At 43.3% G+C, this 54,824-nt stretch overlaps 2 protein-coding genes across 2 annotated transcripts; one reads left to right on the top strand and one right to left on the bottom strand.

Moving 5' to 3' along the window:
- Positions 1-6,189: 6,189 nt before the first annotated feature.
- npas1 (neuronal PAS domain protein 1) lies at positions 6,190-39,175 on the top strand (the record flags this gene model as incomplete). Its single annotated transcript, XM_084558334.1, has 12 exons — positions 6,190-6,256; positions 14,558-14,725; positions 16,089-16,327; positions 26,570-26,637; positions 28,314-28,403; positions 35,096-35,270; positions 35,406-35,518; positions 35,949-36,145; positions 36,261-36,367; positions 36,547-36,694; positions 37,857-37,969; positions 38,079-39,175. Exons 2-12 carry the CDS (start codon positions 14,631-14,633, stop codon positions 39,173-39,175), a joined length of 2,442 nt encoding a protein of 813 aa, XP_084414460.1. The 5' UTR covers positions 6,190-6,256; positions 14,558-14,630.
- A 7,546-nt stretch (positions 39,176-46,721) lies between these two features.
- On the bottom strand, positions 46,722-50,809 carry tmem160 (transmembrane protein 160). The gene is made up of 4 exons (XM_084558433.1): positions 50,506-50,809; positions 50,331-50,355; positions 48,774-48,866; positions 46,722-48,025 (listed from the first exon to the last, which is right to left on the bottom strand). Exons 1-4 carry the CDS (start codon positions 50,725-50,727, stop codon positions 47,709-47,711), a joined length of 657 nt encoding a protein of 218 aa, XP_084414559.1. The 5' UTR covers positions 50,728-50,809; the 3' UTR covers positions 46,722-47,708.
- Between the last annotated feature and the right edge of the window lie 4,015 nt (positions 50,810-54,824).

The raw sequence follows: 54,824 nt of genomic DNA, 5'->3' as shown, positions 1-54,824 counted from the left end.
GTTTCTGCTCTCCTTGTGTCGTCAGCTCACCTGGGACTAGGGAGGGCAGAGGGGGAAGAATGTGGGGGAGTCAGGAGGGGGTGCAGATGTGGGAGGAGAGGGGCAAAAAGAGGAGTTTAAGGGGTAAATGAAGGAGGAGGAAGACGGGATGACGGAAGGCGAGGGACAAAGCGGAAACAATGGTGGTGAGTGAGTGGGACTTCTGGAGGCGAGGGGAGCAGAAGGTACAGTGTAGGTGGTGGAGGTCCTATGAGGGGTCGGGTGTATTGTGATGGACAATCTGGTTGCGCAGGGCAGCGGGGCGGGGGTGGAAGGTTGGGGTGTTTGGAGGGTCCGCCACTGGGACTATGAGGTGAGAGGGGTGAGGGATTTTAATGGAGAGATTGGAAGCTGTGGGGTTTTGGTTCTGGAGTAATTGGGCCAATGGGAGGCTAACCATAAACACACACACACACTCACACACACTCACTCACTTATTTAAAAAACACACGTCTAGTTGCACTTTGTTGCATTTATATATTATGAACAGTCACATACCAATTCACACACATGCATTTGACATAGGCGAATAACACATTCATACATACTCATCACAGAAACATTAAAAAGAAACATTTAGGGCTGCAACTAATTAATATTTTATTTAATCTGTAATAATTTGATTGTTTGAAAAGTCAGCTTTGTCTAAAATCTAAATATATGTCACTTATGACAAAACAAAGCATTTAATCATCACATCTGAGACACAATATTCAGAAACTGGCATTTTATTAATGGTTGTTAAATCAACAATACATTGATTATCAAAACTATCAAGTGTTATCAGTTAATTTAAACGCTCTTTTGTCTCTTGTATGCACACACACACACACATGAATTTAAATACACACACAGCCAGCACTCCAGTCAGTTACGGATACATTCAGGCATGCACAAAAGCGGACAGCAAATTAAAGTGGTAATTACTTTTAAGCCCAGAAAGGTGAAGGATTGTATGGCAGGGAGCAATGGGTCACTGTTGAATAGAGAATAGCGGAGCAGGCAGACAGTGTGAGAGGCAGATATGCATCTCAATGAAATATGGAGGAGCATACTCAACAAAAGGACGAAATGGCTCCTTAATAGCCACATGCCCTCAAAGAATTATTGTCTGATAGATTTGGAATATTATCTACTCCGTGGCGGTTATCTTTAAACACCCTTTTATGCTTATCATCTATGTGAGCTGCTGTAGGAGAAGGTGAAGAAAAAATACTTGATAGTGTCTCTTTAGTCCAACAAATACTCCTCATAAGTAGTAAACTGTTTTTTATGTGTCAAATTGAAGGAGTTCCTCATTTAAATAAATCTCATGCAACTATTCCAGTTGACACTTAACTAGAGCACACTTAATTAATTGTTAAGACTTAAAGTAAAAGGCAAGTTAAAGTAAGGCAAGTCAGGATTAGATGAACGTCATAACTCAAACTTCAATCCAAACTGAAGATTATCTATATATTTGTTAAATTTACTTATTGTTTCCATTGCAAGGTCTGTAAATTCAGATCTTAACATCAATTTTCGGTATTTATATGACTGACGTAGCCCGGTTTATTTTTGGAAGTGTTTCAGCAGGGCAACTTCATTTTCATTCACGGCACAAACACAGTGTGTTTAAGCTGGAAGGAGTCGGCCAGTTTCTCCGTGTTTACTTCCTGCGGAAACAAAAAGTAGTGTGTGTTAGGTCAGAGGGCACGTTATAAATTTCATCAGTCTTTAACATAAAACTGCCACGTCTTTTTTTCCCCTCCTGTTGTTTCATGACCTCAGCTTAAATAGCAGTTTTGTGTTTTTTTTGTGTGTCTGTTTGGGTAAATAATGGTCTCCTTAGACCCAGAAATGTTTTTCTCCACAACTTTGAACTAAGTTAAGGTTTTTATGTCCAGAATTCGGTTCAGAGTTTATGCTCAGTTTTCAGTTGTTTTATTCTGTTTAAGTGTTTCTAAGCTATCTTGAGGTACTTTCCAGGAAAAAAATATAAAACAAAATCTTTTAAATCTGATTAGGTCATAAAATATGAGCACTGTTGCAAATAAAACTCCCCAAGATTAGATTATGGAGAATTGGCTTCTGTTTGATAATCTGTGGTATAATGGTGCCTTAATAATTATACATCAGTAAAAACAATGTTAGGTATGATAATAGAAATGCAGAACTTTAATGCAAATGTTTTAAATGTTGCCTGTAGCTTGAGACGAATCTTTAATGCCCTCAAGTTTTGACACACGTGGTATTTTGACCTCTCTGTTTTATCTATCCATTCGTACACATACGGAAGATGTAGTATACTTGGAGCAGTGGTCAGCCACTTGCAGTCTATGTGAAGCTTTTCACATTTCTTCCCAAATTATATATCAGAGAATATTTACACGTGCTAATTTGCTTTAAAGATGCTAATGTTTATCCTGTTGCCGGCCTGTTTGCTCTTCCTTTCTGAGCAGGCAGTTTCCTGTCACTGCACTGAACTGACCACAGCCGATAGCATGTGTAGACAGGCGAAGAAACAAGGTCAGACATGGGTGTGACTGTCTCGCTGACTGCTACAGTCGTCACAAGCTATTCCTCATCCGTGTGCTGATCTGCGCACGGAGAAACACACTGACTAAGGTTTTTTTTTTTAATTCACCCCACTCGATTTAATTACATTTCTCATTCATCAGGCTGGTGGTTTATTCTCCAGCTGCAGGATGTGGTTTCTGTTACTTCCAGGAGCACCCTGATTTGCGATGGGAACACCTGTAATAGTGCTCGGCGAGGCAAGCCTCCGGTACCAAACTCAAACACACACTGTCACACGCACGCACACACACTCTCACGGAGTCAGATATTCCCTGCAAGTCTCCTTCAAGGACGCCTGGGGAAGACTTGGAGGACAAAATCACACACTCCCTCTCCCAGTGTCTCAGACGCGCTGCACTTCTAATGCAGACAGAAAGCCTCCTCCAAAGAGACTATAGGCACACACAAACTCTCTCTCCCTCCTGTGCAGACACACACTTAAATACACAAATACCCCAAAAGGCCCTGCCACCTTCCCGTCCATGTGAGAAAAGCAGGACATTTTAGTCTGTTGTTTCTCCTATTTTCGCTCTCCCTTGTCCTCAGCTGTTTCAAGATGTTGAGAGTGTGTGTGTTTGAAGCGGAGGGGGCTCACTGGGACTCTTTGACGACCTCATTCACTCCCTCCTTCTCCCCCTCGTCCACACCATAGTCGACATGCCCAACAATGAGGCGGGAGGGTGGGAGTCGGACAAAAAACACTGAATGCGTCTTCATTTGCCTGAACTTTTCACACGTCTCTTCCCCTTTGTTGCCGGCCGCGAGTTCACTACAGCGCTGCGAGCCCCTCGGCCAGTTTCCGCTGGCAAGACAACCAACCAAAGCAGCACTTTTCCTCCTCCCTCCTCTTTCACCCCCCCCTTCCCTCGTTTCCACAATGTTAAGCCCATTTTTAGCTTGACATAATCTGAAATGGTACTTAAGTGAATTTATGTCTACCTCAGTGCATTAACTTCTGCTATTTCCTCCTTTATGTTGCTGTTTTTTGTAGCGGGTGCAGCAACGGAGGGAGGGAGAGATTTGAAACTCAGACCACGGAGTAGACAGCCTATCAGTATTCAGTAGAGAAAGTGAGTGATGGAGAGAGAGAGAGAGAGAGAAAGAGAGAGAGAGAAAGGAGGAGGGGGTGATGTATCAATATTCTGAGTAGTGTTTGAGGGCAAGGGGAACGAATAGAGGGGAAGGGGAAAGGGGGGTGCAGAGGGAGGGAGATTGGTGGGAGAGAGAGTACTTGAGTGAGTCTCTGAGTGTGATTATTTGTTCACATATAGCTTGCATGCATGTGCATCTTTGATCATATGTATTGTGATTGTTTGCCCTAGCGGGTATTGTCTATACATTCCCTTACAGTCAGTGGTGGAATGTAACTAAGTACATTTACTCGAGTACTCTTCTCAGTCTAGAGGCAAGGGTGCTTTCTGTTCTTTTTCTCTTTACTGACTTTTTTTCAGAGTGGAAAAAAGGCAGCAGGTCCTGATTTCTTAAGAATTCAAATATTTATTCAGGGAACCCACTTTAAACAGGCTTTACCTCTAATGTATTACTACCCTTCCACCTCCATTACAAAAAAAAAAAACTCCTCAGTATTGAATGTTCACTCCAAAATGTAAATGTAAAGTTTTTTTCTCGTACGATTAAAGAAGACCGATCGGGCTAAATTAAAAGCTGCAGCTCCAGATCAATACATGTTTCAGATATGTTAGCAACAGGCAGTAGAGGCGGTTTGTGGTCTCTGTAGACATTTATTTATATTAATCTGTATCTGGGTTTTTTTTTTTCAGCATCAATTAATTAAACAGTAACTTTATTAAACGGTTGTGGCTCACCATCTGAAAATGGTGTCTGCTGTTCACTTAGCAGAGGCAGTATAGTGTGATACTGATGCCCCACTGTATTATATTTAACATGTAAATAATTTTAGTTCAACTACAGTTTTTTTCACATAAAGAATATGTCATCTTATTAAATATTGATTTGTTAAACAATAAATTTCTCCTTATGCACTTGCTAATGATACTGATGTACTTTTAATCTGGGCATACACTGTTGTGGTAACAAGCTAAGTTTGTGTGTCACTGCGAGTGTAAATTGAGTGTTTCTGTCTGTCCAGAGACCTTTTGGAATTATAGGATTTATGCAGTTTAAATGTTAAATGACAAGCCACACTTGTATATACAATTTCATGTATTGTTACCGAGAGTGGACGGTTGGGTGAGGAAAGCATGTGGCTGTGGCATAGGACACTTCTGTCACTTTTAACCTTGACCTTGATCGTTCTTTGACCATAACCAAGTAGCTGTTTTAACAACAGTTGTGTCAGATCGACTGCGGCTTTGATTGATTAGGATCGGGGCGGTGTAATTTCCATGATTTTATGGAGGAATAAATTAAACCTTGAAGAGGTCAAAAAACATCCATATAATTTTTTTTTTTATTACAGTTTTGGAAATCACAGACAAACTATATTAGACGTCGGAGTGGAGATTTATTTCAGTAGATGCAGTGACAAAAGCTGTGTTTTTCATTTATTTTAGACAAAAAACGGTTACCAACAATACAAAGCATTTTATTATAGAGTAAAACTTGTTCTGTGTTTAAGGTCAGGGTAAATCTCCAACACAGTGTCCTCCGAAGTGACAAAAACAAGTGTGTGTGTGTTTGTACAGGACGGGAGTCACGGTTTACAATGCATTTTGGATGTGATGGAATCTCCCACTTGTTTCAGTCATCCTCTCTCCCTCTCTCTCCTTCCCTGTCTCTCGCTCTCTCTTTTACTCTGGATGCTAATCAGCATTTGAAAGGCAGCTTTGACAGTGAGAAAGAAAGTGGGGGGGGGGCATGGAGGTGGGGGTAAACGAAAGCATGAGACACACACAGCGAGTTAGGGAGGGAGAGCCAGGGAGAGACTGAGGCGAGGGGCTGTACAAGCATGCCTTTTATATTTACTAGTGACTGAGAGAGAGAGGGAGAGAGGGAGAGGGAGAAAGGGAGCAGCTGAAGGCAGAGACAACTGGTGTGCACGGCTTTCCCAAGAGGAAATGAAAAGAAAGAAGCTCAGCGAGGAGAGTGAATGAGTGAGCGGGAGAGAGGAAGGGTGGGAGGGAGCATGCCGGCTGGAGAAAGAGAGCGAGAGAGAGAGAGAAAGAGAGAGCGAGAAAGATATTCTCACACTGGCTGCGTCCTAATCCGAGTCCATCTCCAAGAAGCAGCGGAGCAGAGTGTTAGTGAAGTGAGTCTGAGAGCCAAGGAGAGCTACATTAGCTAACTCACACGCGCACACACACACATACACACACACTCCCTCTCTTTCTCGCTCTCCCTCTTTCACAAACACACACTCTTGCAACGGGAGTCCACTATGCGTCCGGCTGCGCAGCCACGGCTTTTGTGAAAGTGAGGGGATTGACGCTGCCCCTGTCCCAGCCCCCTTGGCTCACACACACAGTGTTTGTTTGCTGTGTTTAAGCTCGAGGTGCTGGTCGAGGTGGTGGAGGTGTGGTGGGGGGGCACTGCCAGGGCAGAGCAGGGGCACCGAAGAGGAGGAGGAGGAGGAGGAGAAGAAGAAGAAGAAGAAGAGGAGGAGGAGGAGGAGGAAGACGAAAAGAGAGACAAAGTGGATGAGACCAACAGCAGACTGAGCGCTGGAAATGCCCGTCAGGTGAGTAGATAATGGATCTAACAACTTACAGTCAACACACACATCCATGACCATACACGGACCGTACACTTTTTTTGCTCTATTGCTTCATAGTCACACACGCACAACGGACACACACTCGTAAAGTTGTCTCCTTTTTATGAGATTCTTGCCGTCAGATTAAAATTATGAATTTTGATCTGTTGTTATATCTTAAAAAAAAAAATCAGGATTAAGATAAAATTTTGTGAAAGTTTTGATGTATTTAGTTAAATTTACTCCTAAAGTACCATTTTCTTTAGGTGAAATGTTAGAATATAAACAACTGATAACTTTTTGCTCTTTTTCATTTAAAAGAGAGCAGAAATGTTGCACATCATTTCATTTGCGTTACTAAATTAGTGCATTATTAGATAGATTACAGTCTAAAATATTTATTTTTATAAATTTCAAAATGTTTTTGCTGTGTGGCATGTTTGAAAATGCATTTAATTAGAGAACAATATAAATGTACATATATTTTGCATAAAAGTGTATATTTATATTTATTCTAAATGAATTTTGATAGAAATGATCAGATGAGTCTAAATGTTTGCTCTTGCTCAAAGGCACCGTTATTGGTTCTAAACAAAGTTCTTTATGTATTTAATCAGTTTTCGAAGCAAATACTCCAATCTCTGTTGTCGAGATAAGCCAAATAATTATGTACGTTTATGTTCTGTGCCGAGCGCACCTCTTTCTGATAGATTTTGTGTCCATGCCTGTGTTTGCGTGTGTGTGCTGTTTGAGATATAGAGGCAGGGAGTGAACGGCTGCGTGCCCGTCTCCACCTGCAGAGGCAGAATTGGTCACAGTTTACTGGCTTGGTAACATTCGCTGCCTTCAGGGTGTTTGCAGCAGGTGGTCCAAATTGGCAGAATGACTGTGACAAACGAACAGTGTTCAGTGCTGCTGTAAAGTAAATAACAACATCAAACCATCGCAGAATGATTTTAGATTTTCTTTTTTTCTCTTCTTTTTTCATAATGTTGCTGTTTTTGTGTTCGGAGGTTTGTCACTTGAAGTAAAAGACAATCAGAATAGTGGAACAGGTTTTGCACAAAGGAAACGATGTGTGTGTGTGTGTGGGTTGAATGTATGAACATGTATGTTGTTGTTTGCACATTTTCTTCCACTCGTATGGATGCTTGTCTTTAGTGTGACATTTTCCAATTGAGCGTCACACAAAAAAAAAAATAACTGTGGTGTGTGCTTGCTATAAATTCTTTTTTGTTTTGTACAACAACATCTTTTGCACCTACACCTGCTGAGATTGCAGGTGGTGCAGTTAAATTCCAGCTAACTTCAGTCAGAGTCGCTCCTTCGCATACCAGGTATAGATGTTAAAATGTTCCGAGTTGTTTGAAGAGTTACGTTCCACGCTCACAAATAATCTAGCTAGTTTTTAAAGCTGTGTTGTTTGTCTTGTTTCCACTTTTTCAAATTGAATGTAGTGTATGTTTCCACTTAATTGTCGGCAGAGCTTCAGTAAAGACTGGATAAGGACGCTGACATGAAGCGGGGTCAGGCCGAGTCATTGCATGAGCGTGGTACAGTTTATATCCCGGCCCTCTGAGTCACTAAGCCTCTCCATCCGTTTCAGTCCTCGCATGTGCCGGAATTATTTGGTCGTGACCCATGTTTAGGCCTTTTTTATTAGACCCAGACGCTGGTTTCGTTTTTTGGCTTTTGGATTCAAGGAGCCTGCGGTGCATGCCAACAGGCAGATGTGTGACAGACCCTGACCGGAATTACATTGTGAAAGCGAAAATATTGGCAACAAAGAGCCCTGTTTTCAGACTGTAGACAAATTAAAGCAGAGGGAAATGTGATTAAAGGCAGTTTGTGTTGTGGTTATGAAAGCAGGCGACTGTCACTTATTTTCTGCCCATTAAATATCAGAGCTACTTCTTTTCTTTGTTCCGTTTTCTATATTATTTTGATGACCGTTTTGATGTGAGTAGATGAAATTATTAATCTCAGCAGTACCACAACAAGTCGGTAATGTACGAATTTATCTTTGGTGGTAGACAGAAGCAGTCGCTTTTTGTGACTCATTGACAAGTTCGCAGGTAGACAGACACCTCACCTCTCCCTCCCTTCCTTCCACTTTCTATTCCTCTTGATATTTTTGTCTCTCTCTGTTGCTCTCTTACACACACTAAGGTGGTCAGTGTGTGGCGTGTTGACAGACAGCCGCTCACACACTTCTTGCTCTCGTCGTGCGCTCGCATGTGTGCGTGTGAAGAGCGTTGACAGACAGTGTGTGGGTCTGTGACAGAGGGTGTCAGCGCGGTGTCAGGGAGATGTGTTTAGTGTCACACTCTGCTGACCTGATCTCCGGTCGGACTGTCCACTCCGGGCCCCGCTGTGGCTCCTTACATAACCCCCGCTGTCATTCACACACCAGCCTGAAGGGATCCACCAGCCTTTGCGCACACTCACACTAACACACACACACACATACATGCAGTTGCATTATATAGACATCCATAATTGCAGTCACTTTCCCCTTTAAACCGAATATCAGGTTAGGTGCAGTCTGAAACTTAAATCTCTTACAGTCAATCTGTCATGTCGTTTCTTATTCTCCAGTTTATGCCGTGACAAAAAGTTACAAAATTAACAATATCTAGAAATATTCATACAAACCATTAAACTCGAGGCACTGTGTCGAACTATAGCACGAGGCCAGCGGGTATCCTGGTTTCCTCAAGTGTGCTGCGAGACACCTACACAGCTTAGAGTTTGACACTGCTCTGAACTCTGACATTTGCACCATGCTAATTGACATGTCTGTATTAGCATGTGGATTTCGCTACGCTGGTGTGCAGAATGAGAGTGTGCTTTCAAGTCTTGATTTTTTTTTTTTTTAGTGCACACATTGGCGTGTGTGTGTGTGTGATGACCCTGTGTGCTGTTCTTTGGCCTGTGGTTATTTGGAGGTCAGTGCTGATGTGGTCTCTGCCTGCGGGAGTGGATTTACCATCTTTAGCCGTATAGAGAGCTGCATCCACTTGGCTGGTGGTTCCACAGCGAGAGGGAGAAGTTTTTGTCTTCTTTCTACCTTTTAGCGTATGGTTTCGGCTTTAACTGTTAGAAAAATTTGGAGCGTTATCTGTTAATGTTATCGATATTCACGTTACTTGTGAGCATATGTCTTTTGTAAAAGTATTCAGAATAAGAAGTTTCTATTTTTGAGTTTTCTCTAAATCCCATATTCAACCTTAAGGTTTGCGTTTGGATATTTAACCCCTAGAACAGAAGAAGAAGGTTTTCTCTTTCAAAAACAGACGGTTCGAGGATGGTTAACTTCATGACGGACTGAGCATCTTGACCAAAATTATTCCTCTTATTAACTATTTAAAGCTCTCTCTTTAGCGCTCTACATTAGAGTTGAAATGTTATCCTCATTATCCACAGACTACTTTTACTTAAAGGGGAAACTCACCCTTCAATGACTTATGACTTCAGTTAGAACTTATCCTGTGAAATAATATAAATTGGATTTAAATAACACGTTTCCCTTTTAATCTTTTAAAGTACATTGTTTCAAAAAAACGACATTTTATGAGACTTATATCGGCATCCACGCTGTTACACTTGTGGAGCTTTTTCGTTACTGTAATAGCTGAGTGAGGGAAGTCATCCGGATTGTCTTGAGAAAATCTTTAAAGAGTAGATAATTTTTCTTATAAATATATACGATCATGTGCGGCGATTGTTCCTGCTTCATATTTAATACAGTGCAGGTGCAGTGGAGCATTTCTTTTGTGTATGCTCAGGCCAAGGTAGATGGTAATTATGACAGGCGTGGATTGGATTCTGCGAGGCTCCACGCCCGTGAGGAGTGGACATCAAAGCACGCTCACCAAAGCCCTCTGTAATAAAAGAAGAGGAGGAGAAAGATATTGATTACCAAGGGTGAACATTAGCAAATCTCTTTCTCTCTTCTTTTTTCATCTATGTCTTTATCCGTCCATCACTTCCCTCCCTCTCTCTTACTCACTGTCTGATTTGCCTCTCTACACTTCTACTTATGCTCTCTCCATCCCCCATTTGCTCTCCATCCACCCCCTCTCCATCTCTAATCATTTATTTATCGCTGATCTCTTTATTCTGTATTCTTTCGGTTTAGGGACGGTCCACTCCGTGACTGTACGGCGCTGTTATCATCATTCCTTTACACCCTTCCCGAACACCTCCTCTTCCTCCTCATCAACGGAGAGATACCTGGGGGCGGGCGGGGTCACACTGGTCCAATCTAACGGCGTATTGATTCCATTAGATAATTAATGACCCAGGCAAGGGCCAGGGAGGAGCAAAGAGGGGGTTAGCAGAGAAGGATAGGGGGTGAGGATGATGGGAGAGGCAAAGTGGGTGGGAGAGGGCTGTGTGGGGTGGGGGGGTGGGGTGGGGGGGGGGACGTCAAGGCCCTTGAGAGTTGGAGAGAACCTTGGGTTGGGAATGATCTGGAGTCGTCAAGGTCAAACGCAGCCGGAGCTTCGATACGGAAGCAGAATGTCGAACGAGCTGGAATATGGAATGCTGAGCGAGAGGGGAGGGAGAGAGATCTTCATGTCCAGCAGCTGTCGATTGATCAGCGGCTGAAAAATTGTACATTAAAATGTCTTTTGACTTCCAAATCCTGAAGTCCAACCCGGGCCGTAATGCATGATAAGTAGTTTTCAGCCCTCCAACCAGAATACCAAACTTCATCTCCCCAGACGCTCCAGACACTCATTTACAACTACTCAACAACATGAAAGGCAAGATAGAAAACTAGCTACATCAAATATTCTGTTCATGTTATTTCCAACCATGTTTTCTACATCTTCCATGATATCGAACATTCTCTGTTTGATAAAATATTATTCACAGGAATATCTTCCTTCGCTCTTGTACGTGGACTACACTCTTACCTTTGGTTTCTGCCAATTAAAGAAGAGCAGTTGCTGCAGAAAAACAAGACAGCTGTTTAAAATAGTATTAGTTTTATATTAAAATAACTACGATATAAATAGAATGTTAAAATACCTTTATTAAATAGTTGACAAAAAAAAAAAGAGGAGAGGTGGACTGACATCGGTCACAAAGGTTCATGGCCGGACGTCGAAATGGTTTGCAAACACTGATGTCAGGCACAAGACAAATAAGAACGGCATCATGTTTTATAAATGTTTATTTGCAAATTGCCAGATGTTTTTCAAGTCCTGCAAGACTCATTTGTGTGAATTAGATTTTTTGTCAAAAATTGTCAGAAATTGCAGGTTTTATGCTGAAAATTTCTTTAAATACGCCTCAAAGCCTTTATGATCATAGTCTATAGTATTAGGCTAACCATAACAGGAGACCATCTGGAGTTGCTTGTCCTAAAACGGACTGGAAAGAAAGAAAACAGTTTTCCCTAGGATTATTGTTTAAATTAAACCAGGGAAACCATAAAATCAAGCTTTTACACCTTCTCATGAAAATCCTCAGAACTAGAACTGGTCTTGTTTTTGTTTTAAACTGTACATTGCATAGGCTCGGTCCTTCTCTTCACCTTTGCATGATTGCAGTGTGCATGTAGTCTCTAGTGGGCTATGAGAGCGCCTCTGCCTCCACATTCACAGTCTTGGCCATGCTCTGTATTGGGCCCCAGGGGTTGGGGAGATGAGGCATAAAACAACCATGTCTCTACCTAGGGGAGCTGGTGGCATGGCAGTGAAGCTATTGTCTGTCGGCGTGCTGTTTGACTTAAATGTGTTCATTTGCCTGATGCCCCTGACTCCCAATGGGGCGGGGCGGCTCAGAGAGAGGAGGGGCACGCTAACGAACCTCTGACAGCTGGAGGCCCTAATTAAACGTCCCTGCTGAAAATAAACAGAGCAGGAGCCAAGCGAGCAGCCAGAGAGCAGCGCGCAGCAAACAGCGGCTGTGAACGCTCGCCGCCGTGCCCTCCTCTCTGTTGCTGTTGAGACCGTGCCAAGAGTGCAGGGCTCTATAGGGTAGGGGTCTCAAACACTCGGATATCACACACACACATACACCACATTTATGAATATGTAGCACTGCAGCAACACATTGTGAACACCTGCGGTCACACCTGATTCAAGTTGATCTCTACAGCTGTGAGCACCATATATTTTACGTCCTCGGAAGTCACACTTTCCTTTTCCATATATATCCCACTGTGCCAGAATAAATAGTCTCAGTCCTATTGAGCAGGGTTGTCTCGATGACACCTCTGACATTCAGGCTGTTGTGCAGCTAGCTAGCCCGGAGTATTAGCAGTCAAAGTGGCGGGGTCCATTTGGGTGAGTGCATTAATGGGCCGCCCAACCTGCGACAAGGTTATGAGGCTGATTGAATAATTACTGTGGAGGCCCCTGTCCATTACGCCCCTCTGTCTGCCCAGATAGAGGCAGACGCAGGGAAAGATGGAGAGATAGTCTGAGACAGAAAGATGAAAGGAGAGATTAGATAAGCACAGATAGGGTCAATTAAGAGATAAACATACAGGTATGAGTGAGAGAGCGGCTGTGCATGTATGTGTGCGCGAGGCGGTGAAAATTTGCCAGTAAATAGTTTCCTATCTGTGTCTCCTTTTGATCTCTCTGTCCTACTGTACACAGCCTAATTTGGCATGTAGTGCATTTATCCAGGTGAGGTGGAGAAGGTGACAAGGGTGAAGTTGTTAGACAGAGGTGCACTGCCCTCTGCTTGACCCTGTCTTCTCTGCACCCGACTCTATGAAAAGAGGACTGTCAATGCTGCACGCTGGTAGCTAGAGGGTAGAATATATAGGTTTCCTATGGCTGAATAAAGCCGCGGCTTTAAACCTTAAGCCCAGGACAAAATATTCTGTCAATGTAAATGACTCGGGAAGAGGTTAAATCTAAAGGTGGAAAATTAACCCTGTTGATTAAATTTGTACCTTCGTCAAGTAAATTCTCCGAATTCCATACAATAAACTTGTGTTACTGCAGACACTGACTCAGACAATGGTCCACAAAATGGTCAGAAATGTTGTTGGTTTATTGTTACGACCCAGCCATACACAGCATCTTTGTCTGCACTAATAAAACTGATCCAGATTGATATATGTCAGCAACCGTTAAAGTGTTATTTTTGTTTAGTTAATGTGAGCTTTTTGACCGAGGTAAAGGTAAAAATCCATAGTACACCCTCTCCTTAAGTTTTCAGAGAGGCCCGTCTTTCTATCACTGACCGTGTTAGAAACAGCAACCCCATTTTTGCTTCACTGTTTCCGTCTAAATACAGAATAAATAAACTATTCAAGGTGAGCTGATGATGTAATATATATATTATATATAACAGTCTCCACAACTAGTGATTCTTTGTTGTACTGATTATTGACGTCTCTTGCCTTTGAAATTGGTCCAAGAAGTTTTCTTGGATGCATTTAATGTTGGCTGTTTTAGCTCAGATTTGTGAAATGATATCTGCCAAACCTGCCTAGCTTCTGCTGACCCCTCTTAGCCAAGGTCAGCATAGCTATGCTCAAACCCGAGACATAATCCATTTCCTCTTGCCCTGGCAAAGCTCTACTGACACGATTGTGCTGACCCAGCCGGGCAATCCGGAGAGAGAGTTAGAGAGTGTGAGGTGGAAACAGAGAGAAAGAGAGAGAGAGAGAGGGCATCTCAGGCCCAAGGGCATGACACTGAGGTGCTCGGGGCCACACCAGCCCTTTAAATGTCAACACAGCATAGAGGGGAGGGAATCTGGTGAGGAGCGCGGCTCTGTTTGAGGACGGGGAAGAATATTGGCAACTTCCACTGCAGGAGGCTGCTGTTGGAGACTGGCAGAAGGCAGCAAAAGATCTGGGACAATAGATGGTGGGCAGTGCGTTTTGTCTTCAGAGACAAGTTTGAATATTCTCTCAGGGATGAGGGGAGACATTTAGAGATCTGTGATTTTTTTTTTTACTTTAAAGGAGAGTTAGTGTTTTGTCTTATGTCGATTACCTTGGGAACAGGCCCTGACCTTTAAATGGGGAAGTACATACAGTACCTAATTGCTCTCTTTCAACTTCAATACTTTCTTTCTTTCTTGAATTTTGCAATAACTTGTGATAGAATTTTTTTTTTCTCATTTTAAAGTTACAGGATGCCTAAAATGTGTTGTGTTTTACATGCCAAGAATGCCATATGTTCCCTTCCCTGTGAAGGTTTAAGTGGTTCTTGATGACCATTATATAGCTATTATTGCTGAATGACTCAACCGTACTTGATTCACGTATTCTTTGTCCTCTGGTGTCTCTCGTTCGATCTCCAGGTCTGAGTCCGTCACGTCCTCAGCCAATCAAAGCCTTCGTTAGCAGCAGCGTCGGCACGCCATTGGGAGAAGGATGGCAACTATGCCGTTTGTCAGTGAGGGGAAATGTGTGAGTGTGGAGTGGGATTTCCTACAAGGACTACTGGCCAAGCCTCCCACTCTGCCCTGGTGAGACACACACACAAACACACACACACACACACAGGCTGATACTGTATAAGCCTGTGTGCATGCCCATGAATTAATCTCTGCAAGATGAAATCCATACATTAACACCCTTGCCCACACTGACAGCCCAAAGAAGCATTTCCTGTCAATGAAACCATCCAGAAGACATACGTCTGCTCTCCTCAGTGCTACATAGAAACCTGCATTGTTGCTCACCTGCCAATCCTGTCAGCTGTGAATCCCCCTCCCCTTAGTGGGAGATTAAGTAAATTTGGTTGGAATTATTAATGGGCAGTCATTTACAGGCGGATATAAAAACTAAGCAGAATCAATGTGAGCGTATTGATTGTTCTCAGTGGCTGGGGTCGAGGCAGTATAATAATGAGATGTTACAGAGGCTGGCAGCATGAGTCCACACATACGCACAGAAAGACACACTGATTTCACTTATTAGAGACTAACAGGGAGAAATACAACAGCTGTGTCAGCTGATTAAGATATAAACATATGTACACACGCAATGCACAGCTCCTTTCTTTGTTCTTTTCTTCTATCACACACACACACACACACACACACACACACACACCACTGGTGGTCTTTCTTGGGATGAAAATCAACAACACAGACACGAGGGAGACGCACACATACACACACTTTATTCCAGCGCAGCACCGACACAAATTGTGAAGTGGCTGTGACAACATAATTCCACCACTCAGGCCCCATTGAGGAGAGTCAATACCCAATCACAGAGACAGGCTACCTGAGCCCCGGCCCCCCTCTGTCACTCTGCCCCTCCCTCGCCTATTGATCCCTCAATCACGGCTTCAGCTCACTAGCCCGGGACCAGATGAGCGAGAGAGAGAGGGAAAGAGAGAGCGAGAGAGAGAGTGGGTGAGAGCGCGGGATTTGGAGAGAGGGAGGTACACTGAGAGATAGGCAGCGGGAGATTGTGTCTATGTGTTCACATATGGATTTTGGAGCAAATGACATTATTAGGACTGTGCTCTGCCCGATAAAAAGAAGAGAGTTTGTCTGTAATTACCAGGCCAATCTACAAGAGATGGGTCAGAATGGAGATTGTTTCACTAGAATTGCGGGAGCTATTACGATTATATGTATTTATGAAATGAGTTTTCTGGATTGATGTTGAGGTCATTTATACAGAGCATGAATCAATCAACAGGTGGTCAGTAAATGGCCATTAAGTGATACCCCTTATCAGTTTCTCCCATCTTTCACAGTGCTGATTCAGACCATATTCTCCGACCTTCTGATCTTTTCTCTCCCTGTTACTTTCACCTGTTACCCTCTTTTCCTCTTGCCTCTTTAAATACACCCTGCCTCTTTCACCTCTCAGTCTCCAGAACCTGCGTAAAGAGAAATCTCGCAATGCGGCTCGTTCTCGGCGGGGCAAGGAGAATTTTGAGTTCTTTGAGCTGGCCAAGATGCTGCCGCTGCCCGGGGCCATCACCAGCCAGCTGGACAAGGCTTCGGTCATCCGGCTCACCATCAGCTACCTGCACATGCGCACCTTTGCCAGCCAGGGGGACCCGCCCTGGAGCCCTCTGCTGGAAGGAGACAGCAACTGCAGCAAAGGTGAGCGAAATGAAAACACCTTAAAGGAAAGGATTGTTATAAATTAAATGTCGCCAAGAAATCAACAATGGTTCACTTGAGTTCAGTGATTACATTATCAATTTGCAAAATTGTATTTGCAAACTCTGGCCTTGCCATTGGCACAGATTTGGTTTTTGGATCATTAGGGTTTATTTAATGTCATGTCTTCAAGTGGAGCCTGGACCCTGGTCAGAATTTAAGGTCTTGAACATGACCTCATTGTTTTTAAAACCCTCGCTGTAGCATTGAAAAAACAAACAAACAAAAGAACGTTTAAATATTTTTTCTCTTTTTAAAAAAATAAATAAATCTGTATTTTTCAAGTACAACTTTGTATATGCAGAGTTAAATGGTTGTGATGAATAATTTTCTGCTGAGGATTTCTGAATTTCAGTTTATAAGGAAATTCCATTGCAGAGCTAACCGTTCTCATGTGTTGCTGAATGACACAAACCACTGAAATCTCAGTTTCATATCTCATGTTTTTTTCAATCAAAAGCAATGCTCAGTCAAGCAATCCGATCCGCCCACCTAGTCCTGCCCACAGAGACACCCCATGCCGCAAAAAATTCAGTTCGGACCAGGACATTTATCCTGTCTCCTATTAGCGATTAGCTGCTGCGTATGCGAGCATTCAGACTCCTGCTCTTTCACAAGCCTGTAAACATACATCTGCATATAATCATACCAAAGCTTTCCATAGGCTAGTGTGACTGTGAATGTAATGTATGTGTTGTGTTGTGTTGTGTTGTGTGTCTGTGTGTGTGTGTGTGTGTGAGAGAGAGAGAGAGAGAGAGAAAGGAGGAGGTAGATGATACACAAAGAGGGAGGAAACTATTGGTGCAATTTGTAATTACAGAAATTAACTATATAACGAGGACAGTGTAATTATACAGCCTGTCTAATTGCTACTATTACTGAGGGGAAACGATGCAGCTACAGTACAATTAGAAGTGTGTGACTGTGTGTGTGTTCATGCCTGTTCTCGACTAATTTGAGGAAATGTGAGCAGAAAACATTCGCGCTAATAGCATTTTTCTGTTTGGCTGCATGTGGTGCATTTTACCACAGCACATACCGCACATTCTTGATAATATATACTGCTTTTAAGAGCTCGAGTAGTAATCAGTGCTGGTGCCAAAACAATACTTTTTCCTCAGAATCCTAAAGGGACATTTCACTAATTTTTCACATAAAGGTCAGTTTAGTTGTCACGTGGCTGAGAAAACGGTCGTCTAACGTCTGCTGTTTGGTTTGGAGATGACAAATTTATTACAGGAAAGCCTGAAGACATGGCATTCACCAAGCAGGGATGAAAAGATGAAAAGATGAAAAGATGTATTATGGGAAATCTAGGGTCCACTGTTCAGTGTTTGTCCAGTTTTTGTTAGGGCCCGGATTATACTAGGGACGTTAGTCGATCATTTCATTCAGACATGTGTCAGAACTGTGATCCATGGCTTAAACTCAAGAATTTATTAGCATTAAAAAACAAATACTTACGTAATATTCTTGCACTTATATTTAGCTTGTTTTGCAGCGAACTTAAAAAATATGAAAATATGAAACATAAAACTCGAATGTAATCACAAATCCAACTAATTTCAAGTTGTTTTAATGTGCACATACGTATTACAGTCAGTTATAAAATAATTATAAATAAATAAATAAATAAAAAGAGGTTTTGAATGATTCTTTATATCTTTTAAGCTTTTGTGGATTATTGCTATAATATACAATTGTATCAGTTATCAGTCTGGTAATGTCACTATGTCTAATGACACTATAAAAGTCAAGTTGTGAATATGCTGGTTTCAAGCAAACTTATTTTGAAGAAAAACTAAAAAAAAAAGAGAGAACTGTGTTATCTATTTTATCATAGATGTTAATAATAATATCATTTTTAGTATACTATTGCTTTTTTGGGCACTTTAGCTTTAACCAGCAAAAAAAGTATCACAACCAGTCTGATGGCCTGAAAGCTTCTGACCCTTGCCTCGTCTGACTCCACTGCACTAATGCCACGACGATTTCTGCATGGTCCGTTCAACCCACGCATTCCTTGTCTTGTTCTGAGCAAAGGACGCTATATCCAGAGATTAGTAATGGTAGAAAAGGTTTAGTGAAGAGTGTGTTGATTTTCAGACTTTAGTTTTGCTTAATGGGTTACTTATTTAACATGTTGTTTCACTTGTTTCCCCGGTGAGGGAATACAGGCAAGGGTTAAAGTTAGATTGCTTACTATGATGACCACTAGCTTACCATTAAATACCAGTATCTCACTGCAAACCAAAAGTATTCCACTTAAAGAACCTAAACTGCATAATACATACACATTGAGCCCAAGTCTAAAGCGTAGCATCTGAAAATATGTTTTGTTATGGTTGAATCTATTGGGCTCCATCAATATGTAATCACCCAAGCCTTGCAGCACAATCTGAATGTCTGAGTGCGTTACACACGACCATAGCCTTGACTGAACTCTCCACGTAGTGAATTGTTTTGCCTCAGCGTTCCAGGCTTCTTGGCCTTGATAGAAAATACGTCTGTTTAGAATAGTAGCCGTGTATAGCACTGTCCTCTGTATGAACTGAAAGTGTGGTAGAAAGATGAGAAGTGTGCTGTTTACGCCGTAATGAGAAACACTTCTACAAATGTGGACAATAACTGTAAATATATATTACCCTGGAGCAGCTATGTGAAGGTCGAGGAAAAGTGAGGCTCTTGACAAACGCTCTGAATTGCAGCGCATGTCAGCTACGGACAATATCGCAGCCTGAATTGTCTTTAACATTTTGTCCACCAGGTCAGGAATTGATATCTTAAGTATTTTATTAAGCGTCTGGAGATTTTTACAAACGGGTCACACGGTCTCCGCGGGGCCAGCACTGAAAATGCAATGCTAATTTGGACATCAGTTTGAACAAGTCTACCCACAATGCATTGGCAGGGTTTTAAGTGTGATGCATGACTTTAATTCCGTTAGTGGAATGTGGTCAGAGATCCGGCTGAAAGGGAGAGGAGGCCGGAGAGGAGGGGAAGGGACAAATGTGGAAGGAATAAAGACAGAAACAGGGGAGGAAGGAGAGGACTGTGAGGAGAGAGCCGAGGGGTGGGGTGGGGGGCGGGTGTTGCATTCCTCCACATTCCCTCTTGTCCGAGGGTTTTTTGGATGGGCGAGGGCCAGCGGAGAGGGAAGGAAGGTGGAGGGTGGAGGAGAGAGGAGAGATGGAGCGAAAGGGGAGGGGCCGGAGTGGCTTTTGTCTGCTTCCCACGTTTCAAAGCCAGTCTTGAAAAATGAATAGACAGAGGAAAATCAATTGCATGACCTTCACAGAGAGAAAGAGAGCAAGAGAGAGAGATTGAGAGAGCAGGAGAGGGGGGGAAAGAAGAAGGAGGAGAGAGACAGATTATGGAAGGAAGGAGCAAACGAAAAGGAAAGGCTGAAGGCAGGAAAGTAAAATGACCCATGATGTACATTCCCGTTTGGGTTGTGCGTGTGTACCTATTTGCACAGCACATTCAAAGACTATTTGAAATCATTTATATTTCAAAACCTCTGAGTAAATTTTGCTTTGGGGGACATTTCTTTTCCCCTGCCGTCCAAAATGTCCCATTAAAAGATAAGTCAGATTTATTTTAACAAGAGCTATTCCTTAGCTTTAGTTTGCTCTTGATACAATTATATACACTCCACTAATTGCTGGAATCTAGGAACTGCGGCAGCATCACTACAAAAGCTGAAACACAATCAATCAGACAAGATAACAGTTAAGCCGAAAGAAATCCCACAGAGTGTCCTCACTGAACAGAAAAACTGTGTGCACATAGCTACTATCCAGGACGTTAAACATGAACCATTAAGTCAGCCAGTAAACTGTAGGTTTGGGTATTAATTTCACTGTCTCTCTTTTTCCAGCTAAATAGAGGGGTTTAAATGTAATTTTGCCTTTTGTTGCACCCAGCTAGTAACTTTCTCGTCAAACCTGACCATTGACTACATAAAGATGGATTAACCCTCTATGACGTCATTCATAAGTTTGCTTTAGAGCAGTTTTAAAGCTCATTGTTGTGCCTCCGACTTGACTCCACCCAATACCCAGCCGATTAAAAATGGGCAAAGAAATACAGCGTGAGTGAAGCTTAGGCAGGCAGATGACACCAAACAGACAACCTTTGATGGCACCCTTACTTATGCATTATTTGAAACCTTAGCAAGTTTCAACAGGTGAGTTATAGACGTGTCTATCGCTGCTGAAAAGTTGGATATATTCACATCGAGGTCTCGAGCATAAAAGACAGGTGTGAACATCCCCAGGACACGCTGAGGTCTCATTTGAGAGATCCGATCTCTGGCCACATTTGGAGGTGATGTGCTCCTGCGTCAGAGGAGTTTGTCTCATTCATTCAGAAAAAAAAACACAGAACTGCTACTGCATCGTAAGTGATGTCTGTTCATTAGTAATAAGAGCATTTTAAATCATCCGTCCTTGTAGCTGTTAACTTACTAAATAATAAATAAATCGAAGTAAGAATTTACAAATGAACGTATTTAATATGAGTACACAAGTGAGATTCTGTGTGAATTATTGATGCGGTCATGTTGATGTATGAGGAGCCGTGTGTGGCAATAAGATTGCGGTGCGTATGGAAACTTTCAGGGTTGGAGTTATAATCTGAGTTTTGTGCAGGTCTAACGAACGTCAGGGCAGAGATCAATAAATAATAACTTAACCCAAGTCATGACACACACATAAAACGGCGCTCGGTTCTGGAGCAGCTGCAGAGATCCATTAGAGACAGACGCTGTTAAAATATTCTACTGCTCCCCAGATGATGTCAGTGTTTATTTGCATACAGAGCTCGAAACTGAGATCGGATCTGGAGACGCATGTTAATGCCAAGTCTGAACACACGTACCTAAAGCTGGTCACTTGTGATCAGATAGCCCAGATCAGATCTTAATGCAAGCTCTGAAGAGGCCCTTCTTACTTTTAGAGCCTCAAGTGGCCATTTGAGGAACTGCAGTTCCAGATGTTGCTGCTTGCTGATTAGTATTGGACTTTTTTAGGTAACTACCAATCAAAACATTAACACATTTGAAAAGCATCCCTCAAATTTAGTAATTAAGGTCCACGATGTGTACAAAGTAGGGTATTCTACTATGCATTGTACAACGATGTAATGCTTGGTTTCTAAATTAGTTCAAACATATCTGTTTAATTTTCATGCAATTTTGTTTTACTTATTCACCTGTACATTAATTAACATCAAGATACACGTGTTAGAAAAGTCTTTTAAAACTTCCAGTTTGAAGCTCAGGTTTCCATATTTTAAATGAACCATAAAAGAGAAAACATATTTAGATCATGTCAACCTCTAACAGGTTTAATATAGCAGCTGGAGAATCCCTCAGTCTTTTACAAGGTACAGTACAATGACAACTCATTGCCAGCAACAGGGCCAGCTGAAGTGTTTTACTGTCTCGGCTAGTGAGGTCAAACACACCTCTTACCTCCCCAGCGCTGGAGACATTGACTTTCATTCTGCCTCCACACACTCCCTCTCTCCCTCTCTCTCTGTCTCTCCCACTTCTCCTTTCTTTCATTGCTTTCGTCTCCCTCACCTCCCTCTACTGTCTCCCCCACCTCTCCACGATCTCCTTGCGTCTGCCTCCCCTCTAATTCACAGCGTTTAAAGCAGCCGGGGCTTTTAAGGGAAGTTAATTGCACTCAAATTATGTTCGACCGCAAAAGGAGCGAGGGAGCGACGGAGAAGAGACAGAGAGATAGAGGAGCGATAGAGGGAAAGAGGGAGGGATGGATGTCGGAGTGAGAAGATAATTGTGCCAGAGAAGGACGCTGCGATTAGGGTCACTCTTTCTCTCAGTGTCTGTCGAACAGCCGAAACGTCACATTTGGATTGGTAGTAAACAACTTGGCATGTGATCAGGCTCTTGTTTTGAAAGGGTGAAACTATGGCGGCTGAGCCAAACTTGAGAGACAAAGACAAATACGAAGACAGAGGGACGAGGTTTGGAGAGAGAACGAAAGACTCTGTGTTATCTGTTTGGTTCCCATGGTAACATCCTAACCTGGTTAAAAAGGTTGACGCTGTGGGGGAGGAGAGGGACATGGTGTCTATGTATGTGCATGTAAGTAGGGGGACGTCTGGGTGTGCGTTCACGTGTGTGTGCTGCCGTTACTCGTGGTCTTAACTGGGACTAAATTATGTATTAGACAGAGGCATAATGAAAATCATTCAAATTTTTCATTCAATCATTCAAATCTTTTCTTCTAGTGGAGCGCTGGGGAGACCTGGAGAATTGACCTGCGAGTCAGACTATAATTAACGTGTCCGATTGCACCCTGTCCCATTCTGTCTCTTATTCCCGCAATGAAATTAAACCTCACGCAGCAGAGTCCTGGGAAGCTAATGAAATGGGAGTGTGACCAAACGGAGCGATCAAAGATCTCCGGTCCGCTCCGATATGTTCGTTTTCCACACATACACGTACACAGAAGTAAAAGTCTCGCATAAACCATTTTAAAAAATAAGAATTCACTACAGCACAAGCGTTATTCATTTGGTTTTGTCCAACATTTCTGTGGTAACAGCGTATTCACCAAAGTAATGGCTGAGATCTGTGTGTCAGAGAGAGCAAGGAATGAGTCATCAGGCAGTCATCCGGTTTTAAATATAAAACAAAAAACAGTTTATCAAATCTATCTTGACCTCTTCATTTGAGTTGAAAGTTGATAATAAACTCCTTTGTCTCAGTGCTTTATTTGAACCAGTAAACACTGGTCAAATTTTGATTAGACATCATTAATTATTTCTCAGTGCTGTTACGCTATTAAATGTCACTTTAAGGTCGGATGAAGCAAGGTTTCTGCTTAAAAAAAAAAAACATTACAACAACTGCGTCACAACATTATTTGCAACTCCTCCACAATCTTTAACCGCCCTCATGTCGTACTGCAAAAATAAAGTTTGTCAGATAACTAAAGTTCAACATTTTGGGTAACCTCTTTTGCAAATTTCCATCTCCTAACGATCCAACTCAATTCACTCTAACATGCTTTCATCCCTTGACGGACAATTTGACACCAGTATGTTGCAAACAAGTACACATATCTAATTCATTCACACGTTAAATAAGAAACGTGACAGTATAGTTGAAGCACAAAAGACCGGTGGCCAGTCTACAAATGACCAACGGGGCGTTAAAAGTGCAAGTTCAAGAAAGAAGAGTCAGTCTGTCACATGTAAACTGACTATTTCTTGTGCCATAGCTGTTCACTTACACATCTGATGGCTAAAGACTTGGTTTGGATAATCTAGCTTCACTGACTGCTTGTGTTTCTTATCCTTTCTGATATTCTTGTATTGATGTTGTTGCATTCCCAGGTCTCTGCAGGACAATGTAATGAATCCTGATAGAATAGACAATCAATTGTATAAATCATTTTCCACAATGATTTATAAGTTTGCAATTAGACCGAATATTATAGAAGTGATAATATTTAAGGATACGTAAAGAATAATGCAACGCCTTACACACACACATACACATATAGAAGTAGGGGTTCACACCAGCACTACAGAAGGATCTTTGTTCTCAGGGTGAGATACCAACACCGCTGTGAGACTCTCTTGCTCTCCGCGTGCGCGCACACATACACACACAAACACACACACACACACACGGACACGCACACACCAGGTCTAGTGTTTTGGTTTCCTGGCCGCCCTATTGTACCATGGCAGTCTTTAATAAATGGTCCTCTGTGTATTTGTGTCTGCGGATGTGTGTGTGCAGGGGTGTGACTCATCTGTCAGCCGTGCTGGCCTCATGTCACATCCAGCATTTCCTTCGCCCCGCTGACACTACTCAGCACAACTGATCACCCACCATCACCTTCACTCCTCCAGGGATCTGTGGCATGAAAGTTAGGACACACACGTACACACTCTGTATTTTTTTATCCTTTCTTGTGGCGTGTGCAAACTAACATAAAAGGTGTGTGTCCTTTTTGATTCATTCTCATATGGTCGTGATGGGGGTTGCTACTTCCAGACTCCCAGCGCTGCAGCTCTAACACTGCCCCACAAGGGAGCCTGACAGGCAGGCAGAGAGCGAGATGGGCTCCCCATCCCCCTCCAGGCAGCGACTGACTAGGCTGAAGGGTCCCAGCCCCAGACCCCCTTTCATAGCCCTGAATGGACTTGCCTTATTTATATTCACACTCTGTCACACAGGGGGACCCCAATCTCTCAATGCCACTGTGGCTTTGTCCGGCAACTCTGTATTTATGTGTGTGTGTGTGAGAGAGTTTGTGTGTGCACGCGGGTATTTGTGTAGTTTAATCGGAGGGCATGTTGCTGCTGTGTAGTCTGTGCACGAGAATTCATCGTTGTGTGTATTCCTGAAGTGTGTGTGTGTCTATAGCTCTAATGGAATGCCTCCCTCTCCCATTCACCAAACCCACATCACAAGCAGGCAGCTGGGCAATATATATATATGTGTGTGTGTGTGTGTTTGTATGTATGTATATGTATGTATGTATGTATGTGCGTCTGTCTGTGTGTGTGTTCCGACCCTCCCTCTGTGTTCAGTTGTAACCCAGAGCAGCGCTTTCATTTTCCTGTCATAACGTGTATTGATTTCCCTCAGCCTTGCAGCAACACACACACACACACACTCACAACACACACATACACAAACAGATATCCGATGATCCTTAAAGTCACGCACGCAGGCTCACACACGTACACGTCTTGCGTACACACACGTACACACGGAGTTTGTCTCTGCTGGGTAGGGAACATTGTGTTCAAAAGCAGCACCGTTGGAGTGAGATTAGTTCTCACATATGGTCCCCACTTTTGCAATCACACACTCGCAGGTGCACACACACGCACCGTCACATTCTCCCTCTGACATAAAACAGTAAATACGCCTGATTGCTAAATTAATCTTCCACGTCACTGCAGCCCCCCCATGCCCGCGTTTGCTTTGGAGAAAGTGATCACTCTCGCCTTCCTTAGTGTTTTCTCATTTTCCCTACCCTCTCTGCTCCTCTCATACCTATCCTCACCCCCCTCCCTCCTCCCTCTCCACCTAACCACCTCCAACTCTATTTGTATTGTAATTGCCTTGGTAAACAGCACCACTTTGGCACTGAAGCAGCTCTGATAGCTTGTGTTTGGGATGCATTAAGAGTGGTGATGCAGACACTATATGTGTGTGTGTGTGTGTGTTTGTTTGCGTGTCTGGCGGAGATTGAGTGGTGTGCGTCACACAGCGCCCCTCTTTATGCGCATTTTTTTATTTTTTTTTTTAAACGCGGTCGATTCTTCTCTTATCAGACGTAATTGGTTCAAGTTTCACTCTTCGTTTCAGTGGAGATTTAAAGACATCACGGAGATGCTGCATCATAACACCCCATAAACCCCACTATTTAAAAATAATTGTATAAGTCTAACCTAATATGAAAGTACTACTTTATTGTTGTCTCCACTCTAATGAGCTTTTCTCTGTATTGTCTCACGTCTAGTTGCTTCACGCTGCCATATTTCTCGCATTCGCTGAGATTGATAATGCAAGACTAGAAGTCAAACTTTACATTTCTCAGCATAGTGTATTTTTGATTTTATTAGTTAGCAGACTGTAGAGGAATAACAGACAATCAGAAGAAGAAAGACAGATGGGGAACGTCATGGAGCGAGAGTCCACAGTGGGACTCAAACCGGGCTGCGCGTTAAACCCCACAGGCAAAATGATATCTCAGATTTTAAGGAATCTTAGGAAAAGCAGAGGTGTCTTTGCTTCTACAGTACGTGCTGCTCTTCTAAAATCTGCACGTACAATGGTGAGATTAAGCAGGAATGTTGCGACAGTCCCTTCAGAACAGCGGTGTCTGATCGAACTCTGAACATAGAAGTTTGTCTGTCACACATGTGCATTATAGAATAATTACAGACAAGTTCCATGTAGGTTTCAAGATCCCGGTGTCGCTCATGCTTTGTTGGTTCATCTCTGCCGTGGCTCACTGGGATACTTGAGCTAAGTCAGTGATATCAGCGAGACCTGTTAACATGTCTTCAGTAATAAAAAAATGCCTTCTAATGATGGAACAAATGGAAATACTAGCTAATGTTGACATCAATCAGTCTCTAATGCGTGTTTGTGTCCTCTCTCTTTCTCTCTCTCTGCAGTTAGACGATCATCTCATTCTCTGGCCACGGACATGTTTGAGCAGCACCTCGGGGCACACCTCCTACAGGTAACAACCACAGCATCCACGTCTTCTTTATACTTCTGAATGGCTTGCATGATCCATCAGCTTTCTGACTATACATTTCTCAGATGTGTTTTTAAAAGGTTCGTAGCGGTAGTAGTGGTAGATTCCCCCACAAAATAACAATAATGTAACAATTAATGCTTCTCTCTATCTAGAATAGGTATCAAATCTACATATACATTACAGTGTTCTTTGGATATACTTTAAAATGTATGTAGAGAAGCTTTTGTTTCTTCAGCTAGACCACAAGGTCGGGCTTAATAAGTGTTTTCCTTGACAGAAAAGCACATTTGTCTCATAACTGAGCTGTGGCGTGTCGCTGCCATGTGCGATCAACGCCGGCTCAAGTCTTCCTCCCTCAAACTCAGATTTATATTTCCAGGCAAACTCCTAAACACATCCACACACACACACGCACATGCACACATCTCATAAAGCTCAGATGCTCAGACAATGTTGTTGGCTGCCAAAGAATGCCTCCCTTTTGCACCGACAGATGAATGCAGCCTGAGGGGTATTCTTGGGCAGGAGGGCTGCAGGGGTGACGAAATGCAGAATGTAGAGACTCGGAGGAAGTGAGAAAAAGGTACTTTTTGAGGGGGCCGAGGGAGTTTGGAGATGGCTGGTAGGAGTGGGAACAGGTGGAGGGGAAAAAGGAAAAGAGGTTGAGAGTTTAGAAGTGAGAAGGTTGTTGTAAAACAAAGAAACGTTACATATGTCTGCTCTCCTCTGGCATTTTAAAGAGGAAGGAAGGCTTAGGGAGCGGGGCTGATAGAAATCAAATTAACGCTCCAGAAAAACTGTATGATTCTTCCCTCCCAGCTGTCCTCCCGCAGTAATAGCCTGATAATTGCACTTTAGTTCTCCGACATTCAGGCGGCTGGTTTCTCCTCGCCGCGACACACGACGCCCCACACCCCGGCCACACATTTGCATACTGGATGTGTCAGTTGCATAAATTACCACCGCCACTTTAAGCACTAGGGCCGCCAAAATAGCAATCATTTTTCTAGAGCAAAGTGGCCCCGGTCTTTGTGCGTGTGTGTGAGGCTGAGGCTTCGTCGGCTCACTCCTGGACTCTTGTTATGACGATTAATATTATTCTCTGAAGCAGTCCCCTCTAATGGGCTGGCTGTATACCTTTCACTTCTCATTAGAATCACCGCAGGCTATAATGACTCTGGTTCTATCTGCGTCTGTACCGATGTGTGTTTATGACTGTTGCGACTGGACATCCAGGAAGGGGCTTTGACTCCGAGTTTATTACAGTGTGATTGAAACAGCCCGGCTCTATAAGCTCGGTTTCTCATATCTCGGCTCAATTTGTTTACGTGTGCTTGTGAGTGTTTTTCGGATGTGGTATAACATGTGGTAAATCTGTCTCTGAGTGTTTGGTGATGCAGGTCTTGCTCACAGCTGTTGTATGTAGCTGCGGCTCGCGTCCGCGGGAATTGTTTCATGTCTCTTCACATTTATGCGCGTGTGCTGGTGTGTGAGTGCACTCGCGAATTGAGAGAAGAGGCCGAGGGGTGACGGGTTGTTTGTTCTCTAGCTCATTGTAATTTGTTCGATACACACTAATTGCTCTAATTTGTCTGTCTTGTTTGCCTTTATGTGTGTGTGTGTGTGTGTGTGTGTCTGTGTGTGTGTGTGCGCAGTCTCTAGATGGCTTTGTGTTCGTGGTCAGTCAGGAGGGACGGTTCCTCTACATCTCAGAGACAGTTTCTATCTACCTGGGACTCTCACAGGTAAGACGACCTCATCTCTCACTCACACACACACACACACTAGAATTTTCCTTTGTATACAAGTGCATTTGCACACACGTGCCTGTCTTCTGCTTCTGCTTTCATATTCACTCCCAGGAGTGTGTGTGTTTGTGTGTGTGTGTGTGTGTGTGAGTGTGAATATCTTTGACTGCACTCTTCGCGCTCATCTCTGGAGTGCAACTCTCACAGGGCCAATGCTACTCTCCTTCTCTCTCTCTCTCTCTCTCTGTCTCTCTCTCTCTCTCTCTCTCTACCCCTCTCTCTCTCTACCTCTCTCTACCGCCCTCTCCCACTCTCCAGGTGCTCACCTCTGTTGATTGCCTGTGGCCTCTTGTACTGTGAATGTTAAGTCCTGCCATTTTGCCCAGATGCATAAATAATAACAGTAATTACTGGCCCAGCAATCAAAGTGTCGCCCCAGCGCGCAGGGCCTGTCTAGGGGAACAAATCGATAGGCATCTTAAAAGCCACATTGATTGTAGGGAGGGGGAAAAACACCAAGGGGGATGGGAAGATAGATAGAGACAGCCGGAGAGAGAAAGAGAGGGGGAGGAAAGGAGGAGAGGTGTGATAAGAGGGAGATGTTTCAAAGTAAGAAGAATAGGTAGAGCACACGAGAGAGGGAGAAAGGGGGAAGTTAGTGCAACGATACCAGAAGTAATTGAGTGTATTTAAAGTGTAGATTTACTGTTATTGGGGGCTATCGTTGGAGGTAAAGTGTAACTTTGGAGTTTTTCTTCTTTCACGTGCCCTGCGTACATTAAAATGTAATCCAGCCTGTTTTTTATACTCGCTGTAAAGCAGTCCTTTTCTTCAATGGGCAAAAATCCACAATCACTGTAAAAATGAGTTGTAAATGAGAGCAGACAAATCAAACGTGTGTCTTCAAAAGTTGCAGTCATTTAGTGTGAGTTGTGATGGCAGAAGGAGACTTTTTTGTGGCTGCGTGTCCTTTTGTTTTCTCAACACAATCCGACTGCTGAATCCTCATGTTCTTTTCAGCTTGGATGTGTGACTGTGGATTTTGAGCGAAATTTATACTTACACACATATAAAAGGGGATACCGGTAATCCTTCCACTTTTACCTAAAGTATAGGTTTTAAAATATTGTTCATTGTTGCATTCCATTCATTCACAGTAACATTGGCCAGCACCAGATGGGTGTATTGTACATGACTGTATTGTGCAGTACATATAATTCTTGAATTATATACATACGTGAACTATTTGCAAAGTTGTGTCATTACTGCGCTACTACATGCAATCAGTGGTGATTGCATTGACTGCACTGACTACGACATAAAACATGACTTGCAGCAACCTACTTTGAAATGGCGATGCCTTTGTTACTAAAAGTTATTCTTTCACTTAAAAAGTAATGATGAAATCAGTGGTGTGCTTTGGTTGAAAGTTTCAAGCCTGTTTGACCTTCACACAATTGTTATCCATGTTTCCATTTCCACATATTGTATTAGAAAAAAATCAAAAATAAAACGTCCACAATTCTGCAAAAAAAACCCCAAAAAACTCAGTTGAGGTTGTTTTACTCTTTTTTTTAATTAATGTGATGGATTCACAGATTCCTGAAGAGCTGCATTGAAGCCCAATGCGGGTGGTACTGGGTGGCAATCGCCGTTGTAACCATGGCTGAGTCTACATAACCCCTTGTTATATTTATATATCTTAGATAGGTGAAGCCTTAGTAAAGCTGAGACAATGTTCACCTGTCCCTTAATATGGCCATTCCCTTAATTATGCATACCTTTAATGAGTTATATAGAAGTTCATCCCGATACAATAGTCATTAATGGGTGAATTAGCTATAGAGACCAAAACTGCCTGTGAACATGTTTATTTCTGTTGCAAACTTTGTCATTTTAACATGGAGGTCTTTGCAGCCAGCCTCAACCTCAAGTGGCCATTGAGCTTGAATAGACTCTCCCATGTATATGCAACCTGTCCTTGTTGAATAGTCCTTGCTGCATGATCAAAATCAATGCATTTTATATATCTTTGTGTGGACATAAATCATGGCCAGCACTAGCAGACATGAAAGAATAACTAGAACTTTCACAAATGAAAAATAAAACCTCTCTCCATTCATTCTTTGTGGATTTCCAAGGTATCTCATTATGTTTCTTCTTCTGCAAGGTCTTTTGTTGACTGGGAAACCAAGTTTTCTTTTTCCCCACCTTTTTCTGCTTCTGCTGTTTATTACTACCATGCATTACTTCATATATGTCGCCACCTTCTAATGACATTACATGGTCTTTAGTTTATTTGCTCCGAACTAGTTAATGGAGACATGCCTGCAGTATTACACATTTACGTTTTTCATATTAGCTATCTTCATAGATAAGATTACATCACAGCAAGAGACGAGGAACGATTGCACTGTCCACTAACTCCTTTAATGTACGTGTGTGGATGCAGATATTTTATTAAGTATGACAGACTGTGTGTATTAGCTAGTAAGACAAGCAGGACGAGCAGTGTTTGGAGCCGCGATGGAGTCTTTGGAGGCTTCGCTTTGCAGAAACACACACAAAGGTGCACTCTCGCTCTCACATGTAAGGGCAAAAAAAAAAAAAATTAAAAGATAACCAGCAAACAATGAGAGTGGTGGCAGCCAGAAGACAGAACAAAGAAGAAGAAACAGAGAGAAGAAGACAGACAATTACGAGAGAAGGAAAATAAAGCCGAGGAAAGGGAGACAGTGGTAAAGAGGAGAGAGCGAGTCTGAGAGTGTAAATAGAGTTTAAATGTGCAGTAGGAATGAAATTCGCCTTGGGATTGCCTAGGTAAACAAGACAGCCGAGGCTTTGGTGGAGATGCTAATAAAACAGAGCTGTTCTTATCAGCTGAGCAGATGGCCTAACCCATCACATCTACTCAAACAGGCCTAAGCCATCAGCATTCTAATGAAATTATTTATGATCGAAGATTACGCTCAAAACCTTGAACATACACCGCTACGTTTACCTTCCCGAAAAGATGAGAGCAGGCGGGGACAGAGGAGGTTTATGATCAGAAAGAGACAGCCAGAAAGGGCAGATAGAGTGAGTTAGGGGATATATGAGCGGGATTATGTGGTGTGTTTATGGACACAAACAATAAGAAAGAAAAACCTGCAAAAAGAGAGAAGGGAAAGGTGGGAGGGAGAGGACAACAGCGCTTGGACAGACTTAGTTGGCGAGAGGAGAGCGGACACAGGGGAGACGGGAAGGACAGGCAAACAAACGATGTTCTGAGTGAAAAAGTATAACCGGTGGTTTGTTTTAGAGGGCATGTTGCCCCTGTGGACCGCCCCTGCCCTGTATCTCCTGTCCCCCCTCCGTCTGACCCTTCCGCCCTGGCTTACACCCTGGGCCGCTCCCCTGACAGTGGGGTTTCTTAGCCGGCTTAGTCCAGGTCAGGCACCTTGACCAAGGGCACAACCCGCCGTCCACTCCCCTGGCGCCTGCAGGTGTAATATTTATTTTTTTTTTCCTCACTGGGTCTCTGGGCCCGGAAGCATGGGGATAAACCTGGGCACGCCATATAGCGGATGTAGGGGTAAAGAAGGAGGGAGGGAATATGGAATGGATGGAGAGACAAAGGGATGGCGAAGACGAGGACCTGGACAGAGGAGGAATAGGAAGAATGGAGAAGTAAGAGTAGTGGCCTGAAGGAGGGAAGAAGGGATAAATGGGGTAAAGAGAAGGGAGGAAGGATGGTAGATTGAGGGAGGAGAGAATTGATCTGCGAATGGTTAGTATGCAGCCCCCGCTCCCCCCTCCCCTCTCCCCCCCTCACCCCCTCCCTCCTTCTCTCCTCTCCCATCAGTCAGCGAGGGCTGAGGGCTGAGAGTATGTTGTGGACCACTGCCCGGATGCCTCATACATATTAAAGCCCCCTGCTATTATTTATATCATGTCTCTCCTTCCCCTGCTCGCTGCCCCCCATCCCCACCCCACCACCATACATACATGCACGTGCATATCTACACACACACACACACACACACCGACACACACCCACACACACACACAGGGATGCACTGACGGACAACTACTCACACAAACAATGACACACAATGACACACGGAGACATAAAAACAGAGAGTCTAGTCACATACGCAGGGAAACAGAGGCGTGCCGTGTGCCTGCATACACACACACACACACACACACACACACACACACACACACGCTCGCACAAACGCTCGGAGACATTTGAATGATCTCGGTCTCTCCTCACGTCTCCCCTCGCGCCACATTCTATACCTGTTTTTATGTCTGAGCCTGACTCATCCTCTCAATCGCTCCGTCTCTTTCTCATCTTCTCATTTCTGTCTGATCTTTTTTCAATCCCTCCCCCCTGCCTGTGATGGAGTGATATTATTCGGATAGGTCTTAAGCCCGGTAAAGCCCATAAGGACCTGTTTGTCTCTCTACCTTGTTCTCCAATACCACAGGGCCCGGGGATTGTGTCTTTTCTTTCAGATGCCTGGTCCAGAGGTAAATGCAAAAGACAATTTGTTTCGGAGAGGAATTGCTATTCATGTAATACAACTTAATCCTGTACGGACGGACAGATTGAACGATAGATGGATAACTCTTCATATCATAAGTAATAAAAGAGAAAGGTTTATCCAGAGTTTAAGAAGCCAAACTCTGTCATTATATTTGTAAGATATCCAGCCTCTAAATGTGTAGATGCGGACTCCTAATTTTAAAACATTAATGAATGAGTCAGTTTTGATGTCCGAATCAAAGGGATGCAGCAGAAAAGTAATTACACTGCAGATCTTATATCTGCATACTGATGGGAAGAGGCAGCAAAGGAAAACTGTCGATTCGGGGTGTTTTCTGTGCAACCAATTTAACTCTCAGGATACTTACTTTTAGGCTCTTAAAGATAACCATTACGCCCAAAAATTACGTTTTATGAAATGAAATAGATGTATTGAAAGTTAGCTTATAGCTAGTTGCTCAATATGGGCTGCACTTGTTTTTAGATCGAGAGGAGACATACATGAGACAGAAAATTTTTTTAACTTGCAATGTTTGGAAGTGGAAATATAAAGTTTCCAAACACACTCTTTCTACAATATCACCCTGCCAGCTAATACCACACCCACTATTTAACTTTCATTTGCTGTAATCAAGTGTGCTCATATGTGATGGTGTGTTAGCTATAGTAATTTCAAATTTCACTTTATGCATTTCTATAACTTTCCCAAGTTTAGGAGGAGAAAAGAGATACATTTTAATATAAAGATTTAAAATGATTTCTTAGCATAAAACAAGAAATTAACAATAAACTCAGGCATTTCAGGACTAGAACATTTAATATGAACTCTTTTGATCTAGCTGTGGTTAGGGTACATTCCGTCCAAAAACCTTTTTTATTTTTTTAGCATATTGGCCCTTACTTTAGTTGTATTTATTGTCTTGTATATTTTTATGCAAGATATATTAAAATGCTTAAATGCATATTCGACTATGCACTTAAGTCTGTATGGGGAGCCATTCGTTGTTATAGAAGTCAGGTAGTCTGTATGCAGAACCATGTGGCTCCCATCAAATCTAGAATTTAATATTATGTTTATTACGCGTGGCCCAATTCCAAAAAAAAAAAAAAAAAAAAGAAGGGGGGCATCTCCCAAGAAATTAAACCCTGCATGTTCAGGGATAAGAAACTCTATCCCCTCTATCATCCTCCCTCACTCAGTGGGGTTTCCTCCATCTTTCCCCCCTCTCTGTTCACTCATCGCCGATCGCTCTCATTCCCCCTGCTCCCGCCTTCCCTGTTCCCCTTCTTCCTCTCCCCGGCTGTGATGTCCTTGAGGGCCTGCTGAAGCTCCCATAAAGCCTGCAGTAAATGGCTCTAATCCGGTAATAAATGGCTGTGTCCTACAGACAAGGGTGTGAGGCTGCTGCAGCCACGGCTTTATCAGATGGAATGGTATTGGCACACACACACATGAACACACACACATTCACAGATGTAATAGAAGCTGCATAGATGCGTGTAAGCATGCATGCGCCCCCCCCCCCCTCCCTCGCTTTTTCTGTTTCTTCTCTCACACGCACGCACGCTCATTTATACAGCTTCAGATTGAATCACACCTTCTCCGATTGTGCCGGTTTTATGGATGCCATGCAAGAGCAGCGCCATTATTACCTTTAAATGATTAGAGATGCGACTATGATGCATTATGATGATAGGATCATATAGAGCTGTATGAGCTGTTGCACTCCTCTTTATGCCTGCTGGGATAGACTGTAACTGAATGAAGCAGCAGGGAGGGACACGGGGAATAAGAAGAATAGTAATGTGACCTTTGGAGATAGTTGGAGTTCACCTGTTTTTAATCAGCAAATACAATTGATTTTTATCTGCCCCGGTTTTATTTGTGTAGTACTGTAGTCACTTGGTCCTCTGAGACTGGACTTTAATGTATGTGTCTGTGTGTGTGTGTGTGTGTTGGTGGGTGGGGCGCGGGTGTCTTACAACCTCCACATTCCTTGTTGAGTTGTAACCCGGAGCGGCGCTTTCATTTTCCTGTCATAACGTGTATTGATTTTTCCTGTGTGTGTGTGCGGGCTCCACTGTGTACTTGCTCACGTGTCGTTATTTGTGCCCTAAGCGTCTGGTTTTGATCAGTGTATGTGCTTCTCTTCAGGTGGAGCTGACCGGCAGCAGCGTGTTTGACTACATCCACCCGGCGGACCACGTCGAGATGGCCGAGCGGCTGGGGATCAGGCCGCATCTGCGGGCCGAGGCCGGCTGCCACACGGGCCCCGAGAGCGCCTCCAGCTCCGCATCCACCTCCTCCCTCGCTGGTACCCCTGAACCCGGTACTATTGTAGTGGCGATTACTCAATTAATAGCAAGAGAGCAGAAAGACATATAAGAAAATCTGTTATTCTCATTCATTAATTCTGACGAATTCTTTAAAGTAATTCCACTTCCTTGTGTCTCACCCTGAGCAGCTCCTTCTAGTCCTCATTCTCCTGCCGATGAGCCTCCCGACCGTGGCTTCTTCATCCGCATGAAGTCCACGCTCACCAAGAGAGGCTTGCATGTCAAGTCTTCTGGATACAAGGTAACTGAGGAAATAATTTACCATAATTTGAAAACACATCTTGTATTATGCATGCTTTGATTTACCTCCTTGCTCATGGGGTGATATAATAGCAAGCAGACCCTTGTCATTCTGTTTTGTGCTGACAGTGTTTCATTGCGTCGTCAAGTTGGTTGTTTTCTTTATGTTTTATGGCTGTGACCTTATTTCACACTGAACCGCCGCACGTAACACAGTTAACTGCCCTCGCTGCTGTAATACCAGAGTGGCTGCATTCTTTGGCTTCGACTCTAACATTGTATTGTATCTATGTCTAATGTACACTGCAGATTTCTTTCCACTTGTTGTTATGTTTTCAGTTCTATAATTGTCTTGCAATTCCACCAAACGATTACCTTTCCACCCTCTTGCAAATCGCCTTTGTGTCTAAGGAATACATTCTGCTTCTCAGGTGATCCACGTGACGGGACGAATCCGCTGCCGCCCTGCACTCGTCCCGGGCTCCACGCGCTCCATGCGTCGACCGCTGGGTTTGGTTGCACTGGCGCACACTCTCCCGCCCTCCACACTGAACGAAGTCCGCATGGAGAGCCAGATGTTCGTCTTCCGAGTGAACATGGACCTGCAGGTCACGTATTGTGAGAACAGGTACGTGTTTTGTGTTTTGCATTAAGTCTTGGTTCGAGTGCCCGTCCAGTTGCTGATTTTAGAGCACGCATCTGCTCCTTTTTTGATTTTCTTTTTTTGCTGCATTGCTTTAAAGGATTTCAGAGTACATGGATCTGACCCCAGCTGAGGTGGTGGGACATACATGTTACCATTTCATCTATGTAGAAGACCTGGAAAACCTCCGACAGAGCCACGAGGACTGTGAGTCACACCCATATATGAAATGAATTCCCACCCCCCTTATTCTTCACACTGTCTGAACTCCAAGGAGAGCCTGTTGAAATGTCCCTCTGTCCTGTTGTGATAGGCGCCATCTGCTGCCAATATCATGAACTGACAACCCAATAACAAACTTCTCTCTCCCTCGCTTTCCCCCTCAGTGCTGAGGAAAGGCCAGGTAGTGACGGGCTACTATCGCTGGCTGCAGAGGAGAGGAGGCTACTTGTGGATCCAGTCCACTGCCACTGTCTCCATCAACCACAAAGCCCCCCACGAACGCAACGTCATCTGGGTTAACTATGTCCTGAGGTGAGCACAGCCGCAGCGGAGCCACAGTCTGTTATCCAGGAGTGCTGATATGAGCCCAGTTTATATACGCGGGCGCCCAGCTGTGCTGTGAGATCCTTTGAAGGGATAGATGATGAAATGTGGTGGGATTACTGAGATACTGAGTTTCATCGCTTCCGACATGTGAAAAAAAAGTTGTACTCACAAAACAGGGACATCAAAGCAAAGCACATTACTTTTGCCTATTACATTTAAAAGTGTTTTTTTTCTTTTTTATTATAATATTCAAATATTTAAGTTTGATCTCAAAACTATTTGTCGATTTAATTCTTACTGATTTTCCTATAAGTCTTTTACAGAACTTACATTTAAATGTTTTCCTAACTGGTCAGTGAAATGTTTATTTTATACATTTAAAATAACATAGGAGTAATAGTTGTCTTTACTCTTAATTATCAGACATGATCCTATAAATCTGATAAAGGACATTTAAAAACATTTGCATCTTGCTTTCAGTTTAAATACAAATGATCCCTTATAGGTAATATTGCCTATAATATTGTGTGGGGTTTCATGTGTTTATCACACGGGCCGTGATAAAATATGCTTAGACGCGCACACGCATACGCAGAGATCAGAACAAAACGTGTGCGCGGCAGCAGAGCCGTCAGACAAAAACAAGAGGAGGAGGCTGAATTTCAATGCTAATTGGACTGAAGCTATATAATTACAACAAATGGATGTCAGAATTTTGGGGCTGAATGGTGTTTTAGTTAATTAGTGCTGTAATTACAAGAGCTCATTAACTTCCCCAACAGCCTCCTGCTTGTCTGAGCTTAACAGTGTATAGGTGGGCTGCTGAGTGTGTGTTTCGTGAAGGGTGGGGTTTGCTTATGTGTCTGTTTGCCCGTGTCATGGTGTGTATATGTGTGTGTTGAGGGCTGTCGGAATGACTGGGTGTGTGTTAGGTGGAGGTTAGAAGGGTGCGAGGCAGTTTGGCTATTGGAGGTTGTTATTAGGATGATTATATGTTGTTCCCGTCTCTAAGTATTCACTCCAATCAGCATAGCACTAGTGTTTTTTAAGTGTAAGTGGTTTTAAGTGGTAGATGATCATTTGTGTATACGTCCACCTTTTTCTCCCTCCCTCTCGCCTTTTTCCATTTTCACATCTGCCCATCCAGTCGAACAGAGTTGCCCGATACTCCCCTGGATATACTGCAGCTACCAGAGAGCATAAGAGCAGAGCGACTTCGAGTTAGCTCGTCCCCCACCGACAGCTCCCCGCAGGCCCGAGGTACTGCTCCGTGCACATCACTACCTTTCTGTGATGTCCACCGACAAACAAGAAACACCCCCCCGTATGTCTTCTTTTTATAAAAATCGTCATCTTCCTTCTCTCTCAGGATCGCAGCCGGGGAAGAACTCAGTGGGGAAGAGTGACCCTGACTCTAAAGGCAGAGAGAAATTCACAACCACTGCCATCCAATCGGAGGACAGGAGGAAGCGCCTGCTGAGGTCCGACCCAGAGGGCGCACCCCCGGAAACCCGGCGCAGACTGGAGGAGCTCCGTCACGCGGAAGAGAGCGTATCGGCCTCGTCGGACCTGGCGAGCGAGAGCGAGGTGGAGGAGGAGGAAGAGACGGAGTGGGAGCAAGGGGGAGACAGCGACAGATTGAAACAGGAGGACAGTGGGGGAGGAGGGAAGCAGAGCAGAGGAGGAGACACCCCGACTAGAGGTGAGAGAGGGGGGAGAGTGCACAACGGCCGGGCTGTGATCCAGCAGCTGAAGAGTGTAGTGACTCCATCTTCCTTGTCTGGCAGCCCCAGCATCAAGACTGAACACGAAGCCCTGAACACGGGAGGGCGCTGGGGGTCACATACACAAACCTCCACCTCGCACACACACACCACCCAGCCCTCACATGCACACACACCTTCCAGCAGCCTCAACGGTGACAGCCCCACCACCCCGATCCCCGACTCTTCTTCCAGCAGTGAAGCCCCCCCAAAAGGCTTGTTTACGCCCCCATCCCCAGCGTTGTCCCCGGCCATGTCCGTGTCCTCCCCGCTGCCCCGCGAGGAGAGGGCGGTGTCGGGGGTGGTCAGTCGCAGCGGCGGCGGCGGTAGCGGCGTTTCAGGTAACGGTCCTGACTTTGAGCTGCTCCAGAGACTGGCTGCAGGCGGTGCAGCGGGGCGGGTCCTCTTCCACCCCCTTGCCCTCGGCCCGCAGGGCCCTCAGAGCCTCTACGCCCCGAGCACTATCCGCTATGCTCCACCTGAGCTTCCCCCCTCACACCACCACAGCACGGGACACAGCGATGGCCTGCAGCTACGCTCGGACCACCACAAGGGACCCCCACCTGCCTTCTTCCCCCACCTACAGCGGCTGGCCGGCCTGCCACCCTTCAGTGGTTTCTCCCCGTCTGACAACCCTTTCTCTTCCGGCCTGCCCTTCTGTATGAATGGACTGAGGGGGGCTGCAGGCACGGAGGAGGACTGATTCTCTGAGGGCGAGAGAAGAAAATAAAAATGAAAAACGGAGCAAAGTGACAAGACAGTACGAAAGACATTGAAAAGGGCAGGAGAGACAGAAGTGGCATCACATTAAGCCTCTAAGGACGTTACTAATTGGACAATGAGTTGAATAACTGCAGTCTGAAGTATGTGACAAGTCACTGCCATAGGAATTTATGTGGACAAGTGACAGTGACTCAGAGAAAATGGGACATGGAAACTTTTGACTGGTTGTCCCTCAAGACTTTTCGTCTCTACTACAATAATGAACTCTGCTCTGTGTCTTTCTCTAGATGACTGTGTTGATTTATGTGTCTCTTCCACTCAGAGAAGCCATATTGTATATAGAGACAAAACCATGAAGACCCTCAGCTCACACCCTCGTTACCGTCCCTCCAATTAACCCAATTAACCCTAAAACCAGTAGAAAGAGATGGACACTTGTCTGTAGGAAGGAAGGGGACTTTGGAATATACATTTTTATTATTGCAGTATTATTCATGTCATCTCTTACACTGGGTGAGAATTTGGTTAAAGGGATTTCCCTTAAAATAGACAGAGACCGCCTTCTGGTGTTTTGTATTGAGACTGAAAATAATAATAATAATAATAATAATAATAATTAAAAAAAACAAGTATTCATTTGTCAGCCATACTTAAAGCACACTGTTGGGACAAAACTATGAATAATGTCGTCCCGGACATTCCATTATATATAAAGGGAAGAAAATGCAATGCAGAAAGGATGCTATTTCTGTGGTTTGATTGTAGGAAGGTGATTTGTTTTAATTAAAAGTATTAATTATAGTATATTCTGTATGATGCTGCAGATGTGTTTGTGTATGAAAGCCATATTCTTGTTTGTTATTTTTTTTATTGATTTCTTTTTTTTTTTTTTTTTTCACCAGATGAAACAGATGGAAGAACGGTGTAAAAATGTGTCTAGACGGACAGAATAACATTGTTTTACTGGATGTACTATATCATCCGATTTCTTTATTCCCTATAAAATATGTTTCTGAGAATGTTTTTCTGAGGGAAAATGGTGCCGAGCAGAAGTGTTTGAAACCTCTGTGGTTTATTTTTATTTTTTTTCTTTCTGAGCACTTAACTGAAATTTGTTCTGGTGTGAACTCAAAGCACTCTATGTGTGATCCTGTTAAAACAGAAAAGAGCGCAAGAGCAGTGTCGGAGGCCGCCCGCGGTGTAGTGGAGGGGATAAATGCTCATTTTAAATAAGATAACTGAGACAGACCACGTACGGTCGTTAAAATACGACCAGGAGAGGTCAATAAAACAAAGCAGAGTTATTCTCCCGTTGGTTTCACTCCCATATCTGGAGTTTTAAATTAAAAAGTGGGACTATTGAACACTTTAAATTTCAGTTTGATGTGGATTCCTCTCAGGACTGGAAAAAAAAAACACAACAAAACACTTAAAAGAACTTGTTTTAATTAGTCAAAGTCAGAAATTATTTAAAATAACAGCTGAAAATGTTCGATCTAAAATATATTACATTTTTTTGACAGTACTCAGTCAAGCACATTATTAAACACATTAAATAAAAACATGGGAGAACAGTCCAGTTAAGCAAACAGTGATATAAATCATGAAAAATGAACATCAAATTATTTTGTAGATCCAAAGCACTCACTTTTATTGGTTTTGCTTTCAAATTGAGATTACAGTCTAATCTGAGGGTTCAGATTATTTGAAAACGTCTCATGTTCTGATGTCTGACATGCAAAAAAAAAAAAAAAGCACTTCTAATTGGGCTCAGATCAACCATACCCTATCTGTCACATACAAACACGTGTGAGCACACGGACGTTTACTGGTATAATACGTGTGTGTGTGTGTGTGGGAATGTGTGTGTTTCCCCGTGTAAGTGTAAGTGTGCGTGCGTGCGCGTGTGTGTGTTCTTTTTTTATTTTTCGTTGTCGTTGTCGGATTAAACAGCTAACCCGTTGCCCGTCACTGTGAATCTAACGTTATCCTCCCATCTTTGTGAATACTCCGCCCGCTCATCAAATAAAATGAACAAATGTAAAAATAAAACAGTGATACAGATGATGATAACAATAAAATATTCCAGTAGAGGAGCACACAACTCCGGGCTTTTTTGTTGTCTCTTTCTTGCCTTTCCTCGCGAGCACGTGGATTTAAACAGTTTAGACGTGTGAAACTGCACGGTCTTGTTTTAGTTAATTATGGTTTCATTTGTGATTCACAAAGAGTTTGAGCCTTTGGGACATTTTTTAAACATAAACAGGTTGATTCTGCATTCATATTTGCATACAGCTTATAATATATATATATATTTAATAGCCGATTATATATTTCACAGATATTTATGTGCAGCTTTCCATTAGATGTAAGAATAAGGAGACAAACCAGTGGAATAATGGCAAATATTTTTAAAAGCTTTCTCGCTGCAAATGCATATTTATTCAGATTGCATCATCGCCAGAGCGTAGGGATATTAAAAGAAGAAAGAAATAACATCAATCCTTAGTAAAAAGTAGAGCATGCAGCAGGTGAGATCAGCTCTGCAAGGACATCATTTGAGTGTATAAGACTTAAAGTGGTTTAAAATGAACACAAAAGCAGAGAGCACATGGACAGAGTCTCACTTATGAGAGAGACTATATGCAGGCGTGCATCACCATCCACGTGTGTGTGCGTGTGTGTCGGCGGCTTGCTCGCGTGTCTGCGCGTGTGCATCTCTATGAATTTGCGAATGCGTGTGTGTGTGCGTGTGTGTTGTCTGAAGCAGCCCCGGGGAGGGGCTCTGACATTGAAGACGGGTTAAATCCTGTTTTACATTCAAGTGGCAGGCCCTAGTTCATTAGAGTGAGGATCATTCCTCCTCAAGACCAAAGGAAGCGCATACTAAACAAGAGCAGTTGTTGGGGAGAAAATGCCATTGTACGTGCAAAACCGTATGCACTGTATCAAGCATGTGTGTGTGTGTGTGTGCCGCGAAATAACCTTCCTTCTTTATCTCTTCTTTAGCGTGGAGTAACATCTTTATACGGCAAAGTAAAGGTGCAGCTTTTACAGTTGAAATCTATTTGTGTGTGTGTGTGTGTGTGTGTGTGTGCGCACAAGTCATGGCAGCTCTCCCGACTGTCTTCTACTCAGCCTGTCATTGAGTCACCCATATGCCCTCTCTGTCACTAACTTTGATGGCTTATCTTACCCCCTGAATTAGAGTCGTGCTCCCGGGGGAAATACCTTAGCACATGTAAATGCATTTGAAAGAGGAAAGGGAAAATATGGGAAAGAATAATCGAGTGAGGGATGGCGGGAGGCACCCGGGCCGCCTCTGCTCGACTCCTTCATCCCTCCTCACCTACAGTACATCTAACATTTTCATCTTTGTCTTTGTTTCCCAACAATCTCCTCTTTCTCCTCTCAGCCTGGAGTAGACCAATCCATACTTAATGCAGCTCTCAAGGCAGATCCTTTGATCCGTGCGTATGGCATTTAACACCTGAGAGCAGATGAGCGCTCCGTGCTCAAAATAAGCAGAGGTTAGGACTCTGACTTGCAGCTCTGAGCGCGCAGACGTGAAGCCGGGGTTTGGAGATGTATGAGGCTGGACTTTGGGCCGTGTTTTGGTTTCTGTAGCTGCTCGGGGTCTGGGGTGGATGGTGTTTGTCAGTGAGGGCGCGTCTCCTGCCTCTGGGCGCCCTGCCCTTTAGACGCGCCAGGCCTCAGGAGCCTCCTGCATGCCAAGCAGACCTGTGCAGTCAGATGCAGCCACGGAAGGGAGAAGAGCGGAGAGGAGGGAGGAGAGGCGAACGTGAGGAGGAGCCCGCGAGCGAAGGACTCGAGGGCGAAGAGGGTGGAAGAGGATCTGAGGAGGAGAGCCGGGGAGGGGGGAGGAGGAGGAGGTGGGGTGCTGGTCTCGCTGCAGCAGCCTCATGGTCACACCCTGCATGTGAAACGCAGCCGAGCCGGGGATCGGCGAAGGAGAGGTGGGAAGGGAGGAGGAGGAGGAGAGGAGGAAGGGAGGCAGAGAGGGTGACTCTGAGGTGAGTCTCGACAGCAGCGCTTTGTGTCGATGGCTGGGAGATATCACAGACCTTCGCCCTAACCCAGTCAGCGATAGTGATCATAGACACAGCCCCCCCATCACCGGCACTCCCACACACACACACACACACACACACACAACAACAACCACATGCTGCTGAGCTCAGTTCATATATTCATGTTTGCAGATGAGCAGCTCATTATAAAAATTATGCGTGTACAGCATGCGTGTGTGGACAGTTTGTACGTCTTTGGACTCCCAGTGCCAGAGAGACTAAATACCGGCTCCGACACATTATATCTGGACTTGTTTACATAGTCCAGAAAAATATCACAACAAGTAGAGGCCTGTACGTGTGACGATAATGAGCAACTGGAAGTTTTTGATTTCTTAATATCTAAGAAAGACGTGGCCAGAGCAAAAAATAAAAAAGTCATGTTCATTATCTATAATTTTAATTCTGCCATGGAGAGAAAGCTTTAAAAATGCTAATTAAATATCGTGGAGCATATACCAGCAGCAGCAGCAGCATCTACATACAGCATGTCTTCTGTAATAAATATTTTGCAAGCCAAGGCGAAGTGATCTCTTTCCATTGCTGCCTTAAAATCACATATGGATCCGATGTTTTCAACAACCTGCATTCTCGAGCAGCTCTGGGAACTTCCTGGAGAATCTAAAACCGCGATCGGTTTTATTAATTCTGCAGGGCAAAGGGCACAGGAGGTGGATATAATATAAGGGAGGTAAGATGGGGCCTGTCTGTGGGAGATCCAGTGAAGGGTGTCATGATAGAAAGGTGTGTGAGGCTCCTGTTTGCAAGACTACTCCGATTATTTTAGAAATCAAAAAGCCAGGAGCATAGTATTTGGGCTATGTATAGTATCCTGGGTAAAGGTGGAGGCTTTCTGATCGTACTTATTCATTCACGGCCACTGTGTCGCCTCACGTCGGCCGCGTCTGGGCCAAAAAAGTTACCCTGCAAAGATTACAGCCAAGGTCCAGCTAGCACATCCGTTCTGCGCCTTTGAGAGGAAATAACTCTTCAGACCAGCTGGTAGAAATAAACTGTGTTTATATTAAAGCCGTTCTGCAGAGCAGTCCTCTCCTGAATCCTGCTGATCAGGAGATCAGGAGCCGTCCTTTCTCTCATTCCAGATGGCCTTTTTCTTTGTGTTAGCACTCAACTTTGTTGCCTGTTTGATTTCCTCCTTTGTCTTCTCCTGCTCCGGTTCACCGAGATGATCAGTCAATCCGAGTAATCTTTTCTCGCTGACACGCTCGGCAACCGATTCAACATGCTCAGTGGCTCCCTGTCAAAAAGCCACAGACAGGGATCCAACCAGTGCCGACAAAAAAACCCACTGCAGATCGCTGTTGACTCGGACGCTAAGACCAGGTTATATAAATCATGTCAGTATATATTACATAGAGAGGATGGCAGTGTGGATACCTGCACATGCTGGACTAGAGGAGAAATAAAATGCTGATGCAATTGCAAATAAAAGCAACTTTGAGAGGACGTGCTTGCTTATGGGTTGCTGAAAATGTATTCTATAATAAAATGAAGAAACTGTGTAGAAACGGAGATAAACTAAAAAAGATAAAAAATAAAATAAATGAGACTGCTGGAATTCCTCCCCACTGTAGATTTGTGACAATGGCAATGAGCTGACAGAGGGGGGCAGCAACGAGCCGGTGCTGTGACTAACCTGCATTAACACAGAAGACGAAGAAGAAGAAAAACTAATTTGAAAGAAGGTAAGCTACCTTATTGTTTTGTTTTGTTTTGTTTGTTTGTTTGCTTTATTGTCTTTCGGGGCAAAAGGGAAAGGTATTATCCGGAAAGAGCTTGTGAAATGTTGACTCCAATGAGGAGGCTATGTTTCTGGAAGGAGGAGACATTCCCCTGTTTTATTTAAATATTATTTATTTGACGAAACAGATGAGCTTTAGTTTGAATTTAGTTTGAACCTTTTGTTATGTGTTTCCCCGGTTAGTCTGTTGTCATGTTGACAGAGGGATGTGGTTTGTGTGTGTGTTTCATTTCTGAAATCAGAGTACAGAAAAAATATGGAAGGGTCTTGTTTAGTTTCTGCTAAGCCATAAGCTTGGCCTTTGTTTGTTTGTAGATGACTGTGGAGCATCCCTCAAGAGGATCTGCCATCCAGAGAAGAAGAGCCAGTGTGAGCAGCAGCAGGAGCAGAGCAGTGGTCATGGTGGGTTAACCAGCACATCTGGAGACAGGTGGAATGGTCCAGATGTGACGCCTCCACGGCCCATCTTCCTCCAACCCGTGGACTGATCTCACATTTCAGGATCCGGTCTCATTCGTGGCCGTGATCGTCTCCATGAGTGCAGTAACATGTTCCAGGTTTAATGACTACAAACTCTACAAGGTTCCCGTTCAGACAGGTAATGAGTTCCCCTGGATCAGCCACGCTCTTCACCTCAGTAGCTCGGTGGAGGGTGCTTGTAATGATCAAAGGAGAGACCCAGACGTCTTCAACGGTCTCTGTCAAATAAAGCCACTCTAGGACGAAATGAAACCTGCAAAGCGAACTGCCATCCTTAGACAGGAGATTTCCATTTGCAAGCTAATGTTTGATTCCAAAGCTTGCATTCGGCGGGGATATAAACTCTCCATTCGGGTTGGACTGGTTGGTGCGGGACTATTTGCAAGAACAGCATTGAATCTCCAAGACTAAGATGAGCAGTCTGGACTCAAACCTACCCGTGGAATCCTACACTGGATCAGGAAGGGCTCCCCATTTTTCCGCTAGTGCTCCACATTGACCAAGCATACAAGAAAGAGCAAAGGAGCGTTGAAGATGCACATGGGGTGCTGGAGAACGTTCCTGTCCTACCAGAGGTGAAGGAGTACAACCGGTATGTGTTAGAAACGAAGTTTTACTTTGAAAAGTAAAAAATTAGTTTGCATGATGTATTTTTCGGCCTGCAGATGCACGACCATCTAAAGATGCCTGTGAAGTTTGTGATGTACCTTTGTGCTTCACCCCTGAATGTGACCGTTTCAGTAACTGGTATATTGTCAAAGATTCAAAAAGATTTAACTTTGAACAGTATTAATCATTAGCAGTTTCTAAATGTTAAGTCTGTGGTATTTACTTTTCCTGAATTGGATTTTTCAATTATTGCACTTTGCTTTGCTCATATACGTCTGTACTAAGTTTGGTTTCAAGAAAGTTAAATAGTAGAGTTTAAGATTATATGAATGTACATTATAACACTGAAGAGTAATATCCTTTTTGTCCTAGGTATGCCATGTGGTCACTAAGGTCTCCTTTTGCAGCTTCCTCAGTGACAACAGGAAACGCCTGGACATGTCATCAAGGTACAGACACAAAACTGACATCATAATACTACTGAATGACTACCACTGTCTATCACCTGTACTCCAGTACCTGGCCCAGCACGGACAAAAAGGTAGTTTTACAGGTTTATTCTTGGAAGATTATAAGTCTCATAAGACACTGAAAAGAGTCTGAATCTGGACTCGGCACAGATTTCTTCTCACTTTATTACTGTATGAACAGGAGGGTGCCCTGAAAGTGGTGCACGCTAAAGAACAAAAGTAAACAGTGAACCCCATTTCAACACACGGACGCCAACATCACCGACTCTTGTATCAGCCATATTTACATCCATTAAAACAGCAATTATAGTGCTCGCAAGGCGGCGTACAATTCACCCAGAAGGTTTATGGTTACAGCTCGCTGCTGTACACGACAACACGAAGCAAAATGTATCATCACAGAAAAACTGTGAAATAAACTCTTTTGTTTCCAAAAGTCTAGAGTTCCTATAACGACTAACTAAAGCTGACAAAAGTGCTACTGCCCGTTATAAAAAAAAAGAATAAAAGAAATCCTTCTTTGACTTTAAAACAAAAAGACAGACCTGAAACATCCATTCTTACACTGTCTCACAGCATGTCACAACCAGCCCGTTTTATTTCAGTGAAAACTTCAAGTAGTTAATCACAGTTAATCATGGTGGACGCACGAACAGCATCCAACAACTGAGAAGCGAGGCCTATGAATGATTGCACACCTTTAACAAAACAGCTCTCAGTGAGTCTTTGCAACATGTGAGGATGTAAAAAAAATAAAATAAAACAAAATCTATACAATTTGCAGATATATTGATGATGTAAGTGAGCCACCGCTGAATATGTCTAATTATATGAAATCTTACAAAAAAGCTGATTTGTTCACTAGAAGTGAATGTAGCCAAATTATCAGCAGTTTCTTTGACCCGACCAGGTCTAAAAGTCTTTCTCCACCTTAATAATAATAATAATAATCTTTATTACAACAGATAATGGGTTTGTATGTAGACTCACACACAGCCTGCATATGAACATGTAGGCTGCATACACACATACAAATAAACAAACCCTGAATCAGAGCAGCGCAGACACACAGATTTCCACTTCCCATTTCGGGGAAGACCTCTACTTGTTTTGCCCCTTGCCGTCGCCGTCCTCGCCGTCCCGCGAGCCGCGGTAGCCCCGGTGTTCGCGCCTCTCGCGGCACTCCCTGCACTCGTCCTCGTCCTCCCCCTCGTCGTCCTCGTGGATGATCTCCACCTCCAGCCGGCCGATGTAGAGCGATACAGCGCAGAGCCAGAAGAGGGCGGCGCTGCACACCACGGCGCTTTGGAGCAGCAGCGCCGGCACCGACAGCAGCATCATCCTCCGCAGTGTCAGGAGGCTGCCGACGTACGAGGCGCCGCCGAACGACACGCACACACCTCCCAGGATGAAGAAGGCTGTGGAAAGACAGATAGATGTGTGGTGTTATTGTAGAGAATCAATTTCCCCGACTGTAATTAAATCCAGGGATGGAAGCAGGTCGGATTTACTCATCCTCTTAATTATTCAGAGGAAAAGAAAAGATAAAGTGGAATATCTTCTGCTCCTCAAAATTCACTTAAGAGTTACACAATATTATAAAAGTTATTCATGATTTAACACAGAGAATCCGTGGAAGAGGTCAACAAGCTTTTATTTTATTCTTTTTGAGAATACTACACTCAAAGCAAGGTTTAGCAGCGGGGCTGGTACTTTTGGTTTTCAGGATTTTTTTCAAACATTTATGTCCATCTGATGTCAATTACTGACAATTTAAACATTTAATGAAGGTTTTGTTGATAAAAATTTTAACGGCCCAATCTGGCAAACTACATATCAAAGATCTGGACTCGCTTCTCAACTCTGTGTGATTACCGTCGATTGCAGAAATCCTTGTGCAGTTATTCATTTTAAAACCGCTGCTGTATCAAAGCAAAAATCAAAGACGGTTCTCTTATAACGTGATCGATTTTAGGACAAAAAAAAGCACATTTAGATGCTATAATTTTAAGAAATAATTAACCGAATTGATTTTCAAACACGACCGCAGCTCCTTTATCTTAAAAAGCAGTGGATTGTAGGACTTCAGACACCATTTATTCACCGTTACCATAGAGCTTTGGCTTATGTGTGCTGGAGTTTACTGCGTGTTAAACAAGCCTGTACCGTATGCCGCCTCTCGTCCCACTTCACTCTGGACAAACGCGATGACGCCGATCCCAGTCGCCAGCAAGCCGTTCCTGAACCACGACAGGAACCCTGCGAAAGAAATAAACAGCTGATACGTCAATCAAACTGATCACCTACATGCTACATTATAATTACTGGCCTTAAAGCAGAATCTAGAAATACTACAACTTTCATGAAGGGATGATTTATTGCAGGATGGCTGTATTAGACTTAACATTGTGATTTGAATTGTACTGCACAATCGTACTAGTCGTTGACATTTAACACAACATACCAAATCACTTAAGTAAATAACTGGGTCTACAGTTTTGATATTTCCAGCTGCCATTATAGCTGCAGGCTGTTTGACACCGTGTCTGTTGTTCTGGGTTGTTTTGAAGCCGCTGCACTTATTTGTACCGTTCAGTCCCTGGCCAAATCTCAAATAATGATGTGCAAGAAGCTTTTTACTTTAAGCTGCCGCAGGAAAACACCTGCTCTCTCGACTGCAGAAAGGAAACAGTGCCAACAGCAATTCACTCTTTCAAAACCTCATGCACAATACCTACCAAGCAGTGCTGGGAATCAGCTAAGTATGTATGAGTGAAATTTTAAGACACGTAGTTATTTTCTATGCTTTTCGTGCCTTTATTTTGATAGGTAGCAGTGGAGAGAAACAGGAAGTAATGGTGTGAGAGGAAAAGCAAAGGAGCTACATGTATTCGACTGCCTTAGTTAGATTTAAATCAGTTGTTCCCAACCTTTTTAGCTCCTTACTAAACAAATAATCTTGTAAGAATTCATTTTAACTAATGAACTGACAAATGAGTCACGTCACTGGGACCAAACCGGTACTTTTACCTAAACCACATATTGCTATTAACACCGATATACTTTTACTTAGGTATGATTTTTTTCGTGTAGGGTTTATATTTGTAATGCCGTATTTACATTGATCAAGCACAACATTAAAACCACCTTCTTAATATTGTGTAGGTCTCCCTTGTTCCTCCAAAACAATTCTGACTCATCAGAGAATGGACATGGTCCTTCTGAGGGTGTCCTGTGGTGTCTGACAGCAGTATGTTGTTAGTGGGGGCCTTTGAGGGGAGGGGCCTTTGTGGATCATCACACAGATACTTGATCAGTTTGGGATCTAGTGAATTTGGAGGCCAGGTCAACACCTTGTGCTGTTTTTCATGTTTTTTTGAGTTGTTCCTGAAGCGTTTTTGTGTGTGTGTCTGTGTCAGGCTGTATCCTGATGGGGATGGCTGCTGCCATCAAGGAGGGTCATTGCTATGGGGTGGGGGGTGTCTGGTCTGGTCTAGGTGGGTGCTACATGTCTAAGTAACATCCACACAGATGAATGCCAGGTCCAAACGTTTCCCAGCAGAACATTGAATTGTCTCAAGATGGTCAATGCTATTCACTTCTCCGGTCAGTGGTTTTAATGTTGTGGCTGATCTGTGTATACGTTTTCTACCACTATTACTACAGAGGAGTGTTGTGCACAAAGGTGAGATTTTAAACCAGATACAACAGTAGTGAAGTTACCTGTTTCATGCGACTTTCTCAGCATCTGCAAAAAAACAAGAAAGACCAGGAAATAGATTTTTATCAACAATAACATAGTTCTGTGTTTCACTTCCTTCTGATAAGAAACGAATCTAAAAGGAGCATTCATATTATATGTCTATACTGCTTTATCTTCCTCCAGGACTGAACCCACCAGAGCGTCCGCCTTGTCGAGGTCAGTGAACTGGTACTGCTGCGGCTCCGGCCCCCGGTTCTTCCCCCACGGTCCCTTCTCCACGACCCGCAGCCGGGCCGAGCCGTGCAACCTCCTGAGCGGAGCTCCGGCGCATTGAGGCCGACCGAGCTTCAGCGTCCGGGCGAAGTGGCTCACGGCCGGCGGCAGCTGCCTTCTCATGAACAAGCTCAAGAAAGCCATCACATCACTGGTGCCAGCTAACACGCGAGCCGAAAGCAAAAGCACAACACGACCTCCGCATGCCCTGTGAACTCTCCCACTGTCAACGACAACCCGGAAGTGTCTGATGCTGAAGAGCGATAAATAAAAAAAAGGTAGGCTGCATTTATACACAGCGCCACCGTGCGACAGGCGAGAAATTAACAAATTATAAAAATAGAATAGGAGTAAATTACTTTATTTTAACAACATCTTATTTATTATTGAGTTTTAAGCGTTGGCCTATACCGACATCCCCCCTATGGATCAAGTAAAACCAACTGCAAGTGCACATTTACTCCACATGAGGGCGCCATAGGACAAGAATACGTTTTCACATTATTTATTTAGTTATTTATTTATTAGCAAACTGTTTAATAATAAAAGAAGGTAAGGCCCAATGGTAAAAAAAAAGAAAGAAAATAAAATATAAAAAAAATGTTCATATCTTATACTCATCTTCAAAAAAAAGAAAGTTCCAGCGAGCACTTTCAAAAATTAAATTCACTAACATTTCACAGAGCTATGAGGTTTGAAAAATCACGCCAGAAGATTGAGACTGAAGAATTTCAATAATTTCAGGCATAAAAATATTCTACTTTTTGCTTTATATACTAGGGAGCATAAATACGAGTTCAGTGACATGACATTATTTTCATATAAATTGTTTACAAGATAAATTTATCATGTTGAATGTGTGGCCCACTCTTCTCTTTTGTAGCTACCATGTACAATAGATATGAAAAATATGCTTATCTCCCATTGTTTTATTGTTAAGGCAGCTGATATGTGATATTTTTGTCATGAATGAGACGAGAAATGCAATTTCTTCATAGTTATTCTTTGTCAATAAATGGAAAACATCTGCAGAGGAATTATAGTTTGAAAGAAATCAGATATTTTAAACACATACACAGTTATTTTTCTTCTTTTCTGTTTAAAAACCACCACAGACTCTGTATAACCGTGTGTGCATAATCACTGAACCAGTTTAGATGTGTGTGTGTGCGCTTGTGAGGAAGGGTTCGCTCTCCCACGCGTGCTCAGTGAGGATGAGCGGACAGCCTCTTCCCGAAGGTCCTTTGTGTTTTTTTGGGCCCGCTGGGACCCAGAACGACCACGCCTCTCGTACCTGATTGTTTAGAGTGAGGAGCAAAGAGGTCCGCACACTGTTTGTGTTTGTATTTGCAGTCCTGTGTGAGTGTGTGTGTGAGTGCGTGGACGTTGACGGCCTTTTACAGGCAGCCAAATCTTTGATGTAATGGCGCAGCTGACTCTCACGCCACTGTCCCCGACACAATGGGAGGCTGATGTTTTTCCTCCATGTACTGTGTGTAGAAACAGTAGTTTCACATATACAAATAGATGTTCTGTATAAGAACTGATTTGTCCACATCTGGACATGTGAACAGGATTCATCAGGTATTTCAGAACTTCAAAGACAAACCTTTTTTTGTCCAGATTAAACTATATTTCCTCAGAAATTAAAGGCCTCGGTTGGTGAGTGCCTGGGAAGGGAGGAGGAGAAAACTATGAACATATGTTATCTTCAACTGTAAGTTTATTCTTATCATAATAACTTTATGAGCACACTGTACACCCACTAAGCTTTCCCATAATTAATGCTTTGATTGGCTCTATTCCTTCATAGGCGTCATGTACTCTTGTTTTTAGCACTTTTTTTCCAGACACTTATCTCTCCTCCCTTCTCTTCTGTCCCACCTCCTTTTTTTTTATGTCTCCCTATCCGGCCTGTTCTCAGGCAGACAGGTCCCTCCATATGAGCAAGGTCCTCATCAGATAACTTGTAGACTGATGACTATACGTATTAGCTTTCAGTGTATTTCCTAAATCTGTTGCTACATCTCAGTATTTCAGTGGTTGTACTCCTCTCTTACTAGCTTGTTCTTGCCTGTACTCACAGCGAGATGCATATGATAATCATGACGCAAGTAATGCCGCACCGTCCGATAGAGGACATTAGCCAAGACAGAAAAAGGTTGCATTTTAAAAAGGAGATTACAAACAAATTGGACGTCCCATCATGTCCCCAACCATTTTCCCAATTGCGTTGATGCTAACCCAACACACAGAACCGCTTAAACGTTTTACCTTCATACAGGGTTTTGTGCTTCTCTGTGAGCTATTTTAAGGAAGACCGGTGGCACAGTTGATCCTCAAATTCCCCTGCCTTACCACTTCACCGACCCCTGTCGCTCCCTGTCCTCTCTCCGAACAGTCACTTCCTTTCTTTCTTTCTTTTCCCTTTGCTCTGATTTCACTCAAGAAGATACTTCTCCAAGCTTAATTTCTGACTCTGTTTTTGTGCTCTGTGCAGGTCTGGATGACGTAATTTCATTTTCCAGATTGCTTTGGGTTTATTTGTTCCTTCCCATGTCTTGTAAACGTCTGTCTTCAGGATAATTCGTTTCACACGCTCATCATTGCCTCTTCATTTTTCAGGATCCGTCTTCCAACCTCTTTTCTTTCCCCCCCAAATCACGCTCTCCTCTCTGTCTCTCATACGACTCACTCCTTTTTAAATAAATACAAATCTAATCGCCCATGAGACCCTAGTTCAGTTCGTCTGACTGGCATGACCTTTCTTGTCATCCATTTGTCACCATAGAAACTTCTACATGATTATAATTAACTACTTATTGCTTGTGAGTGTGTAGGCTTGACATATACACGATAAAACACACAATAAAACATTACAAATATACATATTATTTAACCCTATTTTATGTGAAATAACATGTTGTTGTGGTCTTTAATAGAAATCTGAAAGGACGAAAAGAAAGCGAGTCTAATTATAGGCCTAAACTGTGTGTTAGCGAGAGGAAATAGAAAGAGCGAGAAACAGATAGAGAGAGTTACAGAGAGGAGGAGATGTGTATACGTGCAGAGCTGCACTAGTCTGTGTTACACAGTCTGGGGGATTCCAGCCAGCTGCACCGGGAGCACTGACCTTGGCAAAGACTACACTGTTTTTCAGTCCCTGGGACAAACAAGTGTCAGAGACAAGTGTCAACCGGTCGACAGGCAAATGATTTACTGGCATTAATGAACTAAGAAAGGTTACAAGTCGGTGCGTTGCTGGACAAAGAACACAAGAACACAGACGCAGAACGGACCAAAACATCGAATGTGCTGATTTCAACTCATTCTCACATTTCATCTTGTCAGCTCTGCAGCGTGAAATTATGAAACGCTACAGGATACAGGATGGGAAGCTGTTGGGGTTATTTCATGCTGCAGGTGTGTTAATGTGTTTGCCTCCAAGCTTGTTTTTTTTCCTTTTGATCTCCTGGAACATGAGAACCTTGATTTATTTTGAGATGGCTTGTTTTCTCCGACCACGTTTAGGGCTGACCATTATATACGTAGGGGTTATATCACTTCAAGTGTTTACTGCGATCGAGTCAGTATTAAGTTCTATTAAAGACCTTGTGAGCAGTTTAAACACTATTTTGTGCAATGCAGGAACTTGCTTCTTGCTTACAACCAAAGCCAAACAATGAATCATCATTCAGCTCTCACTGCTGTGGAAACAATGGTATCACTCTCGCAGTACTATACGAGTGCTCTGGTTGCTTGGCAGTGGAAAAACTTGGAGGGATTGTGTTGTTTCTTGTGTAAGCCGCATGACTTAACTCAGTTACTCAAACACAAAGTTGTACGCATTTCCTTCGTCCCTTTGAACACGCTATCTGCTTTCTTATTTCTCCGACTGGAGGTAACCTTTGGCCAGCCATGCTCTGGAGGAAAGGCCGCTTCGCAGTCACGCACTTCCCATCACATCGTGTTTTTTTCCAAATTGCACACCATTAAAATGTGTCACGCTTCCGTATCAACAACAGTAAAATATATTGATGGGCTGGGCGCCTTAAAATGTCAATAAAATGACCTTTTATCTTGATTGCAGAGTTTATTTAGGTTAGCGCTTGTCGTCATGTGGTTGAGGTGATTAACAGGAACCACCCACAGCTGAAACATTTCCCAGACAAGGTCCTTGAAGTCAAATGATGTCTTCGTGCTGATACTAAAACTCTTGGCGCCCACCTACAACCCACGAA

The sequence above is a fragment of the Chelon labrosus genome, assembly GCF_963514085.1.
Source record: "Chelon labrosus genome assembly, chromosome: 13".
NCBI lineage: Eukaryota > Metazoa > Chordata > Actinopteri > Mugiliformes > Mugilidae > Chelon > Chelon labrosus.
This window is presented reverse-complemented; position numbering and strand designations above follow the sequence as displayed.

What these genes read in the sequence shown, in the direction of transcription:
- tmem160 (XM_084558433.1), bottom strand. Translation starts at nt 50,727, where the DNA reads ATGGCTTTCTTGAGCTTGTTCATGAGAAGGCAGCTGCCGCCGGCCGTG. An exon ending in GAGAAAGTCGCATGAAACAG is followed by an intron (nt 48,867 to 50,330) that starts GTAACTTCACTA and finishes TTTCTTTCGCAG; the next exon opens with GGTTCCTGTCGTGGTTCAGG. An exon ending in GGGACGAGAGGCGGCATACG is followed by an intron (nt 48,026 to 48,773) that starts GTACAGGCTTGT and finishes GTCTTTCCACAG; the next exon opens with CCTTCTTCATCCTGGGAGGT.